Source organism: Dipteris shenzhenensis, chromosome 33, assembly GCF_047967505.1.
Source record: "Dipteris shenzhenensis isolate YYH24624 ecotype China chromosome 33, Dip_SZ_1.0, whole genome shotgun sequence".
NCBI lineage: Eukaryota > Viridiplantae > Streptophyta > Polypodiopsida > Gleicheniales > Dipteridaceae > Dipteris > Dipteris shenzhenensis.
Window position 1 is genome coordinate 31,148,604 of NC_141628.1, and position 72,089 is coordinate 31,220,692.

The following is a 72,089-nucleotide window of genomic DNA, read 5'->3' on the forward strand; positions in this document are numbered from 1 at the left end:
CATTTTATCTAATGCAGCTAAATTTGATTTTTCAATCAAATTTAGAGGTGGTTGCATTGTTGAAGTAGAAGGGAGTGCCTCCGTATTGACTTCATCCATTTCTTCTCCCTCTATTGCCTATAAACAAATATGAGAGATTAGATTCATTATCTTTAAATTTAAATCTTATTTAAAAAATTGTATTTAGTTGAGAAATAGAGAGTTCATACCGCTAAGTATTGTCGTAGTGGCCTTTTTTCATAACCCTGCGAGCCATAATTATCAAAGAGGGCATCATCATATTTGTCTTCATCCACCAACCTCTCTGTGAATGGGTCATGTAAGTCCATCTTTTCATCATCAACAACTGGGACATTATGATCTTCAAGGTAATCATCCATGTCATCGGTGTCCTTGTGGTCTATCTCTTTTTCATAGCCTGTGGTTAGATCTGCTTGAAGCTGGAAATAGGCCATGAAATGCTTATTTTCAATAATATTGGTGGAGTTGCCTTTTCTTAGGAGATCCTCAAATAAATATCCCATCCTGCACAAGGTGACCTCCCAACCTGCCGGCAGCAAATTCTCCATCATGGTAAGCAAGAGACTCCCACTTTTTGCAGGACTTCCGTAGTTGTTTTTTTGATAATGTATGGACCTGGGAATATCTTGCTCTTCTAGCATCAATCTCAAATTATTTGAATTCCCTCTTATGTTCTTTTGTAAAGAGTGATCAGGGTTGGGACTCCGCATACATAGAAAGAATGATTCAAGAGTTTGAATCGCTATGCCACATTCTCTCTTGCCTCTCTTTGCTGCATAAACACCACTATAGATCTTCAAATCTGATGAATATGCTCGCTCTAGAGTAACCTGCATGGCTTCTTTGTCTTTTTTATCAACAAATATGACAATGTTACAAATCGCCACTTTGCTAATGGTGGTATATACTATTCTATCAATGAAGTTATGGATATCATCGCTAGAAACTTCATTGATAAAGAATAGTTGTGGCTTATCCCATGCTGACTCATTCTTAAAGAAGTCATCTTCTGAGACTCCCCTGAAGTTGACAGACTCTGCCGTAACCTCTACATTGAATTGAAAGCTTTGGTGCATATCTGTTGGGATTCTTATCTCGCTGATTAATCTTTCCACATATGCAACCACCTGTTGTGGGATCTCTTTTCTCATATAAGAGGTTACTATTTCCGACCCATCTTCATCCTTTTTAATCCACCTGTTGGCCCATAGCTTTACCTTGGGTGTTGACAAAGAAGCTATATGCTTCACCACATTATAGTCAATGTTGCAATGAGTAAGTGGAATTTGTTTCTCTGACAGCAAATACTTGATGGCACTATGCACTGCATCACGCCTCACCTGTACATTGATGCATTCTTCCATGCAGTGGTCTTTGTCTTTTTTTCCAAAAAATCATTCTTTCTTTAAAATTCTTTGTGCTGCCATGGATGCATACTTATCAGGTAAGTACTTTACAGGCCTCCACATCCTTGCCGTCAACTCCTTCTTATCCATTACCTTTGACTTGCCGGAGATAAACAAAGGAGCTTCATAGGTCAGCTGTCCACGCTCACAAGCAATGCACGTTTCAAGCATCTCATTGAACACTTCAACAGGACGAAATATGATAGAAGTATAGTCGGCATATCTGTCCCTCACCACCTTGAGGCTTGTCATACTTTCTTCCCGCTCTTGGGTTCCCCTAGGCACAACTGCACTCAAAGAAGTATAAAAGTTTGTGAGTGTGTCGGCGTCTGCTTTTGTGACCTTTCGCTTCAAATCAGGATTTGGGGAACCAAATGTTGTCCATATCACCCTTGCCTTCTGTAAGACCTCTGATGTTGAGGATATCTTACGCTTTCCATGGACATAATGATTAAGTCTTTCGGACTCAATCAAATACTTAATCTCATGCTTGAATATACAGATCGTTGCAGGATAATAATGGAATGAGCTTATCTTTACAAATTGTTCTGGAGTGAGTCTTTTGCCCTCCTTTGCTTCCCTTGCGATCTGATTACAAGCATAAGCCCAATGTTGACCATCAATGGGCTGGAATCTGCAATGAAGGAGAAATTCCTTCTTGACTTCCTTTAGCATATTCTCTCCTTGTGCCTCTTCGCCTTGTTCATGTGGAATATTTTTTAGAGTGTTTTTAAAGAATTGACTGAAGATCTCCTCGAAATGTGTAGGCCCTGTAAATGTTATTTGATCCAGAAAACTATTTTTGGTTGGACAAAACATTATTGGGCGCAAGACCACATTACTTGCCACAGGTTTCTTACCATCTCTCAAAGCCTCGTATATTTGCATTGCATAGGATATATCAAGGCTTCGGCTATTAGTAAACAGAGCTGCAGCTTCCACATCTTTGGCATTCACAAACCACATCCTTTGACCCCAGATATATCCCACATCATCATCTGTAACTGCTTCATTAAGACGCAGATTAAGATTTTTAATTGATGTGAGTTCATCTTGATCATCTTCAGCCTCGGATTCTGAGTCTTCTTCATCTTTCTCTTTTTTTGACCGTTTTTCATCCACATTATCTTTCTCTACAGTGGGACGATGTCTTTTCTTACTGCTTGGAACCGTGGCTCTTGCAGTACTAGCCTTTTGCATTTCACGTCGTGGTTTGCTAGCAAGAGCTTCTAGCATAACTGCAGTGGATCGACCTTGATCTTCTTCAATTTTTGCTAATTCCCGTGCACTCAAGGCTTGTTTTTCATCATCCTTAGTTACATTCACCATTTCTGGCTCTACAAGTTTGCGCTCATGTTCTACAGGTTTGTGACAGTGTGCCTGTTCTTCTTGTCCCTGCATTGAAGTCTGAGCTTTTTGATCTCCTTCATGTGATGATTCTTGCATATGGAGAGCATATTCTGCATCCTGAAAGTATTCAAGCATTATCTTTGCATGCATCCTTTTTGCCACCACACTAGGAAATTGCTCCCAAGTATATGAAAGAGTCTCCAATGCCCTTTGCAACTCTGGAAACTTTGATGGTTGAGGAGGAGGCATCACAAAGGTCTTTGCGTCTCTCCTTGACACAATAAAATGCATACCGCCAACTTCAGGATCTGAACTCTTTGTTAAAATATCCACAAAGGTGTCTTTTCGCTGAATTATTATGCCTACTACAAGGCTTGAAGTCATATCTTTTTTGAAGAAAGTAGCATCCCATGGATCTTCAACACCATTGAACTCCCTTTTTGACATAAGTAGAAAGAGTCTCTTTTCCTTTTGATGAAGAAACCAGGCTCTTCTACCCATGTGATATCGAGTCCACCTACCAAAGCCATTGGGGCTATATTCCTTTCCTTTGAAATTCAAAGTGACATCAGAAACCCATTCTCTGATCTCAGAGTCATCTAGCATAGCCATCACATTAGCTGATTGCTCCATAATCCTACAAGAAAAGATAATGAAGAATTTAGATACATACAAGTAAAGTACAATATACAACCCTTGATACAATAAATGTGGAAAATAGCCCAAAAGGCTTTACAAGGCTTCATATGGCAATAAATGTGGGAAATAGCCTAAAAGGCTTTACAAGGCTTAAATATTTGTACAAATGTAAAAGAATTAGCCAATAAAGCTTTACAAGTAATATAAAATGTCGTCTAGTGATAAAGCTTCAATCTTCGTGAAGATTCATGTAATCTGTCCATCCATTGATATCTGAGCACTGATACCCAACTGTTGCAATCTATCCACTAAAAACTGTTCCACTGATATCCACTTATGCAGCCCACATGATATCCACTTATGCATCCCACTGATACTCGTTAATTAGTGAATGGTCGGGATGGTCGGGTTTATTACAAGGCGCTTCATATGACAATAAATGTAAAAAATAGCATAAAAGGCTTTACAAGGATTTTTATGACAATAAATGAGCTTAAATATTTATACAAATGCAATAAAAATAACCAATAATCATCAAGCTCCAATATGTCCCATGACATGAATCTGTCCACTGATATCTACTCATGCAATCTGTCCACTGATATCTGCTCATGCAATCTGTCCACTGATATCTGCTCATGCAATCTGCCCACTGATAAACTTCTTGGTAAATGGTAAAAGGTCTTATTTAATAGCATGTTATGAGTGTTAAACCGCATGTGAGCGAAGGGACTGACAACGATTAGGAACTAGTTAGAAAAATTTGAGCATGGCTTCGATTGGCAACTTGGAGAATTGTCTCTCCTCTAAGGCAATCAAATCTATGCTAAACTATGCTAAACCAACCGTCGAAGCGAAGAAAAGCAATAAATAATTTCTTTTTCTGTGTTCATTTTAATGTGCTGGGGTTTAAGAGGCTTAAATATGCAAAAGAAGGGGTTGTGATGTAGAGGCTAAACCTGCATGTGATATAAATAAAGAACAAGTATCTAAAGAAAAGTTAACATTTTTCAATTTAAAAGATGAATATATATAAAAACATTATCTCACCTTCAAAACAAACCATAAATTCACTCTTTTATAAATTTTTAAAAGTATAATATAAAGTATGTAAATATATAAAACTCTCTTTACTTTCTCTCTCTCTCTCTCTCTCTCTCTCTCTCTCTACTCCTAAATCTCTTTGCAGCCATAGTCAAGACACCTCATTCTCTCTCTTAATCTCTCTCTCTCTCTCTATAACTCTTAAGTATTTTTCATTCCTCTCTCTCTCTCCCTCTCTCTCCCTCTCTCTCTTTCTCTCTCCCTCTCTCTCTTTCTCTCTCTCTCCCTCTCTCTCCCTACTCTCTCCCTCCCTCAAGGAGCCACGGTCCCCAAGAGAAGCCAAGGTCCCCAAGAGACCAGCTTCTCTCTCTTAATCTCTCTCCCTCTCTCTCCTCTCTCTTTCTTTCTCTCCCTACTCTTCTCTCTCATTTAAAAATATAATATAAAAGATGTAAATATATAAAACTCTCTTTACTTTCTCTCTCTCTCTCTCTCTCCTCCTAAATCTCCTTGTAGCCATAGTCAAGACACCTCATTCTCTCTCTTAATCTCTCTCTCTCTCTCTTTGACAACTCTTAAGTATTTTTCTCTCTATCCTCATCCCACTTATTCTCTCTCTCCCTCTCCCTCCCTCTAGCACAGAAGTTTCATTCCTCTCTCTCTCTCTCTCTCTCTCTCTCCTCTCTCTCTCTCTCTCTCTCTCTCTCTCTCCCTCTCTCTCCCTAAGTCTCCCTCTTCTCTTCTCTCTCTCTCTCTCTTTTCCTCTCTCCTCTCGCCAGGTTTCATTCCCATAAACTTTCTCTCTCTCTCCCTCTCTCTCTTTCTCTCTCTCCCTCTCTCTCTTTCTCTCTCCCTCTCTCTCCCTACTCTCTCCCTCCCTCAAGTAGCCACGGCCCCCAAGAGACCCGCTTCTCTCTCTTAATCTCTCTCCCCCTCTCTCCTCTCTCTTTACCAGCTTCTCTCTCTTAATCTCTCTCCGCCTCTCTCCTCTCTCTTTCTTTCCCTCCCTACTCTTCTCTCTCTTAATCTCTCTCCGCCTCTCTCCTCTCTCTTTCTTTCCCTCCCTACTCTTCTCTCTCATTTAAGGAGCCCCTCTTCTCTGTGTGAATCTCTCTCTCTCTCTCCCTCTCTTAAGGAGCCCCTCTTCTCTCTCTTAATTTCTCTCTTTCCCTCCCTCCCTATTCTCCCATTTCTCAAATTTACAAACTCGAATATAAATAAAAAACTAATTAAAATAGAACTCAAAAACTCAAATAAGAAACTAATTTAAAAAGAATTGTAATGCCTTCTAAAAGACCACCCTCCTCAAAAACTTTAAGAATAAACTAATTGAAAAAGAATTATAAGTAAAGAAAAACAATTACAATACAAATTTTAAGAAATAGAACTCAAAAACCTTAACAAGAAACTAATTGAAAAGAATTGTAAGTAAAGAAATAGAATTACAAGACGAATAAAAAAGAATGCAAGTACCTGAAAAAAGTGAAAAAAGTAAGGCTCGGCTTATCCTTTCTCTTCCGCTCTTGGTTGCTTCAATGAAACGAGGAGAGAGTTAAAACTAGTCCACTCCTACACATAAATTTGAATTTTCAAAAAAGAGAGGGAAATTTGAATTCATTATAAATTTGAATTCAAATTTGTGTTCAACATTCTTCTTATACTTTCTTCTTATACGTTCCTTTTGAATTCAAATTTATGTTCAACATTCTTCTTGATACTTTCTTCAACATTCTTTTGAATTCAAATTTATGTTCAACATTCTTCTTGATACTTTCTTCAACATTCTTCTCGATTCTCGTAAGTCCTTTTCATTCTCGTAAGTCCTTTTCATGTAAGTCCTTTTCATTCTCGTAAGTCCTTTTCATTCTTCTCGTAAGTCAAATCTTATTTTTCGTTCTTGCTCGTGATAGTAAGTCAAATCCTCCTCTCCCATCTCTCTCTCTCCTTCTCTCTCTCTCCTCTCTCTTCTCTCCTTCCCTCCATCCATCCCTCGACCCAATCCTCTCCTCCAACCTCCTTCCCTCCCCTCCCTCCGCCGCCAAAACTCCTCCCTTCCCTCCGCTCCCCCTCCTTCCCCAAAATCCCCCTCCCCTCCTGCTACCCTTCCCCTCTCCCGTCGCCTAACCTCTTCCTCCCCTACCCCTTTTTCCCCCTACCCCCTTTTAACCTTCCTCCCTTTTCCCCACCCCCCTTGGCGACCCCCCCAACCTTTCCACCCTCTTCCCCACTCTCCCTTTGGCCCCCCCTCCCTCCTTCCTTGGCGACACCCCCCTCCTCTCACCCAGCTCCCCCTCCGCCCTCCCCCCCCTCTCCTCACTCCCTGGGCTGGCGGCCGCGGCCGCCAGCCCCCCCCCCTCCTCTCACCCACCCCCCCCCTTCGCAACCCACCCATCCCCCCCCCTTCACCCTCCCTGGCTGGCGGCTGCGGCCGCCAGCCCCCCCCCCTCTCCTCTCTCCCCCCTCCTCTCACCCAGCCCCCCCCCCTCTCCTCTCTCCCTGGGCTGGCGGCCGCGGCCGCCAGCCCCCCCCCTCCTCTCACCCAGCCCCTCCCCCTCTTCACCCTCCCCCCCCCCTTCCCAACCCACCCATCCCCCCCCTTCACGCTCCCTGGCTGGCGGCCGCGGCCGCCAGCCCCCCCCCTCCTCTCACCCAGCCCCCCCCCTCTCCTTCCTCTCTCCCTAGGCTGGCGGCCGCGGCCGCCAGCCCCCCCCCCTCCTCTCACCCACCCCCCACCCCTCCCCCCCTCCTCTCACCCAGCCCCTCCCCCTCTTCACCCTCCCTCCCCCTTCCCAACCCACCCATCCCCCCCCTTCATGCTCCCTGGCCAGCCCCCCCCCCCCTCCTCTCACCCAGCCCCCCCCCTCTCCTTCCTCTCTCCCTAGGCTGGCGGCCGCGGCCGCCAGCCCCACCCCCCTCCTCTCACCCAGCCCCCCCCCTCTCCTTCCTCTCTCCCTAGGCTGGCGGCCGCGGCCGCCAGCCCCCCCCCTCCTCTCACCCACCCCCCCCTCACACTCCCGCCCCCCCTTCGCAACCCACCCATCCCCACCCTTGACCCTCCCTGGCTGGCGGCCGCGGCCGCCAGCCCCCTCCCCCCCTCTCACCCAGGGGGGGTCTTCACCCTCCCCCCCCCCCCCCTTCGCGACCCACCCATCCCCCCTTCACCACCCTCCCTGGCTGGCGGCCGCGGCCGCCAGCCCCCCCCCCTCCTCTCACCCAGCCCCCCCCCCTCTCCTCTCACCCAACCCCTTCGCAACCCCCTCTCCTCTCTCCCTGGGCTGGCGGCCGCGGCCGCCAGCCCGCCCCCTCCTCTCACCCAGCCCCCCTCTCTTCGCTCTCCCCCCCCCTTTCGGAACCCACCCTCCCTGGCTGGCGGCCGCGGCCGCCAGCCCCCCCCCCCTCCTCTCACCCAGCCCCCCTCTCTTCGCTCTCCCCCCCCCCTTTCGGAACCCACCCTCCCTGGCTGGCGGCCGCAGCCGCCAGCCCCCCCCCCTCCTCTCACCCAGTCCCCCCCTCTTCACCCGCCCCCCCCTTTCGCAACCCCTCCCCCACCCCCCCTTCCCCCCCTCAGCCGCTCCCCCACCCTCCCGGGCTGGCGGCCGCGGCCGCCAGCCCCCCCTCTTCACCGCGCCCCCCCCTCCCCCTCTCAGCCGCGCCCCCCCTCCCTCCTCCCCCCCTTCAGCCGCTCCCTCACCCTCCCTTCAGCCCCCCCTCTTCACCCTCCCCCCCCCTCCCCCCCTCAGCCGCGCCCCCCTCCCTCCCCCTCTCAACCGCGCCCCGCACCGCCTCCCTCCCCCTCTCAGCCACTCCCCCCTCCTCTCAGCCGCGCCCCCCCCTCCCCCTCTCAGCCGCTCGCCCCTCCTCCTCTCAGCCCCCCTCTGCACCCACCCGCTTCCCTCCCACCCGCCGCGCCAGCCTCCCCTCCCACCCCGTTCCCTCACACCCACCTCCCTCTTCGCCCCTTCTTCTCCTCCCTTCCTCCTCCCTCCCGTCCCACCCTCTTCCTCCCCTCCCTTCTTCCTCCCTCCCCTCCCCTGAACCTTTCTCTCTCTAATTTCTCTCTCTTCAAATTTTAAAAAAGAAACTAGAAAAAAAAGTTTGCAAGTACCTGGAAACAGTTTGTAAGTTTGCTCTTTCTTGCTTTCTTGCTCTTCCTTCCTTGCTCTCTTGATCGTCCTTGCTTTCTTGCTTGAATGAAATGAGGGGAGAAAGAATGAATGAAGGAAGACTATATATAAGAAAAATTAGGTTTTCCTCCTCCTCTCCTATTGGCTTTCCATTCCTCCCCTCTCTCCTATTGGCTTTTCATGGACCATCCAAAAAGCCGGCGTCCTCGAACAAAATCCCAAAGATAAGACTTCAGGTCTTCCCCTTGGGTCCCTCAAAACATTCGAATCTTCACCATGATGAAACACAAAAAGGAAACACCAAGATCCAAATAATATCCCAAACAAGATCCAAACAAGATCCCACAGAGCCTTAGTATACCAAGACCAACTTATTATGCATAACCACTTGTTGAAAACCCTCCGCAATGTGATCCTCAACAAAATCTTCAAAAATAAGTGGCCAACCAGCACCATGAAAACATTGTGTATACATGCATTCCAAAATCACCCTTTGCACAATAGAAAGTGCACATAAAAGCTTCAAGGGATTGTACTCTTCATCATTTGCATAGCAAAAGAAGCTGAAAGCATTGAGAATCACCACTCCATTGTTATAGTCAAAAACTACCCAAAGACTCAACTCTTCTTCACACCCAGCTGCTAGTGCATGGAACAATCCCCAATCTATCATTATGCCTACTGCCGATGTTGTCGATTCACCAACATATTCAACAGTGCAAGCATAAAGGATATGATCGTGGTGACTGTGTGAATAGCTTGAGCATCACCTTCACAATCTTCAAGTTCTCTTAAATGGGCTACAATCTCTTCTAACGGAGTTCTTCTAGGCATCTTCTTTATCTCATCAAAACGCATGCCTCTTCTAGGCATAACATGCAATCAAGTACACCTAAGACTGTTTAGTAAGGTGAGATGAATCCAATACCAGACGTACCCGGCGTCTCCACCAAAAGATATGACATGAAGTTGGGGGTAATAAACTTCACGCACCTCTTCACTTCCTGCTGCTTTCAAACTGACCAACAAAGATATTTATCATTGAGAATGGGACATTAAAAAGAAGCTTTTATGCCAAGATACCATACTATACTTTCCCTCCTCAGATGAGAATGAAGATCGTAACATCCCAAGTGATGTTGTAATCAAGCATAGGGAGAAGGAAAGGGTCAGCAGAGGCCATAATCTCAGTGAGCCACTCTGCACCAAAGAGAAGAGCGATACGTTGTTGAAACAAGATCTTGCGGCTCAACATGACATGCACTAATATATATCGAGGAGTTTAAAGGGGCTGATTGGTTCGGATGGGTAGATTCCGAGGAAACATTGCACCTCCTTCATAGACATCTTTACACTAGCTCAAAACACTCTACAAACTATCATTAGACACAGAGGCCTATAACTTTCAGTAGATACATGATAGCAAAGATTTAAGCACACACAGATATGGGCCTTAAGATGGGCTTCGTGCTTATATAAGTTTCGTAAGAAACAAAGAAGCGGCCAAAAAGTTATGGACAGTTTACTAGACGGAGGTAAAAACTATCATAAAAACAGACTATCAGACATAGAGACTCATAAATTTTTGTAGTAGTATTTGATTCAAGATCTGATTACATAGGAACATGCGTGTTAAAGAGAGCTTCGTATTGATATAAATTTCTTAAAAATCGGACTATCGAGTAGAAAGTTATGAGCAAAACACTAACAAGGGGTCAAACTGTCATGAAAACTGCCCTCCACCCATGCTAATTTCGCCTGAGCAGGATGCTCCCTCAAGACTCCACCTTCATCAACGATCCACCCCTCATAGATTTTTCCTAGAAGAGGGAAATAAGTTTGCATGGTGGCTCGGGAAACAGATGGACCATGTGTGCACAGTGAGCAGCTGAATAGAAAGAACTTTTAAGGCTTGGAAAGAAAGAAAAGGGAAGAGACACTCAAGAGAGAGAGAACCTGAAGTGACCTTCATTACCAATAGAGTGAGACTCCACTCTAATGAAACTCAAAATACTACAAACACAAGGGAGAAGAAGAGGTTTCATATATACAAGAGGGAGCGGAAGCTCCAAGACTACTCATAGAGAGAGAACGAACTAGAGAGAGATGGACTTAAGAGTCTACATAAGAGAATATCTACAAGAGAGAGAGAAGGCTCATGGAAGAGGCTTAAGGAGACTAGAGCTACAGCAACATGAGGCCTAATGGTGGAAGAGATTGATGAACAAGGGAGAGGAGGGCTCCTTTTATAGAGATTTTATCACCCTCCTTCACCCATTTACAATTGCTGCCTGTAGATTCCTTTCCCCATCAATCACATAAGCACGTATGTCACCATCCATGTCCTTTTTGGCTACTATTGCCATGTGTCCCACCACAAGATGCTCAAGACTCTTAAAATATTAAGAAAGTCAAGAGTCTCCCCACATGGAGCACATAGGGACCCTCTCTTTTCCACATGTCCACATCCTCCTTATTCCACATAGGAATTCTAGAAGGATTCCTCTTGACTTCACACTCCTCCACATGCCTTCCACATGCTTGGCATGTGGCCTCTCTTATATTATTGGAACACATGGACATGAGCCCACCTCTTTATATCACTCACTCTTCCTATTTTCTAAAAACTCCATAATATCCCATACACAAATAACTCTCACTCCATACCAAGGTACTTATAATTCATACCTATGGTATTTACAATGAGCCATTCCACTCATCCTCTCAATCCCATACAATATCATAGAAAATAGAAATAAGTGAGAGCCGCTAGGCTATCACTTGATACTCAAACTCTTATCAAACATAGAGAAAAACAATACCAATGCCAAATTAAAAATATCAATTTTTGGCATCACAGTACCCATTAGACAAGATCACATACCAATGTCGTAGGTCGATCTGTATTTTTCTTTCACGTATGTACCATGCACATAGAAATTTGGGCATTTGACCTTCTTGACCAGACATACGGTGATGCTATAGCACTTGTGGATGCACTATGTATGATTGGGAAGGTCATTACTTTTGAGCGAAGACCACGCTCCAAAGCCATAACAAATTTGCTCATCTTCAAGTGCTCCATCCCTGAGAGACTTTGAGGGGCCGATGATGCAGATGCCACAGCTCGCAAAGCTGCCCTTTCATACTTTGTCCATAAAGTTTCATATCAGATTGCCAATGCAGAGACCAACTCACCCTCTCCTTGATAGAACGGGTCCAACTGCAACATCAAAGTATTTGGCGACTCCACTGCCCCAAATCTCTACTTCATTGCTGCCACCATTTGGTCCCAGTCCTCCTTGGTAGAGTCCGGCAAGGTCTTATGCCAACTCAAGGCTACACCTTTATGAAAATCAAGCAAAATCTCCACCTGATCCTTCATGGACCATCCAAAAAGCCGGCATCCTCGAACAAAATCCCAAAGATAAGACTTCGGGTCTTCCCCTTGGGTCCCTCGAAACACTGGAATCTTCACCATGATGAAACACAAAAAGGAAACACCAAGATCCAAATAATATCCCAAACAAGATCCAAACAAGATCCCACAGAGCCTTAGTATACCAAGACCAACTTATTATGCATAACCACTTGTTGAAAACCCTCCGCAATGTGATCCTCAACAAAATCTTCAAAAATAAGTGACCAACCAGCACCATGAAAACATTGTGTATACATGCATTCTAGAATCACCATTCGCACAATAGGAAGTGCACATAAAAGCTTCAAGGTATTGTACTCTTCATCATTTGCATATCAAAAGAAGCTGAAAGCATTGCGAATCACCACTCCATTGTTATAGTCAAAAACTACCCAAAGACTCAACTCTTCTTCACACCAAGCTGCTAGTGCATGGAACAATCCCCAATCTATCATTGTGCCTGCTGCCGATGTCGATTCGCCAAAATATTCAACAGTGCAAACATAAAGGATATGATCATGGTGACTGTGCGAATAGCTTGAGCATCACCTTCACAATCTTCAAGTTCTCTTAAATGGGCTGCAATCTCTTCTAACGGAGTTCTTCTAGGCATCTTCTTTATCTCATCAAAACACATGCCTCTTCTAGGCATAACATGCAATCAAGTACACCCAAGACCATTTAGTAAGGTGGGATGAATCCAATACCAAATGTACCCAGCGTCTCCACCAAAAGATGTGACATGAAGTTGGGGGTAATAAACTTCACGCACCTCTTCACTTCCTGCTGCTTTTGAACTGACTAACGAAGATATTTATCATTAAGAATGGGACATTAAAAAGAATCTTTTATGCCAAGATACCACACCATACTTTCCCTCCTCGGATGAGAATGAAGATGGTAACATCCCAAGCGATGTTGTAATCAAGCATAGGGAGAAGGAAAGGGTCAGTAGAGGCCATAATCTCAGCGAGCCAGTCTGCAGCAAAGAGAAGAGCGATACGTTGTTGAAAGAAGATCTTGCAGCTCAACATGACATGAAGCAATATATATCAAGGAGTTTGAAGGGGCTGATTGGGTCAGATGGGTAGATTCCGAGGAAACATTGCACCTCCTTCATAGACACCTTTACACTAGCTCAAAACACTCTACAAACTATCATTAGACACAGAGGCCTGTAACTTTCAGTAGATACATGATATTAAAGATTCAAGCACACACAGATATGCAGCTTAAGATGGGCTTCACGCTGATATAAGTTTCATAAGAAACAGAGAAGTGGCCAAAAAGTTATGGACAGTTTATTAGACGGGGGTAAAAACTATCATAAAAATAGACTGTCAGACACAGAGACTCATAACTTTTTGCAGCAGTATCTGATTCAAGATCTGATCACACACCAACATGCCCATTAAAGAGAGCTTTGTGCTGATATACATTTCATTAAAATCGGACTACGAGCAGAAAGTTATGAGCAAAACACTAACAGGGGGTCAAACTGTCATGAAAACTGCCCTCCACCCATGCTAATTTCGCCTGAGCAGGATGCTCCCTCAAGACTCCACCTTCATCAACGATCCACCCCTCATAGATTTTGCCTAGAAATGGTGGCTCAGGAAATAGATGGACCATGTGTGCACAGTGAGGAACCGAATAGAAAGAACTCTTAAGGCTTGGAAAGAAAGAAAGGGAAGATACACTCAAGAGAGAGAGTACATATGAAACCTCTTCTTCTCCTTTGTGTTTATAGTGTTTTGAGTTTCATTGGAGTGGAGTCTCACTCTATTGGTAATGAAGGTCACTTTCATGCACATGGAAATTTGGGCATTTCACCTTCTTGACCGGACATGCGGTGTTGGATGAACTTGATACTTGGCAAAATCATGGAACCCAATTTTCTTAAGACCCTAAGTTGTCAAGTTTGGTGCCAATCGGGGATAAGTCACATACCATTGCCTTAGTCGACATGTATTTTTCCTTCAAGTGCGTACCATGCACATGATGGAAATTTGGGCATTTGACCTTCCTGACGGGACATACAGAGTTGGATGAACTTCCTATTTGGCAAGATCATGTAACCTACTTTCCTTAATACCCTTGTCTAGTTTGGTGCCAATCGGATAAGTTCACATACCAATGTCCTTGGCCAACGCATATGTTTCCTTCATGTGTGTACCATGCACATGAAAATTTGGGCATTGGACCTTCCCGACCGGACATATGGTGTCGGATGAACTTTATGCTTGGAAATATCTTGGAAACCACTGGCCTTAAGACCCTTGTCAAGTTTGGTACCCATTGGACAAGTTCACATACCAATGTCGTATGCCGATCCGTATTTTTCCTTCATGTATGTACCATGCACACAAAAATTGGGGCAGTTCACCTTACCGACCAAACATACGATGTCTGATGCACTTCATACTTGGCAAGATCATGGAAACCACTTGCCTTGATCCTCTCACCAAGTTTTGTACCCATCAAATAAGTTTACATATCAATGTTCTTGGCCGATCTGTATTTTTCCTTCATGTACATATCGTGTTAGATTCACTTCATACTTGGCAAGATAAACCATAGGGAGTTGCAAATACTTTATAAACCTTTGTACCAATGGACATTACCTGACCACTTGAGAATTTCCTAGTTGGCAAAAAAATGCTATGGATGAAGAGATGGCTGCCTTAGATGCAAACCACACTTGGGATTTGATGCATTTGCCTCATGATAAGAAGGCTATTGGCTGCAAGTGGGTTTACAAAGTAAAGCACAATACTGATGTGTTTATTAGCAGGTACAAGGCAAGATTGGTTGCCAAAGGTTTTGCACAGACATATGGAATTGATTATGAGGAAACCTTCAGCCCAAGTTATAAGGATGGCAACTGTGAAAGTAGTAATTGCTATGGTTGCTACAAAAGGATGGTCTTTGCATCAAATGGATGTGAAGAATGCTTTCTTGCATAGTGATTTGCAGGAAGAGGTGTATATGATGTAGCTAGAAGGTTATGAGAATGATGCACACCCTGATTTTGTATACAAGTTTCGCAAAGCCTTGTATGGCTTCAAATAGGTGCCGAGGGCATGGTTGGACAAGATTGGGCAATATCTTGTCACTATTGGATTTCAGATTTCCAATTCAGATTTTTTACTTTATGTGAAAAGGACAGACATGGGGATTGTGGTTGTAGTCATCTATGTTGATGACTTGATTATTACAGGTGATAGTGATGTAGACATTAATGAAGTGAAGCTGCTTTTGAAGCAAAAATTTGAGATGAAGGATTTGCAAGAGCTACGTTACTTCTTGGGCATTGAGGTTATTAGATCCCCAAGTGGGATATGGTTGTTGCAGAGGCAATATGGTTGTCCAAATATGGGATGATAGGCTATAAGCCCATTTCTGTTCCATTGGAGTAGAATGTGAAGCTCAGTACAGAGACAGGTGAGCTTCTTGAGGATATTACTATGTACACGCACATAGTAGGTAGCTTGATTTACATGACTATCACCAAGACAGATTTGAGTTATACTGTGGGTTTGGTGAGTCAATCTATGCAAGCACCGAGGAAGCCACATTTGGATGCGGCTAGATGCATACTGCAGTATGTAAAGTCCACATTACATTATGGACTATTTTATGAAGCTGCATGTGCATTACAAGTACATGGGTACACAGATGCTGACTGGGATGGTAGTGTCTCAAATAGGAGATCTACAAGGGGTTTTATGTTTTCCCTTGGGAGTGCTACCATCAGTTGGAGCAGCAAGAAGCAGCCGATAGTTGCCTTGTCGAGCACAGAGGCTGAGTACAGGGGTGCAGCGATGGCTCCATGTGAGGTAGCTTGGTTACGGAAGCTACTTGCAGATATGGGATAGTCAATTCATGCAGGAGTTGTCATTCATTGTGACAACATTAGCAGCATCATGCTTGCTAATAACCTAGTTTATCATGCTAGAATGAAGCACATTGAGGTGCATTATCAATTTGTGAGGGAGAAGGTTCTAGCTGGTGAGATTGATCTTTTTATGTTAGCATTGAGGAGCAAGTGGCTGATTTTTTTATGAAGGCCTTGGGTATCAAGAAGCTTCGCAGATTTAGGAGCTTGCTTGGTGTACTTGAGATGGATTTGAGCTTGAGGGGGAGTGTTGAGATATCAAGTTCTAGCCCCGATGTATCTCCCGGGTGACTATCATTTATGTCACTACCTATGTTGGTTATACTCGTGGTGTAGTTAGATTGCCACATATGTTTTGGTTTGGGTTCACATATGAACCACGTATTCTAGGGTTCGACATATAGGGTATACACCTATCCTATTGTATTGTGGTTGTGTGCTATTTTCAACTAAGTGAAGATAAGCTTTAGCCTCCACATCTTGTGTCCTCTCTCTTGTGTATGTTGTAAAGAAGCTGCAATCGAGTCTCCTCCCTTTCTAGCGCAATATTTACATGGTATCAGAGCTTGGTTCGTGGTGAGGAGCTCAAGCAACAAGTAGAGGTCGCAATATCTTGGTAAGAGGCTCTACGCCTCCTATCATTTTGGATGCTGGGTTACAGATCTTTGTAGGTACACAGCCATGCATGCAAGGTGCAATGTCACTAATTCCAACGCTCCCTGGTATGAAGCTCGAGAGCATTTACTTGAGAAAAACGAACTATGTAGCAATTTTTAACACATCTAAATCGCGGTTCAAGGCTATTTCAGGGTCTGTTTTGGCATCGCAAAGTTTTTTTAGGCACTCAAGAGAAGTGGTTGTTTTTTACTGTGTGTGCTATATTTTCGCTTATGTGTAATTTGTGACTGAGAGGTTGTTGTGTGACACTAGTGCAGAGATTCTAAGAAATGCAAGCCATTTTGGGTTGCTGTATTTATGCAAAATCATCACTTGAAGTGACATGTGGTTGCTTGCCACTGCCCTTGTGAGGCTATTTGCATAAGTGTTGTTGTTTGCCCTTATGAGGCATTTGCTGTGTTTACAGGTTGCTGTTGCAGTTCGTTGATTTGCAAAATGTCTGAGAATCTGTCAACCATTATCAGTGAGAAGCTTGAAAAGAATAACTTCCAAGCATGGAAGTTCAAGATGACAAACTTCCTTATGGGAAAGGGAATTTGGGAGTACATCAGTGGTGAGACTACAGAACCAGTCTTGGGTGCTACTTCCACTCCTGCTGAATTAAAGGCCTTCAAAGAATGGCATGAAGAAGCCAAGAAATTCTTGTACTATTGGTTGTCTGTCAGTATTTCATATTCCATGATTGTGCATATACAGGATATATAGACATGCCTAAGGAGGCATGGGATACATTGGTGAAGCTGTATGGCACAAATACCAATGCATGAAAGATGCTGCTTAAGCAAGAGTTGCACAATGTGCAGAGGAAAAATCTGAATATAAATGAGTATTCCTTGAAGGTGAAAGGCGTTGCAAATTCTCTTGGCTCAATTGGAGCACTAGTTGATGATGAGGACTTAGTGTTCATGCCCTTGAATGGTCTTGGGAAGTGCACAGTTTCAGACATCCATTGGAGTCCGTGAAACGTTTCTTAATTTTCAAGAACTTATTGCTCTCTTGTTAAGTGAAGAGCAAAGGAATGGTGGTTCATCCACATCAACTTCTCAAGAGTCTGCGTTCTACTCAAATACAAGTAGAGGCAAGGGTAGAGGAAGAGACCGTTTTGGTGGTCGCATAGGAAATCAAAATCAACAGCAACAACAGGAAAACCAATCCTATGAAGGAGGACGTAGTAGTTCTAGAGGCAAGGGGAGCCAAAGAGGCCATGGTTCATGGCAAAGGAACCAACAAGTAGATAGCAGCATAAAATGCTATTATTGTGGAAAGACATCAAAAGTGGGAAGGTGCAACAAAGCAACTATGCATCATCAAACGAGCATGGTGATGACAGAAATGAGCACCTTTTTGTGATGTAGCATATGGTTAACTCCATGACAAGAGATGCTGCAGCATGCGATGATGTTTGGTATGTTGATTCAGGTCCCTCTAACCACATGACCAGTCATGGAGAGTGGTTTCATGATGTCAGAAATTTGAATAATCTAGGTTATGTTGAAACAAGTGATGATACTACGCACCCAATTACATAGGTTGGTAAAGTGCCATTGGCTATGCAGAATGGCAAAACGAAGTACTTGGCAGATGTACTTCATGTTCAAATATCACCAAGAACCTAGTTTCAGTTGGCTAAATGGTTGAGCAAGGTCTGCAAGTCAGATTTAATCCTGATGGATGCTTTGTTGAGGACTTGACAAATCTATGCCACTTGGTTGCAAAAGGCAACAAAAATGGCATAATGTTTACCTTGGATGTAGATATGCCTGAGGTGAAAGCTGCTATGTTTGCGCATGGAGAGGTGTCATTGCTGATATTGAGATATGACACAAGCACATTGGGCACATGAATATACAAAGGCTGAACTATATGCAAACACAAAACATTGTTGCAGGTTTGCCTAAATTCAGAGTTGAGGAAATGCAAAAGGTATGTGAAGCATGCCAAATGGACAAGCAAGCCAGACATGCATTTCCCAAAAATGCTAAGATGAGCAGAAGACCTTTGGAAGTGATCCACTCAGATGTGTGGACAACCACTACAAGACACTACTGCCATACATGCATTGGATACATGCGATAAGTTACAGGTGCGTGTATGGTTGCACATGTATATAAGTAATATCAGGCACGTGTATATTAGCATCTAAATTCGCGTGTATACTGAGTTCAAAAACGTGTGTAAAAGAGCGTGTATATATGCATAAAAACTATTTTATAGATGCAGTTATACACATGTAATTACACACGATAGCAGAGAAACTTTATTAAGAAAAACTCCATACCTTTAAAAATTTAAAAACCATCTCATAGTACATTATAGTATATATCATTACACAATCCCACTACATGCATTTACAACAATGTAATATATTCAAAAACAAATCATGAGATGATAATTAAAAGACAACATATACAATAGAATTGTCATCAATTTAGAATGATACAATGATGGATTGGCTAGGGTTTGATCGCATCTTCAATAAGAACAATCAACATCAATATCCATTTGATCAATTTGTAAGGCTACGATTAAATTTATTCAACTATCGATATTCTATCCATTGATAATCGTACTGATGCCCTGATCATCCTCATCAACATCACCATCATCATCAATGGTAGGGTCATCCTCATGATCATGAGAAACGACACGTTCATCCTCATTATCATGATCATCTCTTAATTCTTGATCATCAATCACAACATCTTCATTGGCATGTTCGACATCATCTTCATTGCGGCTTGCTACATCCTCCATATGCTCCATATTAGTGAATGTATTATACATCACTTTGGAACATGGTGCAATAGGGATGATGTACCACCATTTAATATCATGCACCATTGGCAGATAGATAACCTACTCAAATACACATACTGTAATTAATTACCATATCAAAAGTCAAGGGGTACGTGAGCTTAGATATATATGTACATGAAACACATTAGTAAAAAAATGCATACCTGCTTACATTGTTGTGGCAATATGAGCCTATCTTTCTTTGTTTGCCAAAACTTTGTAGAGTCAATATTTACATAGCCACTTGTATGGCGTTTTATTCTTGCATTAGGCCCTTTTTCCACCATGTTCATTTGCCATTTGACATGCGAAACATACACAAAGAAGCGACGAAAGTCAAGCCTAAATATGTCTTGGATTGTGCCTCAATAATCATCCATTTTTTCATTGGCTCCCTCAAAGCTACTAATGACACCGCAATCTTGTGTATTCCTCTTTTCATCAATTCTTTGTGTTCAAAAATGCCTGCCTTCACACCATATAGCATTGAACATAGTGCACTAGACCAAAATAGAAGCAATATTTGTGTAAGCAATGTGAATAAATATTAAAAGCAAATCACTTACAACTAATGCAAAACATTAGTTTTATGTACCTTTAACATGCATCCTCGTGCATACTCCCATTCTTCCGCCGTGATATGCAACCCCTCGCTGCTCTCTGCTCTCTCCATTTCCTCATGCAACCAATCAACATGGATATCATTCAGAAGTGTTGCTAGATGCTTAGGGTACGCCTTACGATAGCCATGTGAGAGCTCTTTCTGCTTGCCTTTTTGTCTTTGCATCCTAATTTCTTGTAACCAATCTGCTCGTCACATCACTATTAAGAATGCAAGTGAAATTGAGATCATCAATCAATGCTCTATCAATTACTTTACTTTGTCCTTTTCCTTGAGGCACAATAGAGGTCATCCTCAAGTCCTCTTCATTGCTCCATAGTTGCGGCAAAGTGCTATCCACCTGACCAAGAAATTTTGAAATATATACAAGAGACTCTTGTATCCACCAACCCTCGGCCATGCTTCCTTCAGGCCTTGCACTTTTCCTCGCAAAGTCTTTTAAGGTCTTCATGAAGGAAGAACATCCAACATGCATGCACAGTGCCACATAAAGCAATTTCGTCCACCAAATGCACAATGAGATATAGTTGGCTTGTGAGAATGGTTCGTGGAAAAGTCTCCTCTACCAAACAAACCACTCCACATAACACGCGCATCATCCAACATGGCTGGATCAATTGCTTTGGAACTAACATATCTGAAAAACAAATGAATAGTATGTTATACCTCATGTACATTCAATTTGCCAAGTATAATGAAGGGTGATCTGACATGGGTGGTGATGGCCTACTTTACCTGCTTCTCCTCCTTTGATATAATCCATGGTGCACACAAAAGATGAACGTGCCCACCCTCCTCTCGTGGCCAAGCTTGACGCATTCATCCTGTGACCTACAAGTCCTCCCGTATGCTAACATTGTCTTGTTTACCAATAACATGTTCCCAAATACCAGATGCCACATTCTTGAAGATGTGTATGGGACCAAGCAAATGGTTGATCTTGAGATGGGTCCAATATGGTAGCCAAAAAAAAATGGAGTACCTATACAAGGGATTGCTCTACGTGATCTTTAATCCAATTAGAGACTACACAAAACAAGATTGAAAAACATTACTATACCTGTTCATGGCATCTAGAGGAAGAACATTTGTAGACTCCCAAATGTGCTTCCAATCTTTTGCACAAAGTGTTTGTGGAGGAATGTTACTCTCACTAGCAACATATTTAGGATGATCTGACTGGAGAAATCGATGATGATTATCGAATATGGTCTTACACAAACCGTCAGCATACTCACGTACTAACGAAGGGCCACAAACAAGACCTGCATGTTTACCCAATGTTTTCAAACCTGTTAAAATATAAATAAAAGTTGGAATAATAAAGTCAATAGTTATAATTAATATAGCCAATAGTATTAGAGTAGGGAGGCCTACTAATGTCATGCATTGTCTACATCAACACTGCTTTCAAGTCGAAGTGTCGAGAGGAGAGAGGCCTACTAATGTCCACCACCGCAACACCTTTCCATAGTTCCTCCAACTCATCAATCAACGGTTCGAGATAAACATCCATGTGCTTGACTTCATGTTTCCCTGGAATTAGAAGGAATAACATAAGATGTCCCTTCTTGATCACCATTGATGGTGGAAGGTTGTAATTCACCAACACAACTGGCCACATGCTTTATGCAGTGCTTTTGAAATGAAATGGATTCACTCCATCCATACCTAGGCCAAGTCTCAAGTTTCTGGGCTCTGTTTTAAAGCTGGGCCACTCATCTTCAATATGCTTCCAAGCAGGAGTGTCTACGGGAATTCTCCACATGCCATCATCCGATCGATGTGAGGAATGCCATGACATGAGCTCTGCTATGGATTTGCACTTGAACATGTGTTTGATGTGAGGAATTATAGGAAAGCGTCGCAAGACTTTATGAGGTACATCAAAACTCTTCACATCTGTTCTATACCTTGCTTCACCACAAGTGGGACAATGTCGAGCCTCCTTATGCATCCCACAAAAGAGAACGCAATCATTGACACATGCATGTATGCGATCATAATCCAATACTCCAAGAGATGTCACATAGAACCTCGCTATGTCTCTTGAGGTGGGTAGTCTATTCCCCTTTGGAAGCATGTTTGATAATAGCCTGCATCCAATATCATCAATTAGCCCTAAACCCTAATACCTAAACCCTAGACCCTAATTCATTTATGCTGCAACAAGTAATGTGGGAAATGAAATTGGGGGAGTGAAGTTTTCTTGTACATGTCATATGATACACAATGGACATTTTTTAGAAGTAAGATTTATGTTTGCATGTGCATCTGCTGTTAAGGAAAAGGTGCATGCTTAATATATGCTCAACAAGAGAAGTTACTAGATGCATTTGACCACCTATTGAAGGGGATTTCAAAAGGGTACTTGCGAGAAATTTGAACACCTATTGAAGGGTATTTCAAAAGGTTACTTACAAGAATTGTTTGGAGAACATGTGCCCAAGGTTGGGGCAGTCATATTTGCATTGTTTATGCACAGTCAGAACAGGGTTTGATATGCCTTATGACTAGAAGATAGGCAGGTTGTGTCAGTTTATAGACATAGATTTGTGGAGTAGATAGTAGTATTTCTTTGAGGGAAGAAACGCTTGCATTTTTTGGAAGTATTGCATATACAAAGAGATGGCTAAAAGAAATGTAAATGCATCAGTGATTACTAGTGAGAAATTGGAAAAGAACAATTGCAGATGCTTGCTCCAAATATATGGGATCCATTTCCTTGTAAAGACTTTTAACAAGAGAATAGAATATATGCTCATCGTTCCACTTCACATGGTGAAGGTGCAAGCCATAATGGGTGCCGAGGGTGATCATCATCTAGATCATTGCATATCCTTTCGTGTAATCCACTCTAGGGATTGGAGTAAAACCACAAGCCACAAGGAGGGCCTTGTAATGAGAGAGCATGCCATGTGTGTTGTACTTGCACTTACGGAGCCATTTGCAGCCAAAGACCTGGCAGCTCATCATTGAAGGCCCACCAACAACCAAGCTTGATTGTGTTTAAGCAACACAATCTCCTCGTCTATTATTGCTCTTCAATGATGTCGCTAGGGTGAAATCATTGTGTCATGCAGGGGCACATGATCGTCAAGTTTGAGCCTTCCACGGCTGGTTTAATGGAATGGAAGGGTCAAATAAGTGGCTCAAGAAATCACAGTTAAGAAAGAGAATCCAGGGTCATAGAGGAAAGGGGGAGGCTTACCTTGTCTAGAGCACTGGTAACGATGAGGTTCTACTCTAATTTTCATGGTTTGTATAGGGGGTGAGGTGAAAGAGGACATGGGGCTGATCTCACCCATTGATGCTTTGGTGATGAGGAGATTGGTGAAGTTGGTTGGTCATTACAAGACTCTTAGGGTGGTTACACACCAAGGTGTGGACATGTGAAAGGACCAATCAGAGACAAAAGAGCAATGATTTTTGTGCCCTCTTTTCATTCTAAACTGTGCAGGGGAGCTCCCTCGACCAAATTTGTCTGCAAGACTACCAAGCCAATCACATTGGGATCTGAGCATGAAGTGGTGGGATCAATGTGAATCACTACTAACAAATGCTAGTGGTGGTGTGGAAGGGGATGCAAAACAAGGTGTGTATCTTCCCCGCCCACAAAGTGTGCACTGCTTGGGTAGGGAGGGGTAGTGTGTAAGTGCCCTATGAGGCCATGCCCATATTCCTCCTTCCAGTAAGGTGAAGAAGGTGTGGAGGTCAAACCAAACGGTCCCCAAACTCGGCCTATCCTGCCATCAGTTACGAGCTCATTAATTAGCTAGACTATGCTCAGTTCAATGCATGTCGAGCTCCCTTCAATGTAATTAGTCGCTCTCTCTTTTGCCCCATTTGCTGGTGTGTGCAAGCGGTTGGGGAAAATGTTTTGTTGAGTATCCTCTAGCATCCCCTACACCTCCATGTGAAGGAGGGTCTCACAGAGGCTCAGTAGAGATTTATTTCTATACCCTCTACACATTGCTAGGAAGCCGTTGTAGACAGTATATGGGGACGTCCTCTTATTAGCCGATGAGATGGTCAAGTCTACGAACAATTCGGGTAGGTCCATCTACCAGTGCACATGATCGGGAGCATGTGAAGCCAATTGATCAAAGCCATCTATGCTTTGATTGTGCATTGTGAGAGTATCAGGTTCCATGGGTGGTGGCTATGGTAGTGGAGATGGTACATGTGGCACTTGAGGGAGAGCCATTATCTAGTAAGGACCAGCTACCATATCTTCAACGATCATGACCGCCTCATCTAGTTGAGATGGATCCTCTTAATGTAGCAGCCACCAAGGTCCATTTCTCTTAAATACCATTATACCACCATACATAGGCATAAATTACCATGTGCATGTGCAAGTTTTATAAACGATATGCCATATCATTGTGTGGGGTTTTCTAGCCAATGAACATGCAGCATTGAGGTTGGTTAAACTTTCATCAAACTGCATAGGTACATGCGCAATCACACACAAAAACATGCAAATGGTGTAAGGTTGGTCATCACCTTGTCCATCATTCATGAGGACTGTGTTCTTGCATGCTTGCCCGAGAGGCAACATTCTGAAAGTAACAGGTCATTCCGACAACTTCACTCCAATAGGTGGTTGGATCAAGACTAGAACTATAAAGCATAGCTCCACAGGAACTGCAGTTGTTGCAAATAAGTGCAACAACTCTCCACACATGTGACCACGCGAGCATGCTAGTGCAGTGTTAGGTGAGTGTTAGGTGCTCACAGTGGTGAAGATGAGGTCCTAGGTTCAACAACTACGTGCTCACCTTTTGCACATAGCGCCTTTTCTGGCACCTGTGGTTCCTCACAAGATGACAAAGACAAGAAGCATAGAAATAACCTTAGGCGCTCCAATGGCCGCTTGAACAAGAGTGTGAACTTTAGCTTATCCAGTGAGTGTGGAACTATGGACAGGTGCTAGATACAGTAAAACTAACAGTAATTTTGAAACTTGTTTGAGTAATACTCCTAGCCATTGTCGAAGCTAAGGATTTTGAGAGCACACCTAGTACGTTGCTCAGATAGATGATGATACTCTTGAAAATGGCACTTCACACTATCATGTTATAGCCACTTTTAAGGAACTAACAATAAATGCGAGAAAGTAAAGCACCCATAGATTTTCTCTGCATCGGCCCACAAACATTTGAGTGGACAAGCTCGCGCAAGTCTATAGCCCTAGATACGATTTTAACCATGATAGGTTTTCTTTGAGTGATTCCCATGATGCATGCCTTATAACATGGATCCAATGTAGACAACAGTCCACTACACACTGTTTAGACATGCAAAGGAGGTTGAGGAAACTCAAATGCCCAAGTTGTTGCTACCACAGATGAGTATTATCCACGGTGGCAATTACTGTAAAAAGCGTGAATGGGTAAAAAACTACACGAAGGGGGTAAAGACGATTTGTTTGGTGGCAAGTCAGAGTTGTCCCCTAATCGAAAAGAGTATGAGTTGCCCTATATGCATAAATCAGCACTAGAGGAAGCAGCTATCGAAGTGGAGAACAAGTTCTTGTGAAATTAGAAACGTAATATACCGCTAGTAGAAACAAGGCCTTGTCATTAAATGATAGTTCGAAACTTAGCTCAAAAACTTCGACGTATAGTCCTAACTGATCTCCCAAATATACCGCGAGAGGAATACAAGTAATCTTATATGTATTGTCCTAATTGATCTCCCAAATATACCGAGAGAGGAATGGGTAATGGATATACTCATAAAATTTCGTGAGCTTAGTTGCCATATGCTACGATGTTATGTACAACGTCATCGTCTGTGAAGCCATTTGCAAGGTTAGACGTAACCGTGCAAAAAAGGTGCATCCCTTGCAGATTCGATTGTGGTTTTTGTACGTATAGGTGAGGAGGGTGTTGACAATCGACATCGATCAAATGCATGTGTGGATGTGTGATGTCGGGGGTTAGGATATAATAGGGGTGGTTAAATATTACGTGAAGGGATGAAGCCATTTCCTTCACCTACAACCATGGCCCCTATGACCTTGAAACCAGGCCAGGAATGCTTGAGGTTTGGGCACTTCTTGTGGGCCCAAATTAGTGCGCATGATATCCTCCTATAGGATCTTACCGATGAGGGCAGGGAAGGTTAAAGTTGCCAAGGACATCTACCACAAAAGATCGCGAGGAGTTGATAGGAGCATTGCAATTGGGGGAATGGACAATCTAGCGTTAAATGTGTTCTTGATCAGTAGGGATAATCGATCGAGGGAATCGGGTACAAAGTCCCCTTGATCAAGTTATAACATTGTGATGCGTCGCTGAGCATGAATATGTGTGGCAATTGGGGATGCAAAGGCTCAATCGCATATATCCTTAATTTTCGAAGATCAACATATACAACTGATCCATTACCTTGTTACTTCAAAGGAGATGTGAGACACGCAGATATGCTCATGTACATGTCGCACGTATGCACATAAGCCATCCGATACCATGAGAGAAGGGTGAAAGCATGCACGAGAAAAAGGTGGAGAGGAAAAAGAATCCAGTCTGACCGCCTTTGCGCAGCATCGAGTGCCGCTCTTATTGACGTGAAGAAGCAAAATGGTAAGAACTTCCATCGACGTTTATGATTAGTAACATAACCTTTCTTATCACTAATCATTTTTTTGTAGTTTCTTAATTGTATCGATAATTGATCTGGAAAGTAGGAGAAATGAAGAGATCGACCAAGGACAAAACTTCATGAAATATATAAATAGGGAGAAGAATTGTAATTAGCACTTTCATCATAGCTGCAATACGACATAGATTGAAGTGTGTGCGACTCTCTAAACGTTGCGTGCTTGTCGAGATTCGAGTACATTACACTTTCCATTACGACAGCATAGCCTGATGTTCGTGCTCATGGATACTTGAAGAACACACAACAGAAAGATGCGCAAACAAATTAGAGAATAGCGGATCAGTAGTGGAATAGGCGTTACAGTTTATAATAGCCAAGCTTTGTACTGCCCGATAGGAATGGACATATATATTAAGGGACGCATGAGGAATATTGTATATGCATGCATGGTTGCTTTATTCTGCAAATTCTTGTAGAATATAGGCCAGGCGCTGATCACCAAGGGGAACGCCTCTGTTAAAGCCCAACTATCTTCTAAGTTTCAGAGATAGAGCAAGGACATATCTAATATTTCCTCGGCATCCAAATCCAACATGATGGGCTCCATGACACCATAAAAATCCATGAGCAGCGGTATGCCCTTCACATGCTCCAGTGCTACACAATGGGGTCTGAACATTCTCACACACATATATGAAGGTGACTTGGCATTTGTAAAAGTTCATGTCAGTATCTGCAAGATCTAAGGGAGCTTGACTAGATTGAAGGAAACATATCTTTTGAGTCTTGCTAGACGTAACGACTATTGGCATTACCTATCCTACTGATTCGTCGTTTTCGTTAGTTGGTTGGTATGACCCGACTAAGCAAGGGACCTTGACATCAAGAAATCAACCATGGTTTTTTTGTTCCTTTTAGCTGGTGGCCCACATTTATTAGAGTAAGAAAACTAGAACAAGGGCCTTATCCTTTTAGCAAACAAAGCATAGTATGTGGTGGTCCAAGGGCCTTATCCTTTTAGCAAACAAAGCATAGTATGTGGTGGTCACTATGCCACATGTGATGGACTTTGGTTGTGTGAACTTCTCAAGAAGCTTGGACTCCCACCTACATTTCTGTAATACATTCATTGTGATAATCAATCCTCAATTGAAATTGTGAACAATACTCATCAAGAGATCAAACTAAACATGTGGCAATAAAAGGGGCTCCTCCTTTTTTAATTTCTTCTCATCAATAAAAGGGGCACTAGATGTTGCACATAGGAAGTCATACTCAGTTCCCTTTTTCTCTTCTTTTTTCTTGTGCACGCTTTCACCTTTCTCATAATTCATTGCCTCAAGTATATTTTGTTGTAAATTGACCACCATTGTTGGAAAAAGCCACTCAAAGGAGGTGATCTTTATCTCAAGGGGTGATTTCTTTATCTCAAACTAGATCTACTAACCTACTAGATCTAATAATGGCTATTCAAACTCGCAAAACTTGTTAGTCATTGTCCTAGATCATATTAGACTAGTACATCCTATTGTAAATAAGCGAGATATGTAGTTTATATTATCCTATATTCTTAATTGCAGTGGTGTATTGTACTTAGTGCCCATGTATATAAGGCACACTTAGTCTACTTTGTATGTGTGGAGTTCAAGAGTTGAAGAAGAATATTTTCTCCCTTTGTTGATGTATGATACTTGCCTCTCCACCTTCATGACATGGTATTAGAGCTGCCAAGTTCTACATTGTTTCCCTCACCTCATCCACTCTAACCTTACGAGACCTCATCTAGGCATTTTGAGCAATCACTCGGTGAGAGGAAGTAAGGGGAGTCATGGAGGGATCAAAGAGTGGCATCGCATTCTATTGAATGAAAGAGGAAAGAGGAACACCTATAGACCATTGGAGAAGTCTAAAAAGCACCACAATGCCACAGAGAGAGAGAGAGAGAGAGAGAGAGAGAGAGACAGTGAAGTATAAAACACACCACAATGCGAGGAAGTTCTCCCGAAGTTGGTTCAAGGCTTCTTATCGTGTTCTGGTGAAGTGCATGAAACTTTCTGTGTAGATCATCACAACGCGATAGGGGGCGGTAGTGAGGGGCTTAGTAGTGATATCACATTCTAGTGATATACGGAGAAATATGCAAATTTGGAAAGATTTCGTCCACATCACTACAACACGATAAGAGCCCTAAGCAAAGGGTCGAGGACTAAGATTGCATTGTGGTGAACACTTGAGTTGAGTTGGAGTGTTGGGGCCAAATATCATTAAAATGTGATAAGGGGAGTCAGGGAGGCTTCAAAGAGTGGGATTGCATTCGATTGAATGAAAGAGGAAAGAGAAACACATACAGAAGATTGGAGAAGTCTAAAAAGCACCACAATGCGAGAGAGAGAGAGAGAGAGAGAGAGAGAGAGAGAGAGGTGGGTATAAAACACACCACAATGCGATGAGGGTTCCTGATGTTGGTTCAAGGGCTTCTTATCATGTGGTGGTGAAGTGGATGAAACTTTTTTTCAAGATCATCACAATGCAATAGGGGGCATCAGTGAGGGGCTTAGTAGTGATATCGCATTCTAGTGATATACGAAGAAATATGTAAATTTGGAAAGATTTTGTCCACATCACTACAACATGATAAGAGCCCTAAGCAAAGGGTCAACGATCAAGATTGCATTGTGATGAGCACTTGAGTTGAGTTGGAGTGTTGGGGTCAAATATCATTAAAACGTGATAAAGGGAGTCACGGAGGGGTCAAAGAGTGGGATCACATTCTATTAAATGAAAGAGGAAAGAGGAACACCTACAGACCAGTGGAGAAGTCTAAAAAGCACCACAATGCCACAGAGAGAGAGAGAGAGAGAGAGTGAAGTATAAAACACACCACAATGCGAGGAGGGTTCTCGAACTTGGTTCAAGGCTTCTTATCGTGTTGTGGTGAAGTGCATGAAACTTTTTATCCAGATCATCACAACGCGATAGGGGGCAGCACTGACGGGCTTAGTAGTGATATCACGTTCTAGTGATATCGCCCACATCACTACAACGCGATAAGATCCTTAAGCAAAGGGTCAACGACCAAGATTTTGTTGTGGTGAGCACTTGAGTTGAGCTGGAGTGTTGGGGTCAAATATAATTAAAACGTGATAAGGGGAGTCATGAAGGGGTCAAAGAGTGGGATCGCATTCTATTGAATAAAAGAGGTAAGAGGAACACCTACAGACGATTGGAGAAGTCTAAAAAGCACCACAATGCCAGAGAGAGAGAGAGAGAGAGAGAGAGGTATAAAACACACCACAACGCGAGGAGGGTTTTCGAATTTGGTTCAAAGGATTCTCATCGTGTTGTGGTGAAATGGATGAAACTTTTTGTCGAGATCATCACAATAAGATAGGGGGCGTCAGTGAGGGGCTTAGTAGTGATATCGCATTCTAGTGATATACGGAGAAATATGGAATGATTTCATCCACATCACTACAACACAATAAGAGACGTAAGCAAAGGGTCAAGGACCAAGATCACGTTGTGGTGTGCACTTGAGTTGGAGTGTTGGGATCAAATATCATTAAAACGTGATAAGGGGAGTCAGGGAGGGGTCAAAGAGAGGGATCACATTCTATTGAATGAAAGAGGAAAGAGGAACACCTACAGACTATTGAAGAAGTCTAAAATGCACCACAATGCAAGAGAGAGAGAGAGAAAGAGAGAGAGAGAGAGAGAGAGAGAGAGAGAGAGAGAGAAGTATAAAACACACCACAACGATGAGGGTTCCTGAAGATGGTTCAAGGGCTTCTTATCGTGTTGTGGTGAAGTGGATGAAAAGTTGTCCAGATCATCACAACGCAATAGGGGGTGGCAGTGAGGGGCTTAGAAGTGATATCGCGTTCTAGTGATATACGAAGAAATATGCAAATTTGGAACGATTTCGTCCTCATCACTACAACGCAATAAGAGCCCTAAGCAAAGGGTGAACGACCAAGATTGCGTTGTCGTGAGCACTTGAGTTGAGTTGGAGTGTTGGGGTAAAATATCATTAAAACGTGATAAGGGGAGTCACGGAGGCATCAAAGAGCAGGATTGCATTCTATTGAGTGAAAGAGGAAAGAGGAACACCTACAGACAACTTACCAAGCATCATGCATGTATTCAACAAGAGGACTCAAGAAATACAGTAGTATGTAAGCTGTTTTTAATAGCAACAAAGAAAGCATACACACATGAATACAAAAAAAAACATAGTTATATATTTTATGGTTGGTTTTAGTCTAGGAGAAGGCCAAGTTTCACATTAAAAGCCACACTTGCTTGAACCATAAGTATGATGTTTCGAACTTTTTTAAAAATGGGAGTATTCTTCATCGTATACAAATGACAGTAACACTTAAGAAACTGTTATCTGAAAATGAACCAATATGATGGGCTACAAAAAGGTGTTATTTCATAGCACAACAATGCTAGGTAGGATTGTCAAATTTTTGCATAACATTTCATTTTTATACATTCATGTGTTGCCTTGTACATAGCACTACTAATTCAAAGTCACAATGTAGACCTCACAATGAAATGTTTGCTAAGATTGATTCGTGCACATCCATGGGCACATGATGCACTACATTGTGGCCTTTAACCTTGTCCTTTACTTGCACCATCTGGAACTTAATGGCCAACATGGCCTCAGCATGCACTTTAGCAGGTGGAGCATCATGACATAGATAATAACTACTTCTTCATGTTGGGATTTTTTCATAGTTGAATGTTGAACACATTACCCCAACCATCCTTGACTTGCTCTAATAGGACTGTTTTGGGTTTCTTGCATATCACCGCTTAGTAGTCGTCACCACTGACATCTTCAGAGGATATAAGCACTGCAAAATGGTCACCCATCTCAAGAAAATCTACCATCTTCTCTTTATCCATCGAGTATATTGCTATACATTCTCTATGCCTGTTGCTTTATCACCATTGATAGCCTCTAGCCTATGCAAGGTCCACACACCTAGATGAGATAAATTGGTGCAGATGTCCCATTTTTCATCCATGCAGAATGAACAAAAGCATGATAACATTCTGAACAAGGCCTACATAGGATCCTTTCGATTGAAACCGCAAATGCAATGTATTGATCGAGTTCCTTTCATGGTCTAGCAATCCCCCTTAGTCCTATCAACATCACCCACCTTTACTTCCACAAACAGTCTTTTCTTCACATCATCTCCCATCTTCCAAGTCAACTAGTCCACAATGTCATGAGCATTCTATAATTTTATTCCATTTACATCCAATTGCTCAACAGTTAGTGCATGCTTTATCACTACGCTAGCACCATCATGTTCTTGCCATGGCCATTACTAAAAAAGATCCACATGTGCTGCCTTATACTGAGATGTTGCCCCATCTGACCAAACCCAATGTCTTTTTATCTTCAACCCTTTAGACAATATCCATTGGTAGTGAAGCATAAAGCAACGCTGCACAAATAGTGTGTCATGTTGTTTATCATCTGAAATGTAAAAGATGGATTGCTTCTTTATCTCTCCCATCTCCCAATAATAGCAAATGTGAACCAAGATGGTACATTAGTCATTACGCCAATACATCGAATGAATTTCATTCTGCACTTTAAACATGTAGTTCTTTGCAAAATCAACAGCAGAAACCACCACATCCTCTAGAAAATGTTTGATGCACTCTTTAAATTGAGATTTCTACCAATAACTACAAAAGTTGTGGGTGATATAAACCGGAAAGTGGTGCAAGAATGTTGGACGATGGTGGATGGAGTTGTTTCCTTGTAGACAAGTTTTATTCTCTTCTTTTCATTCTTACTTCTACTTGACAGAGCTGAATATTGTTTGCATTTCCATTGCAGCCCTGAGGTGCTAATCATTTAGTATGAAAATGTATTGTTAAGTATTTAGTACTACTGAATCTTTTTTTGTACTTTTTTTTTTGTTGAGTATGTTCAGATGCTCAGGACCACTATCATGGTATTTAGTACTATTTAGAAACTACTATCATATTCTCTGAAATGCTAAGTACCATTGTCATTTGCTATTTAGTACTGAATACTACCACTTAAGATACTACCATCATATTCGCTCAAATGCTAAGTACTAGTCATATGCTACATACTACTATTTAGTTGCTATTGTCATGTCCTCTTAGATGCTCGGTACCATTGACATATTATTTAGTACTTTTTAGAACTACTTAGAACTATTTAGTACTATTTAGATATATTTAGTACTAGTGTCATTTTCTCTCACATGATAAGTACTATTCTCATATGCTATTTAGTATTCTCATGTTCTCATATTCTCATTTGATAAGTACTATTTAGTATTGACTCATACTATATAATATTAACTACTATTGCTTACTAAAAATTACTATTTAGTACTAAATAGTAGTATAGTACTATGGCCCTTAGTACTAGTTAGTCCTTCTCTACTATTCAAGAATATTGTCTACTATTCAAGGGCCATATTGACAAGGACCACTATTTTACTACTATTTAGTCCTTGAGTAAATAGTACTAAATAGTAGTATAGTACTATGGCACTTACTACTATTTAGTCATTGCACTAAATACTAGTATAGTACTTTTTCCCTTATTACTATTTAGTACTACTTAGGAAGTGCTGTCGTGTTTGCTGAGATACTAAAGGCCTTATGTCATCTAAAGGCCTTATATCATGGAAGGGAAAAATAAAATTTCTTCAAATCCACCTCTAATTATCTTCTTATGCCATGTTAATTCCTCCTCTTGAGCACGGAATCTATTTTACAGAGCTGCTCCAATGCTTTGATTGTGTAAGTACTAATCATGTTGTCCTGAAAAACACAAATTTATGTTGTGATTAGAGCTAGACAGAAAATTGAATTACAGTTGTATGAGGTTAATATTGGCTTCCGCTCATTTCAGAAGAGTTTCAGAATCTTAAGCCATACTATGTTAGAAAACTAAAGGAAAGGAATACTTGTTGCTATGTTCATCATACAAGGATGGATTCGTTGTGACTAGTTGTGAATTCCATGAAACAAGACACGATACCTTTGCATGGGCCCATGTGCGATTGTGTATGTAAGGTCTGTAGGCCAACAGGGGAAGAAACATGTGTTGCAACTTGCCAATATAAACACCTACTCTTATGTGTCTCTATCATGTGGAGGTCGGCAATATGTCCAAAGAATGAGCATAGTGAATGGCATAATCTTGACTGCTTGCATCGCAAATGCTCATAATGTTCTAAACCTTTATTTTGTCCACTTGAGCTAAATGATGCAAATGGTGCATTGATAAGGTGGAAGACTTATGAGTATGTCACTGCCTATAATATTTGTCCTTCTAAAAACTAAATATTGTGTGCACTTCTGTTACAAGTGGTACTAATAGTCCTATTGTTGGCTCAAGTCAACAAGCACATGATGATGTCACTTTGTAAAAGAAGGCAAATGTACCTGTGTAAGCTCTAAGGGATGTTCTGCATACTGATGTGGACTAAGCCTTTGCTTGTGAACATCCTTTTTGTTTAGAGACACCTAGTGTTCTCTCCAAAAGTCGATAACACATTCAACAACCTCAAAACTCAAGCAATCTTGCTTATGGCTTCGAGTTCCATCAGCCCATTTGAAATTTGATTCTTCTATGTTCACACAATGCTTCTTAAAATTGCGTGGTTGAATACCAAGGGCTTTAGCCATCTTGGTGTAACTAAATGGTTTTCCCACCTATTTGTTGGCAACCATGTGGAGCGCCGCTCTGATCTTAGCAGTCAACTTATACGCACTTTGCACTCCTTTGACAACACCCAGGGATGCCTTCAAGTTATTAACAATCGCAATTGATAATGACTCATTTGGAAATTTTGTCTCTTTCACAACCTCTTTCACTTATGGATGTCGTGGAATCCTGGTCAAAATGTCTGCCTTCGCACTCAAGGTGTCTGGTCGCTTTCTTGAAATGTTGCACAATTGTTAATGTCAAGTGTTGCATGCTCCTTTCGGAGTAGTTTTTCATTTTCGCTTAGCACATCTATGTTAGTTATCTGGGCTCAAGGGACGACATTGTTAAGAACAACTTCAGCTTCCATTGCATTTAAAATTGAATCATCCATGGCTACTCTTCAATGCTCTATCCTGCATGCAAATAAGGGAGTTCATCAATGGATACCAAGAATTAACATTGACATAAGCATGCATGTATTCCGTAATATCGACCTTTGCGATCAATTCAAATAAAAAAACATGTGTCCTTCACCTATGAGAGAGAGAGAGAGAGACAGAGAGACAGAGAGCCTGGAGATAGGTTGGGAGCGAGGTAGGGACATATGCAAGATAATGAGACCTCCAGATAACAAAAGCCTGCAAGACAACACGATGAGGAAGCCTAAGAGACAAAAGGATAGGCAAGAGAGGTAGGGAACGAGGGAGGGACAAGGAAAGGACGAATGCAAGATGACAAGAGAGAGAGGATCGTGCAAGACAACTGGAGAGACAACAAGAGAGATTGCACACAAAGATATACTACCATTTACTGGAGGCGATACAAAAAATCTTTGTTCTGTGGGGGATTTAGTTTCCTCATTCTGACATGTTTGTCAATTGTTTCCACAATCTACGGGAGAGGACTTTTCATTCTACGCAACACTACTATACTAGTTAGTATTGGATGTTGTCTTAGAACTTCTCCATTTTTTGCTAAAAATAGTATACACTGTAGCGTGCATCCACCCATAAGTTCCCTTTTAGCCTATGGCGCATGTATTTTTTTAGTGCAATTAAATAACCATCATCATAAACCATCCTCTTGAATCATGAATCATGTATTTTTCTCCCTACTGCTACCAAGAACATTATGCATCCTCCTCCACCACTACTTATAAGCGGCTATCTTGATCCAATTGTTGTACCCTTCCTTTGTTTCTCTTAGTAGTGCTTCACTGCCTATCCACAACTCTCTCGACAGCTTTATTCGCAACCCAATGGTGTTATACTCACCACATGTCTTATTCCCTACCATCTTGACTTAGCTCGTAGAATCTTTCCTGCTGTATTAATTGTTGTTACCTTCTTTCTCGGTATTTTTGGTGCATTCTCTCCCTCTTATCTCAGTTGGTTCCCTTTTCTCCATAGGGCTGGTCATGTTGACGATGTCCTTCTCTTTGATAATACTATTGACCGGTGTTGTAGGTTGTTCTTGTTTCTCTTGGGTAGCTGCTTTTGTCTTGCACCCAATGTGAGTTGACGAGTTGGCGTCCCTTTTTAGAACTTTGGTTTCTTGTTGGAGGCTATTATTGTTTCTCTTGGGTAGGTGCTTTTGTCTTGCACTCTCTCTCTCTCTCTCCCCCCCTTATGACCACGGTTTACATTCTCCTTGCTCCCTGCAAGTTTCATCATCCGAATCCCTCGTGACCTCACATGGCATCATCTTCGCAAGTCACTACAAGGGTTTGGCCCATTTTCAACGCTTATTATCGACATCTTTAACTCTAATTTTAATTAAGTACAAAAAGCGTCGGTACATTTCTATTTTACAACTAAGGGCCTGGTTTCAATTGTAAGATGACTGAAGTAATTAGCTCACGTGAGTATTTGGGCATCTCCTATCCTGTTCCTATCCCCTCCGTTAGTCTCCGATTGGTTGGATTGCTCCTTCACCTTGTGGTCTCATTCACATAGCCATCACAATCTATCCTCTTGGTGTGGGCACCTATTTTTTCTATACATGTGCGATCTTGGCTCATGCTCCCTCGAAACTCATCGAACGTTCCTTTTTTCCTTGAATTTAAAACCACATGTCACGCTGACTGAAGACAAGTGCCAAATCTCTAGTTGATTCTAGAATCTCATCGTGCCTTCCTTTGTTGCTTGCATTCAAACAGTGTTGAAATGTCCCACGTTAAGCTCCTAAACTTCGAGGGACTCCAGCTATCTCTTGGTTCATTAAACCTTCTTGGTCTCTTGGACTCCAAACCACGAAAGTCATGCTGGAAGATGGTTAAATTTGTTTTGTGGAGGCTCGAGAAGGCCACTCAAAATTATGTAAGATAGCACGTGAGTTCAGTAGAAGGGGTTTTTTAAATTCGTGGAGTTACAGTCATGTTGCCCTTCCATCCACCTTGAGGTTCTATTCTCCCCCTCACGTCTACCATGATTTCTATCATGGTACGTATCAAAGCCACAGACACTCTCCCATGATCTATCCCCATGAGTCTCTCATCCTCTTCTCTTTTCCACCTCATGATCGTTAATTTTCTAATTTAGTTCTTTCCTCTCAATAGCTATATTTGCCTCTGCTCCAAGCAATGCGCATGCTTGAAATTTGCTTCTTTTCCAAAGAGGAGAACTCATCTTTCCTTGCAAATGTCTCTTCTGCTTTCTTACCCTTGCCAACTCCTTAAGCAAACTTTTACGCAATGCTTGAGGGGGAGTGTTGGAGATCAAGCATTATCCAAGTATGTGCAACAAATATGAGAGTGCTAGTTGAGAGTGGTCTAAGGATGAAAAATATGTTGTGGAGAAGAATAGTGAGATGTGGACATATTTGGAGCCATATGTGTGGCAAGACGTGGTTCACATATTATGAGAAAATGACCTAAGCAATGATGCAAAGGAAGAAGTCCAAGTGGCTATAAAATATACGTATTTGATTGGAGAAGATCTTGTTTATCTTATGCATATCTCTTTACAGTCATGTTGCCCTTCCATCCACCTTGAGGTTCTATTCTCCCCCTCACATCTACCATGATTTATATTATATCTAAACCTAGAATAAAATAGTGGGTTTTCATATAGTGACCTCCTCGAGTGTGAAGGGAGGACATATGTGGTTTTCATATAGTGACCTCCTCAAGTGTGAAGCGAGCTGACAATAAATTTTTTTTTTCCAAGAAAAAGACTTCTATTAAGTAAGAAAAAAACCCACGAGAGCAAGCTCAAAGCGGAATACATCATGAAATCATGAGGATAAATAAAAAATCCCTCAGAGTGAGGTGGAAAACAACCAAGGCTGAGGCTGAAAGTGCCATCTCAACCCTGTAGTAGTTTCAGAGAAGAAAGGAGAATCCTTTCAGTCCCTGAAGAAAGAAGCCCTCCTAGCTGAGGTTGCACGGGAGTCCCCCTGCATACCCGTCCATACGGCCATCAAAGTATGTACGATGTCTGTCCAGATACTAGCCAATGTGTGCGAGGGATGAACCTGAGTACCCTCCATAGCCTCTGTGCATCTGGCTCTCCAGATATGCCAGGCTGCAATGCTCGCTAGAATCTCCCAAGACGAGCTGACAATATTGGCCGATTAGAAAGGCAAAATGGTGCCCATGGTATTAGAAAGGCAAAAATGAGATGGTATTAGCAAGGAGACTAGTAAAAGTACAACTAATGTAACGAAATTCAATGCAAAGAATATATAAAAATTAGAATAAGCATAAGGAATAATACTTGAAAACACATTAAGCAATAAGCACTATGGGCGTCACATTGTAGGTATGGGAGTCAATGGGAGCCTCGTCTCTATGGGCACCAGAAGATCATGATGATGTTGTCGTCATTGGCAAAGTAGTGGGAAAATGTGTAATGGAAACTTCTTGTGTGACGTCTTCCCACCTACTAGACGACTCATGAGAGGAAGGTGTCATCAGTTGTAACCGAAAAACCCGAGTTTAGTGTTAAGTGAACGGAAGAAATTTGATTTTGACTGGATGAAAAAAACATTGGAGGTGAAAAAACCTTCAAATTTTTTGAAATAATTTAGGTTAAAACCTCCAAATTAATGGAAATCTATCTCCAATTTTAAGAGCTATTATTTACCGTGAACGTGTACGTGACAGGTTTATTTTTGGAGATTATACTTTTCGCGCTGGCACACTTTCAGGTATCCATATCCGTTAACTTTTCACCAGTACGGAGCCACAGGCCCACAAGACATCTTTGAAAATTTTGTCACCTTAAATCGCTATAAGTCCACATGGCATCTGTAATCGCTATAAGTCACGAGCTTTGAAAAATCGCCAATTCAATCGCACTTGTATATATAAGTCATGAGCCTGCTTCACATTTCTGTAATGTCACAATCATTTCCCCCCGCATCTGTGAGGTTTGCAGAATTCAAGACTTCCAGCAGCTTTGTTGGTGATAAGATCGACCTACCTTCGACTCTTCAACATGGTAGGGAAGGCGGAAATGACCATCTTAGCGGTTAACATCGCGAATGTGGAGCAGAAGCCCGCCAAGAGCAGCCAAATTGGGCACCAATTCGACCTAAACGCCAGGGTGAAAGTGAGCAAGCGCAAGGCGGGCGCCTTGTCCGGCGAAGGAATCGACTGCCCGGATCTCGAGTGGAAAGAGACCATCGAATGGTTCGAGCGACACACAGACGGGACCTGGCACTACGAAGGGAAAGACCAGAAAGACATGTACAAAGAGGAACCCGATTCCAACACCTTCAAACGATGGCGAGATGGGCGCTACGTAGTCGCCTCTGACACTCTCAACAATGCCCCGCGGGCCCTCAAAGACGCAGTCAGGAGCGCGGCAGACGCAAACAAGGCTGCCAAGCACTGGATTGCCGAGAATGGCTTTGAATGGACCATTCACGTTGCCAGGGACATACCAGCACTCGGCTTTACGCCAACAGCTGCTTCCCATGGTGGAGGCGGTGCGAGCCGTGTGACTTCCAACTCGCGCCGACGCGTCATCTACTTCGACCTTGGCTTCAAAGGCAGCTCCATTCGCGCCACAGCAACGCAAATATTGGAGACTGTCAACGGCAGTACAACAATTATATAGTTCTTCCACCCCGCGATCTCCAAGGCTGATGCTGACAACGCCAACAAACTTGCTGGCTGGCGCATTCAGTAAGGCCAACCGGCAGCTTCCAAAAAACCTTGATTTCCTCGCACATGTAAAGATATCACTGTATATGGAAAATTAGAATGGAAATTTGTACTAAGAAATATACTAGATGGGATGTGGAGATCCAACAGATAGCCTCAGCCAATACAAGTGGCTCTTTAGGTCGTGGCCAGCAAAGGAACAGAACGATGAGCTGCTGCAGATATGGGCTGTACTACACAGAGAGTGAAGAGAGTTTTCAGCATGGTAGCTTAGTACTATGATTAGTATGTTTTTGTCCCATGTTTTTCTTTCCCTCTGTTACTGGTCTTTGTTATGATTCCTAGCTAGTGGGCTTTGAAGGAAATACATGAGAAACCAAAAAAAAAAGAGAGGATATCACTGTACGTTGTTTCAGCGTATGGGTTTTTTGGAGATCTCCTTTCTCTTTCAAGCCTGCCATAGGTTGTAGTATGGTTGAAGGATGTTGTTTCTATTCCACAGATGGGGGCACGATGCATTAAACGTTTTTGTGATCCTTTTCTAGGCTTGCATGTTTGAACAAAACATGCCACGAACCTGGCATCAAAGTCTGTATTACCAGCTAAGTTTACGACGCCTAGTAACCATTTCTCTCTCGCACTTTCATCGAGTCCCATGTAATCCACAGTGGCATCGCTTACAACAACCATGATTTTTTCCAACATGAATTCCTTGTTTGCAATGTCGTAGTACTTGTGAAGCGGTGTTAGAAGAAACTTGGACAAAGGACACACCATATAAAATTCAAGTTTTAAAGAAGTAACTCATCCAAGTTCAAAGTAAATATTTGAAAGACCCGAGTATAGAAATATATAACCGATAATATTTTAACTGGGTATCTCAGAGAAATAGTTCGTGCTACGCTTGTCGACTTGGGCGATTACTATAGTTTGCCACAATCAGCTAGCCCAGGATGATGTGATAGTATCCCGGTAGTGTTTGAAGGTTCTGCGGTTCAACGGGCCACACAGGAACCAAGCAACTGCTCCCTCTTCGTTTTGAAGTGAGACGCCTGAGGCGGCGAGATTTAGTGCACACAGAAAAGCTCCAATGAGGTCTCATGTTGCGTGGGCTCTTAAACATCTAGCTTGTCTACTTTGTTCCGTCCTCTCACAACTACACATGTCTAGCTATATACTAAGCAATATTTGTAAAAACAAATGCTTAAAGGCCGAACTTGCCATTCCACATCTCTAAAAGACTGTGTAACCTTGTTGGGTGCAAAAATAAGCAACAAAGCTAACTTATGTTATAATACATAAGATCGAGGAAAACAACAAAGGCTATGAAATGAAGAAACAGACGTTCTACAAGTTCTGACACACGGGGGGAGCGCATTGATGTGCACATAGAGACATTTCACACGGATGTAGGAGCACCCTCTGACATTTTTGTCTAACATGGAATAGAAAGGGCAAGAGGGTTGTCACGTGCTCCCTCGGATTCGGTGAAGGCGAAGCAGCTTCACGATGGCGAACTCTGGTACTCGCCTAGCTCAATGTTGCCCAACCACGCGAGGTGAAAGGACTCTGCAAACCACCTCCGAACCCTCCCGATCAAGTGTTTCACCCAACTTGACCCACTTGGCTAAAACTTCGAATTAGCCCGCGAAACCTGCTCCATCTCTTCTCCCCAACATTTGAATTCTTACCCACGCCCAAACAAACCATGCGCCCTCCTTCCTCTCTTCAGCAACCAGGCTCGTGCTGCATTCTCCCTTCTCTGTTCAACATCCACGATGAAGCTCTCTTCTTCCCCTCCTGCTCCTTCACGTTGTGTCTTGAGTATTTCCTCACGCTGTCTTGTTCTCCCAGCTACTAAAACGTGCAAGCAGCCATGAGATCATTCCTGCACACAACCGTTTAGCCAGCCGTGAGAGCAGTCGGGCTTCTCCTCATCTGTATACATCGCAACGCATCTACTTTTCCCATTCCAATGCCTATGCCACCCCTACCCCCTCCTCTTCGCAATGCCCCACCGTTCCACTGTCATAACACTCTTGCTCGCCATGATGCTTGCCCTTCAAGCCATGTTTTGTCATCGACATGAGGCAGTATATGGCCTCTCATGTATAGAGTCTCTTCCAGGATTGCGTCGTCGCTGTCAAGCTGCTCAGAGAACATATGCAGATCGTGCTCCCTTGCTCATGACAATCATCCATAATCTCATGGATCTTATCTCCCAGCGAGGGGCCGTGCAAACAATTTTGGATTTCTACGTCAAGCCTCGATCACTACAGTGATGGAACCATTACATACAGTTCACACGAGGAGACGATGTCCGCTCCCGCGAGATTTTCTGTCTGCCCATCTCCTTGTTCGAGAACTTATGTTGTCTTTTACAGGAAGACTTGCAACATGGGGACATTCCTACATCTCTCGCTTCCTTAAGTGCTCGTCTCATCTCCATCGAGAAGCAAGTTCCAGTGGGTCTTCTTCGTCTAGCCTGCGGGACACACATTGTGGAGATTAGTGAGCATTTTGGCTTGGGCAAATCCACAATCACAAAGATCACCCACAAGTTTGTGACGGCCTTGTTGTCTCATCGTCCTCTTTTTATTGCTTGGCCGACCAATACCAATTCCAATGCCAAGGTCAAGCAAGCATTCCGACTACAACAGGGATTCCTCAACTGTTGCGGAGCAGTGAATGTCACCCATGTCCAGATTGACTACCCAGCAGATGAGGCAGGTCCAGATTGGTATGATTGCAACAAGAGGTACTCCATGTGTCTTCAAGCTATTGTAGATGGATATGCGCTTCCTTGATGTGTTTGCAGGGTGGCCTGGGTCCTCAAACGACCAAAGGATATTTAGTAACTCGCCTTTCTATCAACTTGTTGAGCAAGGCAAATTGCTCAACGGTCTTGAGTTTGTTGATGGTGAGTTCCGCATTCGAGAGTACATCCTAGCCTCTAGGTGATGGCAAATACATGTTCCGACTTTGATTTTTCATTCCATATAAGAACCCACAAACTGCCCACCACCATCGCTTAAACTTCAAACTCTCCTCCACCCGTATTGTTGTAGAGCATGCATTTGGGCGTTTGAAGATGACATGGCAATACTTGAACAACAAAACTCTCAACCCGAAGCCCAAGTTGGTGTCAAGGTGTATTGTCGCTTGTTGCATCTTGCACGACATGCTCATAATGGTGGGAGAGCTGCCAGATGTCAAGGACACGATTATGGTTCTGCCACCATGTCCACCACAACCACATGTCCCTCCCAGAACCACTAGTGCTCGTGCTCGTCGTCTCCGTGCCTTGGCTCAGCAGGACGCCTTAGCTACCTATGTTGAGTAAATCAGTCCCTGCTCATGCTTTGTACACTGCTCATGCTTTGTATCTCACATATGAGGGAAATGTTTGCATGGTAAGATCATGTTTTTTGTATTTCCAAAATATGGTCATTGTATTAGAAATTCCACATTCTTATTCTTCATATCAATTTACCTCTTGGGTTGAGATGGATTATGGTTTTAATGAAGGCCTATAAAGCATGTTTTTGTTTTTCTCTTTACGGGAATGGGAATGGGACACTATGTAATGAGAGTTATGTATAAAAGAAACAAACAAAATTCTATATGGGGAGTAGTAGTCACGAAGGTTCTAAGATTGCGAAGGTGAAGTAACGAACGGTGGTTACATTATGCCTAAATCCTTCCCATCATGTTTCGGGGAACATGGAAGTCCACGTTCCGACCTCTGAGGAAGTGTTCGGACTTCTCAGAATTCAGTTATGTGCCTATACCAAGTGAAGGTAAAGGATCTTGCTAGTCCGTGTCTATTACTTGGTGTAAAAGCCTCCTGGGGCAGGGTTTCAGTGTAGGCATAGACGATGCATCAAATCAGTATGTTTGTAAAATTGACATGAGACCATGGCTTTTCTGGAAGAAGCAAGGCTCAAAGAGTATACACGTTGAGGGAAAGAGAATGGAAGTATTTTAGGATCTCTCTTCTTCCAAATACGTCTGTGGTCCCGCTAAGAAGGGTTTTATGTAGCCATAGTTTGTGAGCAGGAGATCATTCTGCTACTGGGCGACATGCATAAGGAGGCTTTCAAGAAAACCAGAATAGGTCCCTCGTTGATGATGGCCACATTGTTGTCAAGGAAAGAAAATCTCTTTGGAAACAAAACGTACAACACGAAGGCTCAATTTGGGGAGAGCGGACCAACTCATGACATTGCAATTGAGTGCCATATTCGGGACGTCAAGGAGCCAAGGTTGTGCGTAAGAGTGGACAAACAGGCTGTAATACAAGTTCATCATCTCATGTGGAAATTTCGTGGTAATCAGACAATTTTAGTGGACATGTGCTAGCAATGGGCATGCGGTTTTCATGTTTCAGACCCCTGTGTTGCAAATGAGAAGCTGTGATTGAGGGAGGTGGGTGTGCCTCCTGTTTCACAATGGGCTGCTACGCATAGCTTTACAAATAGAGACAGTAAACAGTGGCTAACAAAGAATGCATCATTGATTGATTATTGACTTAGTCATCTTTCGGCCATCACAAATATGCTGTCTATGGAAGTGGTACATCTCACATACCTTTGGTGCTTTCTTGTTCATTATATGACAGCAGATATGCTGTCCTGTGTATGACCCATACTTGGCATGCTGATCAAGCCTTTATTTTGGGTCCAACTGTTACTTAGAGCATGTACATTGGTGTCCTTCAATATTGGCTTGAATTGAATAGCATATCTACAGCTTAGTGAATACCTACTTCTCATTTAAATGTAAAGTTACAACCTCACAAGTGACAGGCTCCCCTTGCTTGGAACAGTTGGCTTTCTGTTCGATCAGTCTTAGTGCCTTGAAGAGAAGCAACTGGTATTATAAAAGTAGCCTGCATTTTTGTTTACCCTAATTGAACAAGATTCCCATCCTCTCATATGCCTCCCCATCCCCCTACATATCCCCTTCCTCCATCTTCCCACATATCCCCACATCACCCACATTCAGCCCATTCCTTTATCTCTATCCCTCATGCTCACCCCCTCCTCTCATATTCCTCATGTTGTGTCCCTCATATGCCTCCCCATCCTCTCATATGCCTCCCCATCCCCTCATATGCCTTTCATATCCCTCCCCATCCTCTCATATGCCTCCCCATCTCCCTACATATTCCCTTCCTCTATCTCCCTACATATCCCTTCCTATATCCCTACCGTTATCCCACATATCAATTTTCGACTACCTCTCCATCCCCCATATCCACCACCCCATCCCTTAAATCCACCCCCTCATTCATCCAAAATTTCAACCCATCCCTCTCATGCCCATCACCTATACCTACCCCCTCTCAAAACTGAAATTTTCACCCCATTCCCCGCTACCTCTCCATCCACTATACCCACCTCTCCATCCCCTATACTCACCCCCTCATCCATCTACATTTTCAGCCCATTCCTCTCATGCCCAACCTCTATACCCACCCCTTCTCTAAACTGAAATTTTCAGCCCATCCCTCCACTACCTCTATGTCCCCTAAATCCACCCCCCCATATCTCCACTACCCCTCCATTCCCTCATCCATCTCCATTTTCAGCCCATCCCTCTTGTGCTTTATATCAACCCCCTCATCCATCTCAATTTTTAGCCCATCCCTCTTGTGCCCAACCATTATATCAACCCCCTCATCCAGCTCAATTTTCAGCCCATCCCTCTCATGCCCAACCCCTATACCCACCCCCTCATCCATGTCGATATGCTACTCATCCCTCTCATCCCCATCCCCTAAACCCTAACCCCTTCATCCATCTCAATTTTCAGCCCATCCCCCTCATGCCCATCCCCTAAACCCTGACCCCTTCGTCCATCTCGATTTTCAGCCCATCCCTCTCATGCCCATCCCCTATACCTACCCCCTTTCAGCCCATCCCTCCACTACCTCTCCATCCCCTACAGTCACCCCCCCTTCCCTTAGATCCACCCCCTCAAACTACTTTTATTTTCAGCCCATCCCTCTTCACACCCCTCTCATGCCCATCCCTTTTATCCACCCCCTCGTGCATCTCAATTTTCAGCCCATCCCACCTCTACCCCCCCCATCCCTTATATCCACCCCCTCATACATCTCAATTTTCAGCCCATCCCACCTCTACCTCCCCATCCCTTATATCCACCTCCTCCTACATCTCAATTTTCAGCCCATCCCTCCTCTACCCCCCCATCCCCTCATCCATCTCAATTTCCAGCCCATCCCTCTCGTGCCCAAACCTTATATCCACCCCCTCATCTCAATTTTCAGCCCATCCCTCTCATGCCCAATCCATGCCCTTATCCATATCGATTTTCAGCCCATCCTGCCCAACCCCTATATCCACACCCTTATCCATATCGATTTTCAGCCCATCCCTCTCATGCCCAACCCCTGTATCCAACCCCTCATCCATTTCACAGTCATGCCCATCCCTTAAACCCTAACCCTTTCATTCATCGCGATTTTCAGCCCATCACTCTCATGCCCATCCCCTATACCTACCCCCTTTCAGTCCATCCCTCTCATGCCCATCTCTCTGCTTTAAGTTGGCCTCTTCTAATGCTGGCTGGCTAACAGTCGGTTGGTCTTTCTAGTATCATCTCTCTAAATTCGTCACTATATGAACCCAAATCATCTCTTACATTTCTCTGCATCATTCTCTCATACTCTTGTGTTGGCTTTGGATATGGGAAAGGCCACTGGAAATGCTTTGACATCTTTTAGGAATAGGACAAGAGATCGAGAGTTCTGTGTCTTGGATAAGTTTCTACAGTGGGTTGGTGATCACATGAACAGACCTACAAAAGTTCAAGCAGGATTGCAAAGCAAAGGTGACCTACAAGAAGATACCTGAAATGATTTCTCAACAAGTAAAGCTACTTAACAAGAAAGGTTCTCAGAGACTAAAGCATGGGCAGTCCTTGAGGATAAAAAGACATTATGTATGAATGAGAGAATGTGAATCCATTATGTATAAAAGAAGCAAACAAAATTCTACATGGGAAATAGTAGTCATCTTCCACGTCTCCACTATGTGACATAAGACCTAAAGGAGAGGGAGTGACATGAAGAACATTTGCTGGCCCAATTCCTTCATCCTTGAAGCCATCTCCCCTTCTAGGCAGCCTGTCTCTGCATGGACGGTCAGTGCTATTTCTATCTACTTCCATAATTCCTAACAATGCATAGTAATGGAAAGAAATTTTATCTAAATCTAAGGTGAGAAGAGATGAAACCATTATATCCAAACCCTCAATATAGTCAAATTTATAAGGCATTCATATAATGTTGCATGTGTAAAAATCGACAGCAAAGTTGGGACATTGCAATACAAATTGGAGGATGAACCCATACTATTTACTTCGAAATCATGACATTACAATATTCAGGAGCACTCAAATACAGCACCAAACTAGTGAAAAGTATGTGTACTCCTTGCAGCATACATACTTGCTGCTAAAAAAGTACAGGTACATTGCAAATTGAGCCCAATTGAATACATAAAGGTATTAGGATAGACCAACTAATTCCCATTGGTAGACCATTGTTGTTACGGGGTAGTATTCTCAGGCCGAAGATCCCCTGTATTCTCAAGTTGAAGATCCCCTGTATGCAGGGAAGCGGGAATGAGCAAACCTGAGTAAAAAAATGCATGATCATCAAAAGGGAAATGAGAGCATTATAGCAAAGGCACGAGGCACAGAAACCAGGAAATTGAGAACCTATGAACTCCTATGCGGTATGAACGAGGAGAGACCTGGCGCTGGCTACCAAACCTTGCTTCCATTGCTGCAAATAGGTCCTTATCAAAGACTCTAGGCGAAAGCAGGGACCTTGTACTCTTTAGCAGCCTAGAAGGAGTCATGGCCAAAAGGAATCGCCCTTTCATAATCCGAGATGGCTTTGAAGGGTTTCCACAAACGGTTCCATCGATTCTCACATTGCAAAGCGCTCTTCCTCACACCAACAGAGGCACACAATGTAGCAACGAACTCCCCTTCTTCGAGCGGATCTATTTCATGAGGAAGCTCGAGTTCATATCCTCGAGCAACTTCTTGCGTGCATCGAGTGTAGGACTAACGTCTCGGACTTGGACCACAGTAGGCCAGCGCTCGGTGCACCAGCTTCGACCACATTAGGTGACGGGTTCTCTTTTGCAACAATGTCCAAATTTCCTGACAAAAATAATCTGCCCAATTGGTTTTTGTATAACTACGGCTTGCATAACCTCACGACAAAACTCGGAGCTAATATGTTGTGGTGATTAGCTGGCTCTATGCAAGTGACGGGTTCAGAATATCCTCAAAGGGCACCCCGCCTCTATGCTTTTGCCTGTCCACTAATACTTCGAACCGCGTCAATCTCCATTGTGAATTCTTTAACCTGTCCCTCTGGGCCTTTTATCCTTGTAGTGTTTGTCAGGCTATTGTAGTTATGTATGAACTGTGACACCATTTTCAAGTCCAAATAACAAGGTAGTTTCCATCGAAGTGTGGACAACCCCTGGCTCTCGAGATGCGGCACTACATCTAGATCCTGTAATTCTTTATAGCAATTTGCATTGTGGTAAATAACCTTGAAAACCTGCGGCTTCTCGGTCGTGAACTTGCTATGAATGACAACGCCGTCCAACTCATTGACCCAATCTGAGCCTAAGGGAGAATGTGTTTCTCTCCTTAGCTGGCATTTCGTGTACGGTGTGGGAGCCTCTTGCTTTGAATGTGGCCTCTTCTTGGGTGGTCGGGTAGAACTTTGGGCTACTGAATAGGAAGAAACCTATGGCTGATCTTCTGGCTGTTCTGTCTGCTATCTACCATGTGTTTCCTCAAGTTCTTCCTCCTCAATCTTCCCTGGCATTGTGACTATAGGTGTGCGGGAGGAAGATGGTTGGCTCTCCATTCCAACCACAGGTGGTTGAGATGGTTCTGGAACGGGTTCTTCAGCAATAGGATTGCCTTCTTTGTCATATTGCTTGAACAGCCTGGTAACGGAGTCACCGCTGTCCTGAGACATTGTAGGTTGTAATGATGGTGGAAGAGGGTATTCTGGGATCTAGAAATAGTAAGGATAAATTTTGGGGAGAATCTGGTAGAGTATGGCTGCAAATGTTATAGCAGCATCCTGCATCCTCGCCTCTTTATAGGGGTACTGTTTCTAAAGCAGTGCGCTGCCATGCTATAGCAACGCGCTTGTCATTTTTGCTTTAGTTTGATCTGTTCAGCCTTGATATGAAGCTTTTACCGTCCTTAGCCCCTCCTTGCATGTTGATTGATGATGTGGCACTCTTACTGATCACTCCCTGTCGGGGTACAGCAGCACTGTAGCTGTCCAGGGCACCGATCCTTGAGTTGATATCATTTCAACATTACACTGGGAAAAATAATCATTTGTCAAAATCCTTGAGACCTTGTGACTGCATGAAAATCCTTTTGAGGTGCACATTCGGGCTAGATTGCTGCTATAGCTATAGAAGCAGCCAGTTTATTTGTACCACCTGGAGATGATTCTGAGGGGCAATATGCATTGATGAGGAATCCAATGACAATATCTGGGTCCTCTGGTAGAAACAATGCACAATATGATAAATTGGTACATCAGTGCACTGCTATATGTTAAGGCAGCACACTGGAAGAAGTTGCTTGTGAACATGATTGTTGACAAAATTTAGGGTTTTGAAGATTGACGCAAGTGAGATGGGGACTTTTTGACACCAGAAGGGGCAATATGCATTGATGAGGAATCCAATGACAATATCTGGGTCCTCTGGTAGAAACAATGCACAATATGATAAATTGGTACATCAGTGCACTGCTATATGTTAAGGCAGCACACTGGAAGAAGTTGCTTGTGAATATGATTGTTGACAAAATTTAGGGTTTTGAAGATTGACGCAAGTGAGATGGGGACTTTTTGACACCAGATTGAGGTATTATTATAGCAATGCATTGCTATAAAGGAGGGCTTGTTTGGTACTAGACTTGGACTCTGGAACCTGACTTTGCTTGAAATGAACTTTATTGACTCAATTGGTTGACTTGGGGCCTATTTTGACCTTTTGGAGCTCCTGGGTATAGTAGCGCGCTGCTATAACTAAGTGAGTGACTGACACTTGACTTGGGCTCTGGAATGTACTATTATTGGAAATGAAGCTAGAATCGCTTTTGGACTTGATTCAATATGATTTTCTAGCTTGGGTGATGCTATAGCACTTGTGGATGCACTGTCAAGGACTGGCACCTATGAGTTGATTGGACCCTAGAAGTGTGTCTAGACCTGACATGATTATTGGTGAGTGCTAAATCTTGGTTCAGGTAAGACAATAAAAATGACATGGACTGACTATAGACACTTGAATGACTCTGGATGTAGTCTATCCTAGGCTATACACAACCTATCTATGATGCAATGTGACTCAATCATGGCTTAAACAATTGAATTGTACTTGGAAGTTAGCCATGAAGAGTACTTTTGGAATGTGTCCTTGACTTGCCGCTTCACCCAATCTTGACTTTTTGGCGAGAAGATATTGTCGGTGAAGTCGATGTTCAACTTTCCTTGCATCCAAGTAGCCAAGTCTCCACGATTGGGTAACATCACGGTTAAACCTAGAGTCCGAGGTAGACCAGGCTCAAGAAGAAGAAGCCGATTCCCAACCTGACTTCATGGGTAGACTATTTAAGGAAGATCTCGTAGTACCCAAGGCAGGGATGGAGGACAATATGTCCTTCTATGGCTTTGATGAGCCGGAATCGCAAGGAATGGGCCAAGCAGAAGGACCAAGGGACATAGCAGGTCTCACTACCTTCCTGTCCACTGAGGTACAAATGCCCATATCCACATTACTGCAAGGATGTCTGACCCTTTGGAGAGACCTCTCTGACTGGATGAACAGGTGGTTTCCCGCACCAAGAGGCCAAGGCTAGGCCAAGAAATCTCCAGAGTCAACCCCCTCATTTCACAATGATGGTACCCAATCAGAAGGGAAACCTCTTCCTAAGGTGCCATTCAATAAGCTAGGTCACTACTTTGATGGTGAGGACACTAATGCCGTGATATCTATATCTTACCATAACCACAAAGCTACGACAATATTAGATAGAGGGGTAGGAGTAAGCCTTATCATGAGGCAATGTTGGGAAGCCTGGGGAAGGCCGAAAATCCAACCGACCAACCTGCTAGTCAACTTAGCAGATGGGGCGACAACAAATCCACTAGGTGAATGGGATGCCTCTGTGCAAGCTGACTTGTATTGTTGTGTGGAAGCTTCTTGTGGTTTTAACCCTTTTTTTAGGTTAGGTTCTTGTGGCACTTCCACACCCCTTGATGATTGCTATTGAGTTGGAAGCCCTTGAAATGATGCAAAATGTCAAAAAGGGTTTTCTTCCATATGTTGGGAATGTGTAATCTCAACGGTACGTTCTTGTGTGGCTACCTTTGTGATTTTGGCCTTCCATGTTTTTGTAGGTACAACAGGTTCTTGTGCCACTAACCCTTTTTTCAGGTTAAGTTCTTATGTGACTACTACTTGTTTTTGAGTTTGAATTTCTTTGGGTCTCCAAACCATCCTTGGGATTATAGCTTGTTGAGGAGGACGGTTGGAGGGATTTCGGGTGGCTGGAACATTTAGAGGAGTAGCCTTTGGCACCCATATTAAGGTGTTCCCCTAATAGTACCCTTGGGCCCTTAGGAGGTCCTTGTATACCCATTGAGTGGATATATTCCTTAGTCCTAAAGAGGTTCTTCTTCGGTTGTAATGGGGCTTGCAGGTGTGGCCTCGGGGTTGGCTAGGATGATGAGGTTTGCGTGGTAGCCATACCTGATTGTTACCTTCATAATACCCTTGGGCTTTTAATAGATCTTTTTTCACCCAAACTTTGTTTGTTGTCTTTGGAACTTTTGATGGAGCAGATTGATGTATGCCTTTGTGGATGCTGACTGATGTTGGCTTTAGTGTTGGTACTTGTGCGGTAGATGGATCATCCTCTTTGATCAACTCGATTACCGACATGCGGCCATCATTTGTAAGTGTAGCTGTACATGTTCTCCAATCAATTTGGCAATTGACTTGGTAGCACCAAGTCCACCCAAGTACTATGTTTTCTTCTAGCATACCTATAGGCATTACGTGGAATTTACAAGTTAGCTCATGTTTGTTTAAGCTAATTGGCAAACTTATCGATCCCAGTACTTTTAATAAATTTTTGTTTATCGAATGTACTGAAGTAGAGATAGAGGTGAGAGGTACCTGAGGTAGGCTTTCCCAAACCTCTTGTGAGATGAAATTGTTGCTTGCCCCTAGATCGATTAGCGCATCGCAACTCACAAATGAAGACTTTGAAACCTGTAACTCAATCATCAATCTAGCAGCATCAATAACATGTTCTTCTACAGACTCATTGCCTTGTATGGTTGCTTTGTATAGGGTCATTTTCTTGTTTGTTTGACTTTTTGTTATCCGTTTCTTGGCTTCCTCTTGAGCCTTTTGTTTAAGAGATTTTTCCTATTTCTTTTTCTCTTGGTCACGATGGATAGCCTGTAAGGCTTCTAGGGTGAGTGGACCATAAAACCTTTTAAGTTTGCTTCCATTGAGGAAGCCGTCGATTATCACTCCATCCAAGATGGCAATTCTAATTGGTCCTTGTGGCGGTATCTCCACTACTTTATAAGGACCCATGCCATGATATTTCAACTTAAGTTTTTCGTTACGAACACTAAACAATAGGGCAAACTCACCCTCTTGAAGATCCTTGTTCTTTAGGTTTCGATCAAACCATCGCTTGTGCCGTAATTTTTTGACTCTCATGCCATAAGTTGCACGTAAGCGCATTTCCTCTAACTGTTCTAAGTCCTCTAGTCTTTCGGCTAAGGCTTCTTCAGTAAGTCGTTCCTTCACTGCTACTCTCAAGCTTGGCACAAGGTATTGCATGGGCATTACTGCCTCAACACCAAATGATTAATTGAACGGTGTATAGTTGGTGGAAACTTTGTACGCTGTCTTATAAGCCCAGAGAGCAATTGTTAGCTTATGCACCCAATCCGTTCAACTAGCTTCAACTGTCTTGGTCATGATAAGACAAAATGTCTTCAGCTTTCAGCCTGACCATTAGCTCCTGGATATGGACTTTCTATGGATTATCATGAATTCACTGGTCAACACTGTGATGACCTCATTGATAAAGTGTGAGCCGATCACTCACCAACTCTAGCGGACATCCAAATCGTGAGATTACTTGTTCATACAAGAACTTGGCTGTCCAGCGTGCATCGTTCTTTTTTGTTGCTCGCGAGCTTCTACCCACTTGGTAAAGTAATCTGTAGCAGCGATAATGTATCGCGCTTGTGTGTTCTTTGCAGCTGGACTAACGGGACCTACGAAATCTATCCCCCACTTCTCAAAATGTTGAATAGATAGGATTGCTTGTAAGGGTATTATGTCCCATTTCTACGGTTTTGCCACTCTTTGTCAAGGGTCACATCTTTTAACAAATTCTACAGCATCGCTAAACATCGCATGCCACCATAAGCTGGCATGTAATATTTTTCTTGTAGTGGTATCCACTGCAAAATGACCTCCTGCTATACCTGAATGGGCTTCTTCTAAGACGAACACATTTTTGAAGTATTTTGTCCTTACCCATTTTGTACAACTGGCCTGCAATGAGTTGATAAGGGGATAGATGCTTCTTTTACCACACCATTGGGCATGGCAAGAAGGATTGTTTCAAGTGGCAAGCTGAAAAGGCTACCAAAGCACCAGCTTCCACCGTCGTGCAGCAGCTAATGCAACTCCCGCATCTCAAACTTCTGCCACGCATGCAGTCCTGTTATCGTTAAACCCTATCCCTCTAGTCATATTTGAAGGTAAGAAGGAGGGCAAGGCTAGAGGACGCCATATCCCCACAACTGGCCAAGAAGATGGATTACACGTTTGTGCCACATCATCTCTCTCACCTCTATGTGTGATGAAGCATTCTTCCTCTCCCCCTAAATCTCACCTCTCAATCTATGATAACTGAGATACATATAGGAATTATCATACCCTTTGGGTTACTTTACAACCTTAAGTTGGGTTAATTGACACTTAACTGAATTAACAGTGTTGAATCTGTAACTCACACTTTTGGGTTCTCACTTGACATTTTTAATCACAGGCGTTGTATACCATCTCAAAGCTTACATCAAGCACTATGCATCATTTTGATAAATACGGTAAGATATCTCTCATTTGGTAGTATTGTGCGGATATAGGACTGTAGATATGCCTACACCAAGCTATCTTGCATATGACTCCATACATGTACATCCTGTAACTATGTTCCCATCAACACAACTGACATCATCAATTCCTATCAATCCAATAGGACCAATCGTGATGACAACCATAGCAAGGCCTAGAATTAGCATGCCAATGCCTAGAGGATTTATACCCTCTACTAGACCAACCCCAGTTCCTATGCTAATTCCATCAAATCCAAGACCGTATACAACATTTGCATCTTATGGTCCATATCCTCCATAATACCCTCCTCAGTATCGTCCACAATTCCCACCACCTGTATATTTGCCACGCAGCACCCATATCACAAATTGTAGTCACAAACGATGCTATGAGAGTCTTAGTGCAAGCACTAGGAAGGGGGGCACCTACTCCCTCATGCATCCAAGAATAGACCAATTGACATCAGCAAGCTTCTTACCAAGTACGTAGGAGAAGTTGATCCCATCTCCCATGCGGAAATTTTTGAGCAATTTTGTGAAGCATTTGGCGATGTTGGTGATCTATAGAAAGTAAATGCTTTTGGACTTACTCTTGACGAAAAGGCAGGACCATGGTTCCGAGGATTGGAGCCAGAGTCTAAGATCAGCTGGGCTGACTTAAAGAAAGCCTTTGTAGTAGGATTTGCTCCTAGCGGTCCTAAATGGAGTCCAATCAACCAGTTCTACCAAGTACAACAAGAGAGCTTGTCAATAAGGGATTATATTGCTAGGATTAAGCACTTGAATTCCCAATGCAAGGCACATGAAAAGCTAAATGATGCTCAATTGTTGCCAAGGTTCTTACTTGGTTTGAAAAGCAAGAAACTTCATGATCTATTATTCTCACCCACATCATTCAAATTGGGCAGTAAGGTAGCCATAAAACTGAGTGATAACATGATGGACAAGGACCGTGAAGACACCTTGCCAACTCCCTCAGTAATTGGCTCATCCTTGTTTGGAACATCATCTACTAAACAGCCTAAAGACGTTGATAAGCACAAAAAGATGGTAGAATTAATAGTGGCCAGACTAAACCAAAAAGGGTCAGGAGCGGTACCCACAGAGAGCCTAGCACTACCACATTTATACCCATGAAGAGATCATGTTTGGTGTGGAGTGTGTTCACAAAATCATCCTAATAATGAATATCCTCGTTTGAGGGAAAGACATGCAATTCTGCAGACATTGTGTCCACTGGGGTAATCATGGCACATCACAATGTCGGTTTCCAAGACCAGTGCCCCAACAACTTGCTTATAAAGCAAGACCACAGCTCACTTTACCAACACCACCTTTACAACCCAATGCAGTAGGACCAGCAAGCAAGATCAAGGAGCTTATAAGGCTTAAACTTTGCCATTATGGGCCACCTGTGCTAGGACCTCAACCACCACCTCCACACATAACACCAATGAACCAAGTCTTGGTGGAAGAAATGTTGCAAGACTGGGTAGAACTTGAACACATAACGGAAGTATTGCATGAACATCTGATGCCTTTGGAGGAAGAGTATGACCACGTTACATACCTAATTCATTACGTCGCCCATGGAGATTAACACATTCCAATATATCATACTACTCTAGTCAATACTAGATCAAGGGACATGAATGCAACTGCACCTATTGCTGATATAGGCTTCTTGCTGACAATGTAAGCAATCATGATACAAATTTGAATAGTCATTTTTGGTGAGCAGCATTCAAAAGATTGGACACATTATTAAGTATGAGCTCAACTAACCATTCACAGAGTTAACCAAACCCTTGAAGATATGCTACATGCCTACGTAAATAAAAAAGCAAACTAATTGGGAAGACTGTTTGCTTGTATTAGAGTTTATTTATAATAGTTCAAAGCATTGGGATAAATTCTTTAGTCCCTTCATGTTAATGTATGGGTTTCAACCTTGAGTTCCCATGACCATTGGACTAGAGAAGGGAAAAGTCCAAAAAGCAAAGGCTTTTTTTGAAGATCTTAATGATATGTTGAAAATTGCAAAAGATAATGTAAAAGGAGCACAAGATCGTGCTAAAATCTATGTTGAGAAAAGCTATAGACAAGTTGTCATCAAAGAAGGATAATGTCTACTAAAGGGTCCTGATCGTTCAAAATTCTTAAAGAGTGGGTAGTTCCAAAATTGTCGCCACAATATTGTGGACCATTCATAATAATTAAAAAAGCTAAAGAAGTTTCTAACAAGCTATCTTTACTTGAAGGCTATAGAGTTCATCCATTCTTCCATGTGAGAAGGAATTTTTTTAAATAGTGTTGATGATTACGTATTCGACAACAAAGTTTTAATAGAGTTGATTGAGTTGCCATCCTTGCCACACAAGCCTAAAAAGATATTAGACTTTTAGAAGAAGCAAACTACGCATTTGGTGAGACGTGAATGCTTAGTCAAATGGAAGGATAGGCAAAAGTTTACTTAGGTAAGCACTATCCTAAGAAGGTTTTTGAATTCTATTTTGGAGGATGAAAACTCTCCATGATGTGGGGGCTATGTTATTAAATTGATAAGATCGAGCCGAGGAGAGCCAAGACCAATAGTAGACACGTAAAGGAGGATAGCACCAAGGAGGCATGATTGTGAGGTTATAACTAGTGTCCACTAGTTTGGGTTTAGTGGGATGCAATGTAGTCTGTCATAAGTGGTGTGCACTAAGTTAGTGTTTACACATGTAAAGGAAAGACACATTAAGTTTGGCAAGGAGTAACCAAGGACAACATACTTAGCTATATAGAGTATGCTAGGCTAACTATGGCTAAATTGGAGGTCAAAGAATAAGCCCATGACCAACTATATAGTGGCATTATTGGGTGGTGAATCAATAAGCTCTCAGTGCATCTCTTTTGTGTTGCAACAAAATAAGCCCTGGATACAAGTAAACACAAATGGCCAATGTGTTAACCCAAAAACAAGTAAACATGTCCCCACCTTTGAAGTATGTTCCATGATCAAAATGTGAAAAATATAGAAGTGATATGCAAATTACAGGGGGTATGTAAATGCGTATCAAGGGGGAAAACCTTCTTGATAAGGATATGTAAGATCCATGTCAATATCAATTGAGGTGAGGGATGATCTTCGTCCACTAAGATACAACTTGCTCATCCTTGGGCCCAAATGAAGATGGGAAAGTAAAGTGGGTTCCTAAGTGGAGGCTCATGAAAATCTGAAGTCAATGATTTTTTTTGTTGATGAACCACAAGTCGAATCTCCAAGGTACATGCCTAAATAGCACAGACTAATTGTAAGAATTGAGGCTCTAGCAATGAACAATCTGATAAGTATATAACAAAGGAACTTGACGGAGCAAACACCTCTAGATTTGACAAGGAATTGATCATGTGTGGAAATAGAATCTCCCTCAAATTATGTGGCAAAGAATTGATGCTCTAGCAATGAACAATATGATAAGCATACAACAAAGGAACTTGATGGAGCCAACACCTCTAGATTTGACAAGTAATTGACCATGGATGTGCAAATAGACTCTCCCTCAAATTATGTGGCAATGAGAGGTGGAGTCTACAACATCAGGTTGTGAAGGGGTGCTTGAAGTTAAAGGCAACATGTTGAGTGGTGGAAGATCATGATGGCTTAGCAAGATATACAATGGTGAGGATAACCCTATGGAGCCTCACTAAAGAAGTACCATAATCCATGACATACTATTGAGCTCATGGTGGAAAAAGTGGAGATGATCTTGAGGACAAATCCTAGGGTGCCTCACTAACAAAGGATCAAAGTACATGACATCCCAGTGAGCTCATGGTGGAAAAAGTGGGGAGGTTATTGGAGGCATGGCAAGAAACAAAGTAAACCCAAATATTTCATCACGAGTAACGACTATCAAAAGTTTCAATTGTGATGTGGAAACTAATGGACAAGACACTATCTTACTAAGATTATGAAATGTATACTAAGAAACGATATCATCTCCTACAAATATTGATAGCTATGTACATGTAGCTAAGTAGGGAATTATCGCAATTCATAGGTGGAATGTGAAGGAGTATATTGGTGAGGGGGGACAAATACATTGATCAAGGGCATTGCCACCTTGATCCAAATATGCAAGGAAAGGTTTGAGGCAATCAATAGAGAAAAACTTCATATCAAGTAACTTTGACCATCGAGGGAGGTAGCATGAAATTCTTGGTAAAATAAAGTGGGAAAAAGTAAGAGTGGCAAGAGTGAAGGGCAAAAAAGGGAGGGAAATAAAATAAGAGTGCAAGTGCATGTGGGCATTTCCTCCTACTATATGACCTCGTGGTGGAGGCATTTTTGGATGCAAATCATAAAGTAAATAGCTTTTTGGTGGGTTGGACTATCAACAAAAAAGAGAATCCAACTCTCCAGTATAGCAATCCCTCTAAGGAGGAAATGTTAATAGAGTTACTTGACAAAAGACCACAATGTGTGTGGCCCTACCTTCTAGTATAGTGTGCTTTTAGATGCAAAGGAGAAATATATGATTTGAAAAGTGCATTGGGCTATTTGTAGGATGAACCCAGTAATGCCACTTTGTAATGCACAATTGAATTAAATTTCTTCAAAGCAATACACTTCACAAAAAGAGAGTCCAAATCTACACTGTAGAAGTACCTTTGAGAGGTAGTGTTAATAATTGGGTAATGTGAAAAACGAGGGTTGTTAACAAGGCTAGTACTTTTGCATGCTCCAAGTTGTTGATTTTTCTCCACCCATGCTCGTGTTTCTACCCGATGACTATCTCCCTTCCTATTGCATGTCTACCCCTGATTTTTGCTTAGCCTTCCACTGTTGCTACATTGCAAGGATAGTTGCTTCGTTCTCTATTGTGGGGCTACCTTTTGTTGGAATCAGGGTGAGAGAGAGATCGATCACACAATGGAGACAATCATGAGGCAATGGAAGTGATGTTGATTGATACGAATCACAACAAGTACATAGCCTCATTTATAGGCTAGGCAAGCCTTATCTTCCCACACACGACACCTCATAGATGAGGTCATACACACAAGAATCTAGATCCTATAATCTAGGAGAGGAATCTTACATGACACTGCCACCAGAGGTGGCACCTACACCTACTAGCACACATGTGGTCACACCACACTAACATACTAGGACTCCGAGATATCCAACAAACCCCCTTTGGAGCTAGGGTGAGAAACAATGACATCTCTAGACTGTGCATCCCATGCAATCTCAGAGGCTAATGTTTGTGCATAATTCAGAGGTTGAACCAAGCACTCTCATGGCTTAGGTGTCAACATGATCAGAGACTCTGAGCATGGATGCATGACTAACTCATAGGTCTAGGGACTACACCAAGATCCTGGAACTCGGCCATGCCTGATAGATGGAAAGAACATAAACCCCCCCTCTCTCCTAACTGGATACATGGAAATAAGTGGAGCCTTTTATGAAATAAGGCACACACAAAATGAAAGACAATTATTACATCATTTTAGGGGGACTACCCAAGGCAAAGTACCTATCACACATGACTCTAGAAATACATTCATTTTATGCATAGCAAAGGCAGAGAACCCGACACACAGAAATAAATGTAGATCTCTCTAAATGAGAGATGTCCTCTGCACAATTGTTGCATACAGGTGTATGCACATCTTGAATCCGAGTGTCGATGCAAATCTTGGCATGAATGCCCTTGAAGAATATGTCGGTGAGTGTAGCAATCATAGCATGACTCTTAAAATTGAGAATGAATCCCTCCTCAACGAAAGAGATGTCGATGAAGTTTTGTGGTGTTGTCACCATTGCTGATTCCCAAAGATTATGAAGAAAACTCACTATGCACTCCATGGTGAAGTTATTGACCAGAATGTCAATTGTTTCAGCACCTTTGTGGAGGAGATTGATGTCCCCCAAAAACTCTATGATTTGAACTCAGCAGAAGAGGTGAATATCCTTAGCTTTCTTTTTCGCTTCTTTTAATCACGTACTTCTTAAAGTCTACTTGTTTTCATGAAGCCAATGCCATAGTAGGCACTTTCGAGGACATATGCTCTCTCTAATGACTTAATAGTCAAGTGATGTAAATTTAATTCCATTGCAATTTAAAGTAACTGTGAAATTTAATTGCATAGACTTATGTGTTTTCTAAAGTAACTGTAATAGACAAGAAATGAAACTACAGTTCCACAAAGACTTTTTAGTTCTCTAATGTAAAGTTGTAAAAGACAAGAGAGACAAAGATGACATCTTCTAGACTGAGCTAATGGAAGGTGTTTTTAAAACCATATGGCTTTGAGTTATATGATCTACTTTTTGTACAAATGTGTTATGCTTTTTTTTAAATGTACTCTAGTTTTTTTTTTCTAATTTGATTTTTTAAAATCTTACTTTTTGTCTCTTTTAACAACATGAAGTCCTCTTTTTTTAATGTACTCTAGTTTTAATAACATGTCACGTCATTTTTTCTAATTTGATTTTTTAAAATCTTACTTTTTGACTCAAAGTTTTGTTTTATAAGAGCCTCTTTTTTTTAAATGCTTTATCCAAAATTATCTCACAAAATGAATTTGGAGAGTGCACTAGTCCAAAATTAATGAAATAGGTGTTAAGAGTGATACACAGTATGTCTGCCAGACCTTCTCGAGATGAGAAAGGAAAGGCTCCGACGGAACCGGAGTCTAGTGTCCATACGGTCGGAGCCTAGGAGGGCTAAAGTACCTAATATTGCCAATTATAGGCCGGAAAAGTATTCTGCTCGGATGAATGACCGTAGTTTTGATGTCATTGAGACCGAGTTTGTCCAGAGTCTATGGCCTAAGGCTCATGTGTTAAAACCCGGGGAAAACGAAAAGGATGACCTAGCATCCAGAAAAGGCCAAACTTATGCAAGATATACCATAAGGGATGGTATGCTGAAAAGAAATGGCAAGGTAGTAGTACCTAATCAGAATGATCTCAGGCAGAGAGTCATTCAACAGTGCCATGATAGCCCATGTGCGGGACATCCAGGAATCGAGAAGACATGATCTCGTGAAGCGAGATTTCTTTTGGCCAAAGATGAAAAAGCATATTCATGAATATGTGACACGTTGTTTTTGTGTCAGGTAAGTAAATGGTCTGCCTCTATCGGAAGCTACCTGGGAATCCATATACCAGTTACAAAGAGCATTCCCAGATTTCATGATCGAGGACGCTGATGTTTGAAGAGGGAAGGAATGTTACGCTCTAGCTGAGGTGGCATGACCTCGGAAGAATCAGTCAACATTTCCCTTAAGAATCTACGTTTGTAATATATTTGTTTGGGCTTCATGTAAATGATCGGGAGGGAATTAATGTCAAGGTCCTAGGTGAGGGCTGATAGCACCAGACTAGGTGGATTTAAGGCTAAGGGCCTAATGCAAGAAATGTGCTTAGGGGAAAAGGATTTCAAAGTATCCCAAGAGAGGGGTAAAAAAAAGATGCATTAGGAAAGGCCCTATAATGATGGTATGTGGCATCTAGATCCATCTAGGGAGATGGGGCTTGTTGGAGTTAGTGAGAGAATGAGAAGGGACCTTCATGTATGTTTCACATTTTGATTTTCTCTGTGTGTACTCTCACGCTCCAGCAAGGTTGGCTGGGTGGAAAGTTATGGTGCTAGCTCCCGTGATTATCAGTAGTTAGTTGAGATTCTGTAACATGATACTCGGCATACAGTGGTTCCGGGAGCATGCACCCATCCCAGATTGGCGACGGGACACGTTTACCATCGTGGACGGTCTACCTGAGCCGGTCATCATCAAAGGGGACTGGGGCATTCCTGGAATCCCGCTGATATCATATCTATAGGCTCGCCGAGCAATCCGCAAAGGGACCGAATGTGCGATGATTTACATCAGTACTCACCAAGGGGTTACACCACATGTGACTCCTCTGGCACAGAAGATGGCAAAGCTTCTCACAGGTTATCAGGACATTATGTTACGGGATGATCTTCCGCCATAGCTCCCTCCAGTTCGGTCGAGGACCACAAAATAGAACTTCTTCCAGGGTCCGACCCACCCAGCAAGTTCCCCTATCGGCTTTCCAAAGCCTTGGAGGGCGAGATGGAACAACAACTCTTGCAGCTTTTGCGAGCAGGGTATATTCGGCCCTCATCATCTCCGTTTGCTGCACCTATTTTGTTTGTTCAAAAGAAAGATAAATCGGCACGTTTGTGTGTTGATTACAGGGCACTGAACAAACTTACCATCAAGAACAACTTTCCTATGCCGTGCATCGAGTGCATCTTAGAGCGGCTGCACAGGGCCAAGTTCTTCTCCAAGATAGATCTCAAGAGTGGATACCATCAAGTCTGCATCTGTAAAGCCGACATTCCCAAGACAGCTTTTCGGACGGAGCGTGGTCACTATGAGTTCTTAGTCATGCCATTTGGGCTGAAGAATGCACCCCCTACATTCAACAAGATGATGTCCCTCATTTTTGCAAAACATGTTGGTAAGTGTTTGTTCGTGTTTTTGGACGACATCCTCATTTTTTCTGCTACTGTAGAGTAGCACAAGATCGATGTGAAGAAGGTGTTGGACCTGTTACAGGCCAACCAATTGTACCTCAATGCGAAGAAAAGTGAATTTGGCCTGCTCGAGGTCCAGTATTTGGGGTATGTAATCAATGCCCATGGTATCAGCTTGGACCCCGAAAATGTTCAACCCATCATGGACTGGGAAGTACAAACCAATGCGCAGGAGGTAAGGTCCTTCATAGGCCTCTGCCAAGCATACAGCTCTCACATGGAGATGTTTGCCAGTTTGGCAACCCTGATCACAGATTTATTGAAAGGGGTCAAGACGAGGCGACAGAAAATTTCAGTCACAGATTTATTGAAAGGGGTCAAGACGAGGCGACAGAAAATGTTCAACCCATCATGGACTGGGAAGTACAAACCAATGCGCAGGAGGTAAGGTCCTTCATAGGCCTCTGCCAAGCATACAGCTCTCACATGGAGATGTTTGCCAGTTTGGCAACCCTGATCACAGATTTATTGAAAGGGGTCAAGACGAGACGACAGAAAATTTCAGTCAGAGGACCCACTTTGGAAGCATTTCATGCACTAAAGCAACTTGCCACATCCACGCCTGTGCTCAAGATGGCATCTTGGGAAGAACCGTTTGGCGTTATTACCGATGCCAGTTATTTCGCGATTGGTGCAGTTTTCTAGCAGGACACCAGACCAGGGGCCTACTACAGTCGGAAGCTGAATCCCGCTGAGCGAAATTATTCAATTTATGACAAAGAACTTTTGGCAGTCATCACGGCCCTTAAGCATTGGAAGCATTTTCTTTACGGCCGAGATTTTCTTGTCAAAACTGATCATCAAGCGCTAAAGTGGTTACAGACGATGCCTAGTGCACATTGGAACGACCGACAGGCCCATTGGAGTCAGACTTTCCAGCAATTTGGAGGCATGATCGAGTATCTCCCCGGCAAGAATAATCCGGTCGCTGATGCACTTAGCCACAAGAACGCACCGTCCAGACAATCCAAAGCCAGAGTGTGTTGGATATTCAAGGTAAGGACTTGGTCTTCACGAAGACAAAGTATGCAGATTCCAAGGAGCTTGGGACCCCTTACCGCCTAGCCAGCACGATAGAACCAGGGCACTATGCTCTGAAAGACGGCTGGTTGTTTTTCAAGAACAGGTTATGCATTATTCCAGAAAAGCGGCCAGATCTCCTCCATGATGCCCATGACTATTTTGCCGGAGAGCATCGTGGGATGAATGGAACTTTGGAGAAGCTGGAGCGACTATTTTTTTGGCCTCGTATGCATAGGGATGTTTATACTTATGTTCAGGAGTGTAAGATTTGTCAGAAAGTGAAAGCCACCCATAAGAAACAGGCACGATTGCTCATGCCACTGCCGATTCCAGATGGGCCATTTCAGGACATCTCCGTGGACTTTGTAGATCCCCTACCGGCATCGAAGGGAGCTCGGAATACCATGTGCTTTACCACCATTGATCAGTTCAGCAAGTTCGTCATGCTCATTCCTTGTCGACAAACGGCCACAATAGAAGACGTCGCCCGCCTGTTCATCCGGCATTGGTACCTGATTGGTGGCATTCCTCGCACCATCACATCTGATCGGGATACTAAGTTCACATCACAGTTCTGGAGGGCTCTCTTTGAGAACTTCGGAACTAAGTTGCAGCTGTCCAGTGCATTCCATCCGCAATCAAACTTACAAACAGAAAACTACAACGGTTTGGCTTTTGATGTTCTCAAATCATATTGTCATGATACTCAGTTTTTATGGGAACATTACTTACCATTGGTGCAGGCTATCTTGAACGACACCCATTCATCTAGCATTGGCAGGACTCCGTATGAGGCAGCCTTTGGAAAGAGGTTTTCATCCCTCTTGACATGGGCGGTCTTCTATCAGTGGAGGCCAACAAGACCACAGAATCCATGGTAGATATTATCGAGTCAGTGAAGGACAGGTTAGCCAAAGCACAAGAGACGTACACCCGCCAAGCCAACAAGTCCATACGAGACGTGCAGTATAAAGTCGGGGATTGGGTTTACCTTCGCATCATCACGTAGCGGTTGAAGCAAGTTGGCAAGCATTGTCCGAAGCTGTCCTTCTGCAGTTTCGGCCCATTTCCCATCATTCAAAAAATCAACGACATCTCTATGCGATTGAAGCTGCCAGACAGTTGGACCATGCATCCCACTTTTCATGTGGCGTGGTTGAAACCCTACTTCGGTGCTTCACGAGTGCAGTACCAGATGAGCAGTAGCCCGAGGTCGTGGATGAAGCAGAGGTCATTGAACCAGAGCAGATCCTTCTCCACAAATGGAAGCACCCGGAGACAGGATTCGACAGTTCTATACAAAGTTCCGGGATCGCGGCACACATGAGGCGGTATGGCTAGACAAAGACTTCTTCAAGGAGTACCCGCAGCTTTTGTCGGACTACTTGGAGGCTATGCAGCTGCCGCCAAGTTAAGGAGGGGATGTCACATGCACCCCTGCACTTGGGTGCATGGTGACATGTCTGGCTCACTAACGTGCACTATACATCCCGATAGGAACAATTTTGTGGTATGCCGTTGCCCCCTTGTGAGCCCTAGTCCAGGGACGAGTCAAGCACGACTACCTAGATCATTTCCCCAGCCATAGGGTCAGGTTCAGTCCCTGGTATCCACTGAAGAACTGATTAGGGTTAGTTTAGGGTCAAGCCTAGGTTAGTGGTAGATTCGGAGGGATTTTCAGAGGCCTTAATGGAGGATTTCGGCCAGGCACCTGAAGAGGAAAAGGGAGGCAGGGCCAAGGGCCAAGGGATGAGACCCTGGCCGACCAGTTCTGGAAGGTCGGCTGATGCTGACCGACCAGATCTGGCCGACTGCCTACCCTGGGGGCCTATATAACAGCCCCCCCCAGGCTCATTCTCACATATCTCTTTCCAGCCAGCTTCGGTGCAGCTCCTCCTCAGCCTCTTCCCCAGCAGACCTCTCTGGGACAACAGTCCAGGCAGAATTCAGTCCATCCTCGGGGGCAGAAACAGGCCAGCTTTCAGGACAGCAAGTGTGCAGAGATTTCCAGCTTCGAATCAGGCCTTCTCTCGCAAGGAGTTGTGCATGAAGTCAGAGATCCAGATCTGCCCTTGCCTCCTCAGTTTTGGGCAGCCTCAGGTGATATTCTCTCTCTATTTTCAGTTCAGTTTGTACCTTTCAGTTCTTCCATTCAGTAAAGCAAATACACCTACATATTGTGGATGGGGGCCCTCCGTGGGTACAGGGACCCAATCAAGTGTCGCGGCTACATTGTCTCTTCTCTATCTATCTTCCCCCTTCAGTGATTGCACCGTTATTATCGACATACATTCATCATCGCTGTTACACTACGATCATTCATATGCACCGCATGCTCCACATGTTCACACAGGAGCTCCAAAATACTCCAACAGTTACCCACTGGAGAATTGTGCAATTTCACTTAGGTTCAGCCTAGGATACGATTAGTATATACCTAGATGAATTCAAGAACATGCCCAAACTCATCACATTAAAATAAAGAAGTGCAGTTTATAGCTTCATGGTAGTCATCCAATCGATTATAAACCATAACTCCATTATGCATAGTAGGGACTAGCTACCATGACATCCCCACTAATGTCATCAGTGCCCAGTAGTGGGTGTAGAACTATGTATCAACATATGCTCTCACACACGCACGCGCACAAGAGCATACATTCATACAAAGGTCTGCGTACTGAGTTTCTGTCAGAGCTCCGGAGGTTCTGGGCAAACTCGGCCATAATGAAGGCTAGCACTTAGGGAGAAGGCTAGTCAAACAGTAGTCCACAATCTCTTCAAGCAAGCTACAATGGCTTTGAAGGAACAGTTGCATAGTTATTTCATTTTAGTCTCTCCCAAAAAACATAAAAGATAGACAGAATTATTACAACAAGGGTAGCTGATAGGGCAGGTTGAATCCTTTTGGTTCAAGGGGGGGAATGTAGAGCACTTTCCCCAGCGATGCAGTCATCTTTCTGACCTGGTTATGGAATATTTTGTTAAGTTTTAGGAAAACTAACCCTTACACAGCACTGAGTCTCCAACATAGCCGTAGGCAAAAAACGAGGCATTCCATGGAATTGTGTGGACAAAGTTTCCTTAGCAACCAACTGCGCATGAGAGTAACCAATCTCTCTCAGCAGTAGCCAACGGTAGCCATATTGAAGCCCTTTCCTGCATACCTATATTCCATAAGGTTAATCTTGAAAGTGGCCGAGAACCACTGCTCCAATTCTTCATCGCTCGGCACCCTGTCCATTAAAAAAAGGTAAGACCCCACAGGCTCGAAGCTTGATATAGTCATTACATAGGTCCTCGAAGCGAACCCCTGAAGATTTTCTTGGGCTTATCACCTGACAGCAACGTAGCTTTATTTCGCAGGTTGATCTTACGAATATCATCCACCAAAGCTTCTTTGATATCTCCTTGGGTCGCTTCATCTCAGGCATCTCTCCTAATCGTATCAGCATATGAAACTTTAGGTATGGTGTCCGTGATTTATGGAGAAGAGGCAGAGATCCTTCTCAGTATTTTGTTACGGATTACACCGACTGTCTGGTTGCAGGATCTCTTGTAAGGGTGTCATCTCTCAGCAGACATCACCCTCCTACTACTCATTCCCATGAGTTTTCTTGTAGCTCTAGGGGGAATCTCACTTTCCGAGGATAATTGCTACACAATTCTACAATGACGCATTTGCTCCTTATTCAATAAGGACACAACACATCATATAAATAGCAACTCTAATGGGCTACTAACAAAGCACCCATTAATAAAATTGTAATATGAGAAGGAGAGAGTCTTTCAATTATGCAAATCCATTTCACCTAAATATTGCACATTATATTACGCAAGCACCACATGTAATTGGATACATTTTCACTTAGCATTGGCTTCTCTAGTACAAAATGCATGCATTCTCTCCATGAGCCTCCATGTCATAGATGTCCTCGAGGTAGATATCTGGAAGGTTCTTTATTCTTCCATTGCATGCTCGTTGGAATCATATTCATGCCTTAACTTAGCACTTGGGGCTAAAGGTCTTATGTGTCACCAAATTAGATAGCCTTTGTTGGTCCCATTTGTAAAGCAATTCAACTCTTGGATATACAACTTCACAACAAGACAAAGCACCAATAGACGCGCGCACAGACGCGTTTCATGAACTTAAAAAAAAACTTACGGGCGCGTCTATTTGCGCGTCTGGAGACCCGTGTCTAATTGCGCGTCTATATATCCGACTTACGCGCGTATAGACGTGTACAAAGATGCATAAATAAACGCGCTTATAAACGCTTTTATAGACGTGCGTATAGACGCAAGTCGAACAGACAGACGCGGATATAAACGCATTTTTAAACGCACTGATAGACGCGTCTTTTTTTTTAAAAAAAATTTTACAGAATAGTACTGTGTATGTTGTGTATGCTATATAGTTACAAGAATCCCATATCCACATTCTGTAATTCAATTCTTACAACCAACCGCATTTTAATTACAATTCCAAATAAAATATTACAACTCCAAAACGTAATAAAATTGAAAGCTCAAAAAGTGCTTGTATATACATATAACACGAAGCTAAGCCACGTCATGTGGCTTCAAGTACAAAAAATAAGGAAGCTAAGCCATGTCATGTGGCTTCAAGTACAAAAAATAAGAGGAGTCTATATACAAGAGGCACGAAGCCAAGCCAGTGGCTTTAAGTACAAAAAAGAATAGTAGCACTACTTCTACAACTAATCCTCGCTGCCTTCCACGCTCCCTTCTGCGCTCCCTTCTGCATCTCCTTCCTCATGTGTCAACGATTGCGTTTTGTTTCGTGGACTACATAAGGATGCAAGAGAGTGTCCTACTTGTAGAGGCAAGATATAGAGCAGATCTCAAAACCTTGGACGTGCCTCGTAAGGTATTGCGACATTTTCCCATAATCCCTCGCATCCAACATATGTTCAAGTGCAAATCTATTGCAGAGCTCATGTCATGGCATTCCTCCCATCGATCAACCGATGGTAAGTGGAGAACTCCCGCGGACTCTCCTGCGTGGAAGCATATTGAAGACACATGGCCAAGCTTCAAGGAAGAACCTAGGAGCTTGAGACTTGGATTGGGTATGGACGGTGTGAACCCATTTGGTCTCAAAAGCACGTCTTACAGTGTATGGCCAGTGGTATTGGTGAATTACAATCTTCCACCCTCTCATTCTTCGATCTCACGTTAGTTGTCTTATCGAAATTTTTGGTCTCACATTAGTTTTCTAATCAAAATCTTTCGTCTCACATTAGTTGACTGATCAAAATTTTTCAGTATCATGTTAGTGATCGAATCAAAATCTTTTGTCTCACATTACTTTGTTAAATCGAAATTTTTCGTCTCACATTATGGTCTTTGGCATGGATCAAAGGACACTATCTAGTCACATAGCTGAGAAAACGTTGCCCAAGTAAACTCTGCAGATGATTAATAATTCAATAGATTACATAAATTACATCTCAAAGACATATTAAGAAAGGACATGTCATGCTGTCCCTTCTAATTCCAGGGAAACATAAAGTCAAAAACCCTGATGTTTATTTGGAGCCTTTGATTGATGAGCTAGAGATACTTTGGAGAGGTATCGAGGTGCATGATGTGAGCAGGCCTCCCTCGTCACGAGACTTCAACTGCAAAAAGCAGTCTTGATGTGGACGATGCATGACTTCCCAGGCTATGGCGAGTGTTCAGGTAAGCATTGCATTTTTTAATTATGAATAGGCAAAGGACGTGGCACCCTAAACCCACCTTCCACTCTTAATTGCATCTATTGTTTCAGGTCTCACTACATCGGGTTACCATGCATGTCCTGTTTGTGGTCCTTCGCTAGTTGCCTCACGGGCAGACGCATTGAATAAGGTCATCCATGAGAATCACCATCGATTTCTCCCACCTGATCATCCTAGATATGTTGCCCCTTGGAATGAAGTCCTCCTACAATCACTCACCGTGGAAGATTGGATGAGAATTTGGGACGGTTCCACGACTCCTCCACCACTTGGCATGAGCCGGTAAGGGTTTGTAACTATTGGCTGGAAGTAAAGATTGGCTATATTGGTTGAAAGTAAAGATTGCACGCTAACACTTTATTTTGTTTAGATACTCCATCTTTTATCGTTTACCATATTGGTCCCACCTCAAGATCAATCACATGCTCGATCCCATGCATATCTTCAAGAATGTGGCATCTACCATTTGGGAGCATTTGAATGGGACACGAGATTCGGCAGGCATAAGGGAGGATCTATGTACCATAGGGAGGATGCGTGAAGCTTGGCCTCAAGAGAGACCAAATGGGCGTGTTTTTTTACCTCGTGCACCGTGGATGTTATCAAAGCTAGAGATGGCGACGGTGAAGCGCGCTATTACTACAATTCGTACTCCCACCACTGGATGCATGAGGTGTTTGAAGGGATCCTTTACAAAGAGCAAGAAAAGAGGTGTAGAGCAATTATATGGCTTGAAATCTCATGATTGGCACAAGATGCTCCAAGTAAGTATTTTATATGCATAATATCTTTTTCCTTTCAAATTTGTGAGTGAATAGCTATAAGCAACTAATCAACCACCTCCTCGCGGGTTCAGTTCATACTACCTACTAGCATTTCACGTAGTGCATCAAAGGACGTGAAAGATTGTATTTACAAGATGGGCGAGCTTGTGAGGTATGTGAGCTCAAAGGAAATAGATCCCACCACGCTTGAGAATGCTCGAGTTATGTCAGTGGAGGCGGTTTGTTTAGTGGAGGAGACATTTCCACGTTCTATTCTCACAAGCCAACTACATCTCATAGTACATTTGGTGGATGAGATTGCTATATGCGGTACTATACATGCACGATGGTTGTTCTTCCTCGAGCGCTTCATGAAGACGTTGAAGGGCTTCGTGAGACAAAATGCAAGACCCGAAGGTAGCATGGCCGAGGGTTGGTTGGTACAAGAGTCACTTGTATATATTTCTGAGTTTCTTGTTGATGTGGATAGCTCTCTTCCACGACTATGGAGAGATGATGAAGACCTAAGGATGACCTCTATTGTGCCTCAAGGAAAAGGACGCAACAAAGTAATAGACATGGAGTTGCGTAATAGTATCAACCTCTTTTGCGTGCTTAATAGTGATGTGATGAAAAGATGGGTGACAAGATACGAGGATGCAAAGGCAAGAAGACAAGAAGAAAGGGCCCTCTTTCGTACACACCACGGATCTCGTGTGCCATACCCTCAGCATCTAAGAGCACTTCCAAAGGATATTCATGTGGATTGGCTACTTGATGAAATGGAGAAAGCAGAGAAAGACGAGGGGATGCATATCACAATGGAAGAATGGGAGTATGCTAGGGGATGCATGAGCAAGGTCGGTATATAGAATGTTATGCATAAGTTAGGAGCTTTTTATAATTTAGATTGCTTATTTAATTGATTTTTTCTTGGTGTAGTGCACTATATTCAATGCTATATGGTGTGAGGGCAAGCATTTTCGAACACAACGGATTGATGATAAGAGAAACACACAAGATTGCGGCGTCATTGCTAGCTTTGAGGGAGCCAATGGAGCCATGGATGATTATTGTGGCATAATCCAAGATATCATTATGCTTGACTTTCGACGCTTCTTTGTGCATGTTTTGGATGTAAAGTGGTTTAAGGACGTGGTGGAAAGAGGCCCTAATGCAACAATCAAACGTCATGCAAGTGGCTTTGTAACTATTGACTCCACAAAGTTTTGGCAAAGTAGGAAGGACACACTAGTACTACCGCAACAATGTGAACAGGTACTGTGCGCACACATAAAAATACTCGCTTTTAAATATTTGATGCAAGAAAAGTAACATGATTGTATTTGTGTTTGAATTAGGTTGTCTATCAACCAATGGTGGATAATAATAGATGGTGGCATGTCATACCTATTATGCCACGTTCCAAAGTGATGTATAGTACGTTTACTAATATGGAGCGTATGGAGGATGATCATGGCCATGGACGTGATGATGACCGTGATACAAGAGAGGAGGATGATCATGAGATAGGAGATATAGATATTGAGGCCGACATTACCCGTGAGGACGAGCCTACCATTGGAGATGTTGATTTCGATGAGCACATGAGTGGCACAAGTAGTAGTGGGTTGAATGTATTTGTAGATCTAAACACTTGTTTGGATTTTGAAGTAGATAGTTTGGCAAGGGTTGATCTCATTGAGGATGAGATTGAACCGTAGCCCCACAATTGATATTGGCAAAACTATTTTACATATTGTCTCATTCTCCTCATTTCACTTAATTCTTGTATATGTGGGCTTGCAAAAAATTATGTGCTTTGGTAATCATGGGCAATGTTTGGAAAGCAATGATGTACACCAAAATCTCACTTTCTGTATTCTCTGGAGCGCGTCTATTTACGCGTCTAAATGCGCGTCTGAGTCTCAGTGTAAACGCGCAAATAAACGTGCAAATAGACGCGCAAATAGACGCGCTAATAAACGAGATGTTAGATGGGCCCGTATTTTTTCAAGTCAAACGCGCAAATAGACGCGGTGATTTACGCGCAAATAAACGAGCATTTATACGCGCCGATAGACGCACTCGTAATTTCTCTACTAAAGCAACGCCTATAGATGCGCCCGCTATTTTGCGCGTCTACCAAGCGCGTCTATAGTTGCTTTGTGTTGTGCTTGTTTACACCTTCATTGAGGGTGGCTCGATAAGAGCATGGGATAGGCATCCTTGTGCTTTACCTGCAACCATACATGAAACTTCATAGATGGTCACTTTATCTTTAGTGAGAGCATTC

At 42.8% G+C, this 72,089-nt stretch overlaps 1 protein-coding gene and 5 pseudogenes across 1 annotated transcript; 3 read left to right on the top strand and 3 right to left on the bottom strand.

The window, feature by feature from the left end:
* Positions 1–19,053: 19,053 nt before the first annotated feature.
* LOC147879956 (uncharacterized) lies at positions 19,054–20,050 on the bottom strand (annotated as a pseudogene).
* Positions 20,051–20,981: 931 nt separating this feature from the next.
* Positions 20,982–21,581, bottom strand: LOC147879957 (uncharacterized; annotated as a pseudogene).
* Positions 21,582–39,025: 17,444 nt separating this feature from the next.
* On the top strand, positions 39,026–39,758 carry LOC147879958 (uncharacterized; annotated as a pseudogene).
* A 3,378-nt stretch (positions 39,759–43,136) lies between these two features.
* On the top strand, positions 43,137–43,977 carry LOC147879959 (uncharacterized; annotated as a pseudogene).
* Positions 43,978–51,974: 7,997 nt separating this feature from the next.
* Positions 51,975–52,406, bottom strand: LOC147879960 (uncharacterized). Its single transcript, XM_087371628.1, has one exon. It carries the CDS (start codon positions 52,404–52,406, stop codon positions 51,975–51,977), a length of 432 nt encoding a protein of 143 aa, XP_087227754.1.
* Positions 52,407–61,571: 9,165 nt separating this feature from the next.
* LOC147879961 (uncharacterized) lies at positions 61,572–64,697 on the top strand (annotated as a pseudogene).
* The last annotated feature ends 7,392 nt before the right edge of the window (positions 64,698–72,089 follow it).

Coding starts and splice junctions, on each gene's coding strand:
- LOC147879960 (XM_087371628.1), bottom strand. CDS start 52,406: ATGCCCATGCAATACCTTGTGCCAAGCTTGAGAGTAGCAGTGAAGGAA.